General features: G+C 39.0%; 2 protein-coding genes across 3 annotated transcripts in view; one reads left to right on the forward strand and one right to left on the reverse strand.

The window, feature by feature from the left end:
- Nucleotides 1-1,742: 1,742 nt before the first annotated feature.
- Nucleotides 1,743-44,794, forward strand: CSF1R (colony stimulating factor 1 receptor). The gene is made up of 22 exons (XM_063292210.1): nt 1,743-1,944; nt 18,744-18,995; nt 20,445-20,726; nt 21,266-21,408; nt 22,371-22,536; nt 24,252-24,432; nt 24,884-24,999; nt 25,791-25,902; nt 26,603-26,844; nt 27,362-27,367; nt 27,876-27,931; nt 28,959-29,085; nt 32,285-32,389; nt 33,194-33,304; nt 34,567-34,735; nt 35,270-35,352; nt 39,086-39,201; nt 40,595-40,717; nt 40,969-41,080; nt 41,758-41,857; nt 43,131-43,236; nt 44,118-44,794. Exons 1-22 carry the CDS (start codon nt 1,878-1,880, stop codon nt 44,250-44,252), a joined length of 2,910 nt encoding a protein of 969 aa, XP_063148280.1. The 5' UTR covers nt 1,743-1,877; the 3' UTR covers nt 44,253-44,794.
- Nucleotides 44,795-48,726: 3,932 nt separating this feature from the next.
- Nucleotides 48,727-72,089, reverse strand: part of HMGXB3 (HMG-box containing 3) — a 27,646-nt gene continuing 4,283 nt past the window's right edge. For both annotated transcript variants that reach the window (XM_063292208.1, XM_063292209.1), the window contains 17 exons: nt 70,346-70,900; nt 69,961-70,059; nt 65,869-66,000; nt 64,602-65,020; nt 64,101-64,276; nt 63,587-63,684; nt 63,118-63,216; nt 60,559-60,708; nt 58,748-59,049; nt 57,051-57,178; nt 56,740-56,871; nt 55,514-55,698; nt 54,997-55,216; nt 54,317-54,450; nt 53,802-53,918; nt 51,931-52,140; nt 48,727-51,033 (listed from right to left, as the gene is read on the reverse strand). In XM_063292208.1, coding sequence (XP_063148278.1) covers nt 50,569-51,033; nt 51,931-52,140; nt 53,802-53,918; nt 54,317-54,450; nt 54,997-55,216; nt 55,514-55,698; nt 56,740-56,871; nt 57,051-57,178; nt 58,748-59,049; nt 60,559-60,708; nt 63,118-63,216; nt 63,587-63,684; nt 64,101-64,276; nt 64,602-65,020; nt 65,869-66,000; nt 69,961-70,059; nt 70,346-70,900 — 3,621 coding nt within the window. In that variant the 3' untranslated portion in view covers nt 48,727-50,568. The remainder of the gene's footprint in view (nt 51,034-51,930; nt 52,141-53,801; nt 53,919-54,316; nt 54,451-54,996; nt 55,217-55,513; nt 55,699-56,739; nt 56,872-57,050; nt 57,179-58,747; nt 59,050-60,558; nt 60,709-63,117; nt 63,217-63,586; nt 63,685-64,100; nt 64,277-64,601; nt 65,021-65,868; nt 66,001-69,960; nt 70,060-70,345; nt 70,901-72,089) is intronic.

A 72,089-nucleotide genomic window follows, 5' to 3' on the forward strand; every position in this document is an offset into this window, starting at 1 on the left:
ACTGGAAGTTGGTGGTGTATTTATTTATTTATTATATTTACATCCCATCATGGTCAAAATGCTTCTCAGTGGTTTACAACCACCACTTCATAATCTACTCTTGCTGCTTTCCTCCCTTTGATTCTCTCTCCTAGGAAGTTGAAAAAGAAAAAAAAAGTAGTATGGAAAAGTGATGGAACTCTTTCTGTCGTCATCTTTTCTATCTCATGAGGGTCGCTGAAGCAGTATGCCTTGCTGCTTTTTACCATAGGATTAAAAAAGAGAGGAATATTATTTGTTTCTCATATATATATTGTTTCAAACGTGCCTTTCTAAATTTCCCTTCCACACTAGGATAATGTAGTCATGCAGAGAGGGCACATTATGGACCCTGTCTGCAAGAGAACTTCATCTGGCGGGGTCCAGGAGGCGGGCCTTCTCTGCAGCAGCTCCCGCCCTTTGGAACATCCTTCCCCCGGAAGTGAGGTTGGCCCCCTTCCTCCTGGATTTCAGAAAACAGTTGAAGACCTGGTTTTGTCACCATGCTTGGAGTGGGGAGAGGAAGAGCCATTCTTGGGGCTGGTTGTGCCTGACTTAAGCAAAAAACCCCGCTGAGACAAGAAATTAGTCTCTAGTGTTTATTAACTGCTATAGTAGACAGAAAATCCTACCAAATTGAAGGAGCATGGGAAACCCAGATAGATAAACCCCAAAACTCAAGGCGGGTCTGCTCTGAGTTTCTTTGAAGGACAGTTCAAAGCCTTTAAACTACACATGCATTTTCCCCCCTGGATAGGGGCCCCCTCCTGCTCACCATCCGTACTCATGACAGGTTGGTTCCGTAGTCCTGCCGGGACCGGTCTTATCTCCTTATGGGCTGAATTAGATCTGCTGTTACTTGGATTTCATTGTATTTTATATTTATTGAGTATTGTTATCATTTTTGAGTTTATTGAATTTTAAATTGTTTTTATTGTGAACTGCCCAGGGTCCCCCGTGTGGGGGAGATGGGCAGTGATAAAAATATGATAAACAAACAAATAAATAAATAATCTAGAGCTGCAACTGTACTTGCCAGCTCTGGTCTCAGCCTCCACACCGCTAAAATTTCACGTGCGTTACACCCATGTTCAATTATACAATAGGCTCTGATGCATGTGATCTGTGTTCTGAGACCCAAACCAGTGTTTCTCAACCTTGGCAACTTTAGGATGTGTGGTCTTCAACTCTGAGAATTCCCTTGCCAGCCATGCTGGCTGGGGAATTCTAGGAGTTGAAGTCCACACGTCTTAAAGTTGCCATGGCTGAGAAACATTGCAACACTGGAACATTACAGATTACTCCAATAAACATAAGTATATTCAGTTCTATGCACAGTCATGGGCCTTCATAACTCCTGAACATATGGCGGTTGGGTCAGGGCAAGTAGACGCAATTTGCACAGATACACACATAAACCTCTCTTTGCTGCAGATTGTCTCTAGGTGAATGCCTGAAAAGAAGATGCTGTTCACAAATTATCTTTTCTGATTGCAAATGCAAAGCCAGAACAGTTGGAACGTAGTTGAATTTGACCTTTAAGAAGAGAGAGATCTTTAAATGGGCCCTGCTGGAGCTCTACTGAGTTCTTTAAATGGGCCCTCCTCCCCTCTATTGAGTTTTCATGACACATTCTTGCTTGTTCTTTTTTTGGAGCTAGAAATTTCCTAACTTGTGGTCTTTTCAGAAAACGAGAAGTGTCTTCTCCAACAGGCAACCAGAAACAAAGAATACACAACTGAAGAAGGATTAGCAGCCTTCGTTGCCTCATCCTTTGTTTTCCACTAAGAAAGATTCCCTGGGCCAAGGCACTGGCACTGGCACTGTTCTCCTAGTACAGCACACCTGACTTGTGCTGGATGGACACCTTCACTCCAGGACAAATGGGCCCACTTTTGGTTCTGGTAGCAGCTGCTATCTGGCAAGGTAGGTCTTCTTCTTGCTCACTCTATTTGCATATCAGTAGACTGCAGCATCTAGGAAGAAGAGCAACTTTCCCTGGCTGTAACCCTCCCCCCCCCAACATATTGGATTACTGCTCCCTTCAGCCCCAGTCATTAGGGCCACTTGCTGTGCTGGTTGCTGTGATGGGAGTTGTAATCCAATATCTCTGGAAGGATCCAAATGGGGAAAGCTGGGTTAGAAAAGCTATACAGGTAGTATTATTTAGTGTTTTACATGCCCTGCAAAAAGATATGAACCACAATCATGTTTTTAACGTTTCTGTTGAAAGAAATCACCCAAATTTGTTGCCTTTCCATTGGTGTGATTGCCAGTTCGATACATCCAGTATTTCATTAATGCCTACAGTTTTTGTTTTAAAATTTTGATCATTTCTTCACTCTTTTCTGAATAAATTTACTAACTTGTTGAATATTCAAGTGAAATGTTCACTTTGTTTATACAATGCCTGGTTTGGAAAAACGAGAGCTGATATTTATTTATTTGTTTGTTTGTTTTTGTAATTTTAACATTAAGCAGTAACTTTTTGACTAGAATACTGACCAATTAAAAATATGAGCTGAAGCAGCTCAGGGCAGATGAATTTATTTTCTGTTCAGAGAACTGATAATATGTTATTCCATTTGGAAGTGAGGAGAGTTTTTTTTCCACCAAGAAATATGTCTAATTGTTTTAATTTTTAGTTTATAATTGTTTTTTAAGTGTAGTTCACCAGTCCTGTATAGCATCTTCAGCATCTAGGCATACACTTGATCAAAATATTTTAAAGTAAGGAGGATAAACTAGAGACATTTTATATGATCAAAGCATGGGATGGCTTCTCTTAGTCTGTAGTCTTTTCTTAAGCTTTACCATAGATGGCTTCTCACTCCACCATAAATGAGCTAACCTGTACCATGATTGTCAGTCTGTTTTCTGGTAAATACTTTAACTAAAAGAGGGGGGCGTGAGTTTTGATCAAGAATTTAGCATATTTATGCATGCATTATTCATTCATCAATTACAGTCAATATAATAAGCTACCCTAGTAAATGGGGGCATCAAAAGTTTATGGTCACAACGGGGTTAAATTGGAAATTTGAAACTTGATTGTACTTTTAGTTTTCAAAAGTCAGGAGGAAGAAGTTACATGCTCAGGCTTGGTGGAAGAAAAAGACAGTGTGCTTCAGACTATAACCGAAGGTCACTGTTACGCAATGCAGTGATGTGGTAAAGCCAATGGCCATTAGTTAATGAAAATATTAAGGAAGTAGGTGAAGATCCATCCTGGAGATGTTCTGAAACTCCATGCAAAACTTCATTTAGAATTATGCATTAGACTGGCAGGAGAGAGATTCTTCCATACTTTGAAGAAACGGAAAGCTGGTTTTATATCAACATGGTTGCATTATTGGTACACTATAACTGAGTATCAGAAGAATAATTGGGTTTGGGTGGTAGGGATGATTGCTGTACATTTGATTTCCCCAAGCTGCCAATTTTTGCAATCTTAATGCATCAGTATAAGTATGTTATATAATCCTACAAGGAAAAGATGGAAACCCAGAAGTCAATCACCCAATTTGAAGTAAGAAAGAGGTGGAACTTCCTCCATGCCCAGTTTTGTTGTGCAGATGAAATCCATTCTATCTCTGCTGCTCATATTTTCCCCAAATTCTACACATTCCCAGAGGACACTTCAGGGACAGGTGAGCTATTTAAGTCAAGATCAGGGCTGACAGCTGGGCTTCGATTTTAAAAAAAATCCTGACCTTTTCTTCCTCTGCTCAGTGCTATAACCCCAAATTTCAGAGCTTTGGCCTTGTAATGTTTTATTTATTTATTTATTTCTTATTTTATTTATTTATCAAATTTGCCACCGCCCATCTCCTCCCACCAGAGGGACTCTGGGCAGTTTATAACAAAAGTAGTTGATTGAAACAATAAATATAAAATACAAATGCAATATATAAAAATATAAGTACCGTTAATATCAGAGACAGGGAAGGGCAATAGCAGTTCTATGAGTGCTGTCTCTGGAAACAGACTGTGCAAAAATCTTCCTCTTTTTTTAAATTAGATTATGTGGACTCATATTTCCGTGCAAGTGAAGGCCATGGAACTAGATACTGGAAAGGCAGCCCAGCCCAGAGCTCACAGTGGAAAATCAGTGAATTCAGCCCATCTTTCCTTCCTCTTCAGACAAGTCCTACTTAATGTCTTTTATTGCCACTACCATAAATCTGTGATGAGCGTAGATTTGATGGTCAGATGGATGGATAAGGAAAAGGTTGATGGATGGGAAAGGATAGGCTGATCCCATATCAGTGGCCCTACTGGCAGGAGAAGTTCAAAGACAGCATCAAAACTGCCCTGATCTGTGGTTGGTAGCAGCTGCCCACCCACTTACTTCTTTGACAGTCCCATCTCACTCGACCGTTGTAACCTAATTCCACAGCATTTTGGACATGATGAAATGGTACCTGCTTTGTACCAACCTCCTGTTGCCATTCAGTTAATCTGGGCAGGAGAAAAAAGTGAGTAGGAAGCCTCACCTCAAGCCCCAGGGGCAAAAAGCCCTGCCAAGGTACAGCTACAACTGCTACTGAATTTGCTAGATGGATTGTCACCAACAAGTCAGTGGGTTTATCTCTACAGTGCTGATTTGGTGTACAGTATCTCAGAATTTACAATAGCTGTAGTAAGGCTTACTTCAGAATAAATGCACAGGCACTGCACAAACCGAACTGATGGATAGAGGGAAAAGTGAGATAACATTTGCTAAGAATGTTCCTGCAACCTTTAGCTCTCCAAAAGTAAGAACCTGATTTTTCATAGTAAGCAGCTTGGGTGCTGATAAAAGTGTGTGTGTGTGTGTGTGAATTTGTTCTACTTGATTTCAGCAGGTTTGTAAAAAACATTATTTCCCATACCCACACTTGCTAAATCAAATACAATCCTCCCAACACCAAATTGGTGCATCTGTGGTTTTGCATGTGTTATACTAAAGCTCATGAACAGAAACATCCATGTTCTCTTCCCCTACAATTATTTAAAAAGCATGTTTTATTAGATTGCTGTTATTGTTTTCTTCAAATCTAGAAGCTTATTTCCTTGCCTATTGCTGTCCCAAGATGTTCACAGTCTTTTAATAACACATTCCAAATATAGCAAATATTATCAGAGTTTTTCATCTATTCTTGATCATTGCCCTACATTACCATACATGATAGCCCTACAAATTAATCTGTTGTATTCTAAGTTTCAATCCTGGTCCAAATGTTTGGTGGATTCCAAAATGATTCTTTATCAGATTGTTCAAATCTTTATCTAATAGTCAATCTAAATTCAGTTTGTTCTTGCTCAGTGATTTTCTGGACTGGTTTGAAAACTCAAGAATTCTTTGCAAGCTTAGGAAACAGACTATAATGGTGAACACACTTCCCTAAATAAATAAGTCAGCTGACTCTTGTTGATGTTTCTTTGGTACAAGCAGCCATTGGGGACTGTTCTGTCTGAAAACCCATTTCAGTTCACCGAGGGCTACAAGATGACCAGTAGATCTTTTTGAGCAATCTGTGGAATCTTCTGTACAAAACAAATTAAGTGTTCCTTGGCAAAATAAATATGAAAGAAATTAGACACAAGATTCAAACTGCCCAAACAAAATATCAAACACTTGGAATGGCTGGATGTGCAGAGTACCAGTTAGAGATCTGATTATTATTTGTTTTAGAAGTTTATGTAATAGATTGGCTTTGGAGTTTGTTTCAGCTTGCTCACATAAAGGTGCAACTGAGTTATTAAAAAAACACTGAGTTATAATGTTCTGTGCTATGATGAATTTATAACGTTAGGATCAATAATCTATGCTAGTTTTGGTTTCATATAGTCATACTTCAATTTCAATTACTATACAATTAGTTTTGCTTGCTATTTTTTGACAGTTGGCAAATAGGATGGTTATTTTTAATCCTGTATTATTGCAATATGGAAATTTGAGAAAAGTGCCTTGTTAATCACATATCAGTTTATATGGATAGGTATGATCTCTGTCTAAATTCTCTGAATAGATTATTTTTAATTATTTGATTAGAACTGTATCAAATGTCTGTTCTTTTAATCTGGGGCAAAGTAGCTGTAGATGATGCAAAACGTTCCAATATCCTACTCCTGAGCATTATCTGTGTTCTACTTGCCATTTCTTTTCACACTGATCTCAACCGATAAAAGACCATAAAATGAAAATGCTGGTGTCATAGAGATATATCAAAATTGGCTATGTGATTATATCATGGAAGTAAAACAAAACTGAATGATAGTGTTGTCAACCCTTCTTGGGCTCATCACATACGTAATTCCAAATTAAGACAATCCCATTAAGACAAAATAATTCCAAATTAAGTCAAGCTTGGGATCCTGTTGGTCTACCCTACTGACTGACAGGATCCCTCCATCAGTTCCTGGAATTGGTCTCTGAGACGGTGGTAGTGAACCCATAATTTGGTGCTGGAGGATCTCCTTGCCTTAGAAGCTGACTCTGGTAAGGCTCAGGAATTCATGGCCTCCGCAGCAACCATGGACTTATCTCAAGTAATCTTGAGCCCAACACAATTGTTAGCCACCCATGATTTCTGTAGGGCCATATTCAGATGGTCCATCCCAGATGCCTATTGGATCAAACTGGTTTCCAAATGGAAATTTTCCAATACTCTGGCAGGCAGTTCTGTGAAACATCTGATGAATAATTGGTAATGGGAAGCAAACTGGTTGCTGAACAGTACTGTCCCCCCAAGCCACCTCTTTCTGCAGGCCTCTCCCAGTTGGTACCTTGGTTCATGGAGACCCTTTGGGACATGCAGCACCAGAAATGACACCTGGAACACTGATGGAAGACAATGAGAAGTAAATTTGATCAAGCACAGGTACATGTCCTTGTTCAAGCCTACATCACTGAGATAAGGGAGGTGAAGCACAACTACTCCCCATCCAGGCCCCCACAGCCCCCAGACACTTGGAGAGGGCAGTCACAGCATCACTTACTTCACCCAGGATGGAGATATACAATTGAGTATCATCAGCATACTGATGATACCTCATCCCGTGGTGATGGATGATCTCCCTCAGTGGTTTCATGTAGATGTTAAAAAGGAGAGGGGAGAGTACTGATCCTTGCGGCACCCCACAAAGAAGGGCCCGTGGGGCCGATCTCTCCTCCCCTATCAACACCGATTGGGACCGGCCATGGAGGAAGGAGGTGAACCAGTGCAAGATTATGCTGCCCACCCCCATCTCCCTGAGCCAGCCCAAAAGGATATCATGGTCAATGGTACTGAAAGCTGCTGAGTGGTCAAGAAGAGCCAGGATGGATGCACTCCCTCCATCCCACTCCTGCCAGAGATCATCCATAAGTGTGACCAATGCCATTTCCGTCCCATAACAGGGCCTGAAACCTGACTGGAAGGAGTCTAGATAATCCATTTCATCCAGGATCCTCTGGAGCTGCAGTGCCACCACTTTCTCAACCACTTTCCCCAAAAAGGGGAGGTGGGAGACTGGGCGAAAGTTATCCAGTACGCTAGGGCCTAGTGATGGTTTCTTGAGGAGGGGGCGCACCAGCGCCTCTTTGAAGGCTGCTGGAAATACCCCCTCTCTCAAGGATGCATTTAGCATCACCTGGACCCAGCCACACATCCCCTCCTGAGCTGCCTTCACCAGCCAGGAGGGTCATGGATCTAATTGGGAAGTGGTGGTGTTTACAGTCTGGAGGATCCTGTCCACTTCCTTGGGCTCAACAGGATCAAAGTCTCTCAGATTTGCCATAGTCTTGACTCCACAAAGGCAGAGTCCTTGCCGGTGACTAGGGCACCATCTTACTGTATTATTTGGGACTCCTTTGGCCTGTGAACTTTAAGGAAGGGCATAGTATATTGTCTAAGTTGTCTCCTGCCATCTGTTCTGCTCATCCTGGCTCTTTTAATGAGAAGGTGGAGAGGCAATTATTTGGATCCAGGAGATTGTCAAAGTCTTCTTGCAGGAGGGGAAGTTACCATCAGTCTTGAAGGAGGCTGTGGTGTGCCCTCTTCTGAAACAGCTGTTCCTAGATCCAGTTTAACCATCATCCACATTCCAGCTTCCCTTTTTAGGGAAGACTGTTGAGAAAGTGGTGGTGCACCAACTTTGCCATCCTAGAAGAAGCAGATTATTTGGGTCAGGAACCCTATTCAGTTAGGATTCATGCCCAGGTACAGGATACAAGCCTCAAAGATTCACTTGTTGAGATGGGCAGTGATAGAAATTAAATAAATTAAATAAATAAATATCAATTGAAGTGAATATTTGTAGCTCAGGGTTGAACTGTGGAGTCCTTGGTGCTCTCTGAGCCTTGTTGTTTTCTTGCAGATGTTTCATTGCCAGACTAGGCAACATCTTCAGTGCAAAGAGGGAGTGGGCCTTGCTCTCAGTTTATGTACTATAGTTTGTCCAGCTTGTGTTGGTGGAAGTGTTGTTCTCTCCTTGGGAGTTCCTTGATTGGGCTGTTGCTTGCTGCTTGGTTGACTGACTTAGTTAATAGTTCCTTGATTAGAGTATAATGTACTGTTTGTTCATCTGGTGTTAATCTTTGCATATCTGGATGTTGATTGCTGGCAAGGGAGTGTACTGGTCTTTTGGCTTTTCTACTGTCTCTTTTGAATGGTATGTAAATGTTGTTTACCTCTATGTGTCTGTTGATGGCTGCTTTGTCTGAGTGCCAGGCTTCCAGGAATTCTCTGGCGTTTTTGGATTTGGCTTGGTTTAGGATGCTCACCGTTTCCCAGTTGAAACTATGGTTGAGTCTGTCCATGTGTTGTGAGATTAAGGAGTTCTCATCGTGTCTTCTGACTGCTAGTTGGTGTTCGTGGATGCGCTCTGCTAGTCTTCTGCCTGTCTGTCCTACATAGTGGCTGCTACAGTCCTTACACTGTATGTTGTTGATGACTCCTGTTTTTTCTTCTTGGGCTACTGGGTCTTTACACTTTACACTTTACACGGTGTAAAGCCATGTAAAAACTGGAGCGCCAGTTTGGTCTAGTGGCTAAGGTAATGGGCTAGAAACCAAGAGGCTGTGAGTTCTAGTCCCGCCTTAGGCCTGAAAGCCGGCTGGGTGACCTTGGGCCAGTCGCTCTCTCTCAGCCCAACCCACCTCACAGGGTTGTTGTTGTTGTGGGGAAAATAGGAGGAAGAAGGAGTATTAGGTATGTTCCCCGCCATGAATTATATATAAAAATAATAAAGGCGGGATAAAAATAAAATAAGTAGTAATAGTGCTGACCTTTGTTAGAATTTTTGTATATCTCCTTACCAGGTCCGTTTCTGAGCCAGGACCAAAGAAACAGGCAGTTGCATGAAATTAAGTTCTTTATTTTTCACCCAAGAGCAAAAGCAATGACAGCAAGCGATTAGGTGGGTGATCGCGCAGGACCCCCTCCTTTCAGCACGTTATATACATTCCATTCAACTCCTCCTTTAGAATACCACCCTTTACTCAGTCACCCGTACTCCACCTTAACCTAATTCCATATTAGAAATGTCCTTCCTTCCCTCTCTCTTAACATCATTCCATCATTCCTTCCCTCCTTGCTAGGGTGCCTTGACAGTTATTAGACAATGCCTTTCCTCTGGAGAAGCTATCCTCGGAATGGACACCTTATCTTGTTTCTACGCACACAGCTATCTGCACAGCTATCTATCAAGGCCTGTAGGCCTCTGAGAAAGGAACAGGAAGGAAGTAAACAGAACTTTTCTAGGAAATACAACATGGTTTCAGGGCCATAATACAAGTGCAAATGTTCCTAACATATCAATACTACATATAAAATCTGTGAAAATGAAATATATTTGTATTTAAGTTCTGTATGTGTAAGATCTTCTATCACCTTAAGGACTACTCTGAAACTGCAACTATTCTAGAATGCAGCAACCTGCATACTTGCTTGCTGTCAGTACTGGGAGATATAACACTAATTCTGCAGGGCCAGTATTGGTTGCCAATTGGTTTTCAGCTACAGTTTAAGTGCTGGTATTGATCAATAGAGACCTTCATAGCTTGGAACATGGGTTGCCCAGTAGACTGCTTGCTGTAACCAGAATTGACCCAATCCACTAGATTCTTTGGGAGAAACTACTCCTGGTCCCACCATTCTGAAGTGGGGCGAGAATCTAGAAGACACTAGTTTTAATGGTGTCAATGCTTCTTAATGGCCTCCTAATGGAGATCAGGCTGGTTCCCTATTTGCTGTCTTCATGAAGATGTGGAAAATGAGGTTAGATTGCAGGGCATTCTCATAGTTGAAGAACTATACCATATTTTATTTCCTTTCTTTGTTTTCCCATGTGTTATTATTGATGTTTTATTTCTGGAGTTTTATGAAATTACAATTTACTCATACCATGGGTGTTTTAATTTTTCTTGTTGTTCTTATATACAGCGAGGCTACCAAAGGTCATTTGATTGTGGTGGGGACAAATCTAATAAATAAATGGACCACAGGTCCATATGACTCCCTACCGTACATTTTACACTGATGAGCAAAGGCTACGATGTTCCATGCAAGAGAATTTCTAGCTCTTCTTAGAGAGGCTAGCTGCTGAAAATGGATAAAAATTAACTGGTGATCTCTGGATTCACTGATTAAAAAGGGCTGTATATGAAAGAAGGGAAACATTTTATCCAGTCTGGGAGGGCGGAAACAGTATTAATTATGTCTGTAACTGCTGCAAAGAAGAGCATAAGTCGCTTCTTTAAATATTTCTTTTTTCTTCTTTCTTTTTCCTGAATCTATACTGTTCTTTACTTTTCCTTCTATCTCTCTTTTCTATCTCTCTTTTTACACCTTTTTCACTTTTCTATCTTCTTTTTTTATTTTTCTTTAGCTTTTAACTTTGTAAAAAAAATTCTTCAGTGAAAATTATTAAAAAAGGAGAGAGAGAGATGTTAGCTTCTGAAATTGGGATATTCTTATATAAAGCATTAGTGCAGTCATTGAGTTAAAGGCTTTCCTCTCCAAATAATACTGTATGACAAGTATTTCTTTATTTTAGACTGCTCCTCTAGATCTAAAAAACAAGTAACTTATTATCTCTAACACTCTCCCATTCACATGTCTTACTCAAACAAAATGATATTTAGTATGCAGCTTTCTTAAATATAGCCCACGTACTCCCATGGAGATTTCCTGTATAGCAGTTACTAGAGCCATGAGTAGGTATGCTGAACACTTAGTAGAAATGTTGCCGATCATCGCTGGCATCATTATCATTGCACTATGTTGAGATGCATTTCAACAATATAAGGTTCTGCACAAAACACTTGCGCAGATACAAGATAGGCAGTACATGGCTCAGCATCAGTATTTGCAAGAAGAATCTGGGTGTCCTGATAGACCAGAGGTTAAGCATGAACCAGCAGTATGCCACAGCTGTCACAAGAGCCAATGCAGTCTTGGGCTGCATTAACAGAGGCATAATGTCAAAATCATGGAAAATGATAGTACCACTCTCTGCTGCATTGGTAAGACTGCATCTGGAATACAGGTAATCCTCATTTACTGACTGCTCGTTCAGTGACCATTCAAAATTATGATGGAGTCCTGAAAAAGGAGATTTACAACCGGTCTTTGAAGTTGCAGCCATTGCAACGACCTCGCAGTCATGTGATCATGATTCGTGTGCTTGGCAACTGGTGTGCATTTATGACAACTGAAGAGTCCTGCGGTCACGTGATCACCATTTGCGACCTTCACAGCTGGCTTCTGATAAGCAAAGTCAATGGGGCAGCCAGCAGGAAGCTGCAAGTCATGGTCCCATGATATTATGCTTAATGACCGGGGGTGATTCGCTGCACGACCACAGCTGGAACTGACATTGTAAGTCGGAGTGGTCACATGATGTTTCACTTCATGACTGTGTCACTTAGCAATGGAGTTGCCAGTCCCAATTGCAGTCATTAAATGAGGACTATTTGAATTGTGCCCAGTTTTGGTCGCCGCAATACAAAATGGATGCTGAGTGTGGAAGAGCAGGCTGCTTGGAAAAATTTAAGGCACCTGTGCAGCTTTCTTTCCCTCCCATTTGAGCCTTTTCCCCAGCATCACACAGCAGAGTGGCCAATAAAGCAGCCACCTTGACACAGGTGTGGGAGGAGAGGAGACCCAGCATGTGTTTTTTTGAGCTCTGCAGCCACCAGTGAATGGAGAAGTGCACCAGCTAAAAGAAAGGAGATGTTTTTCCTTCACAGTGAGTGGACAGTCCAGAGAAAAAGAAGTATAGAGGTCCAGCAAGGAGAAGCACAGCTTGGAAAGGTGCAAGAGCTCTACATGCTGGCCAATAAAAGCAACAACAGAGAAGAAAAAAGTAGAAGGAATCCCAGAGAATTAAGACAGAACAGGCTCTGTAAGAAGAAAACATTGATGTATAACTGTAATAGCAATATTACAGAGTATAGTATAGAGGTAATTATAATAGTGATAGTGATAGTATAGAAATAGCAATAAAATATAGGACAGAGGTGATTATCATAGTATTAGTATAGAAGTGATAGTAATAGAATATAGGATAGAGGTAGTAGGAAACATGCACATACTGTATATATTTGTATGTTTTACACCTCACTTTTATGAAATACTTTTGTTTTACAAAATAAAAAGTCTCCCCATCCCTTATAGAAACCATCTGGTCTAGGGCCCAGTGCTTTTGTGTCTCTCTTTAGTCTGGGTCAACATAATTGGGTGTGGCTTTAAAAAAACCCATGGCACTGAGGAACCAGAAAGAATGCAGAGAAGAGCAACAAAGATGGAAAGGGGCTGCAGGCTAATAGCCACCAATAAAGGAACTTGGTATGTTTGGCTGAAATTAGAGAAGGCTAAAGGGAGACGTGATGGCAGTCTTCCAATGCATGAAGGGATGTCACAGGGCAGAGGATGTGGATTTATTCTCCAGAGCATCTGAAGGTAAGACAAGAACCAGTGGGTGGAAGCTTTACAGCGAGAGATCCAAACTTGAAATAAGGAGGAATTTCCTGATTGTGAGAGCTTAAGCAATCAAACAGCCTGCCTCCTCAAGTCATGGATGCTCCATCCCTGGAAGTTTTCAAGAAAAGACTGGACAGCCATTTGTCCAGGGCAGTATGAGGATTCTTGCACTAAGCAGGAAGCTAGACTAGACCTCCAAGTTCCCTTCCCATCCTATGATTCTATGATGCATTCAGAATGCTGAAGAGCAAACAAAAGCTGAAAGCAGAGCAGTGCTTCTTGCAAAGACATTTAATTAATATACATCCCAAAGTTACCAACCAAGTGTAATCAGTTAGCCATATAAAACATTTTCACTCAACTGAAAACCATTGGGAAGGGTATTTTTTTTATTTAAGATTTTTTTTTCATTTTATAAGTCACCAAACAATACAATGAACTTTGGCCTGGCTCTAGCAAGACACAGGCAGATTATCAAGATGATAAAGGAGTTGAACCCTCAGTATTAATCTGTGTTTTCTCCTGCAGAGGAAGCATGCCTCTGTCCCACTTATCACTGCTCCAAAAGCTGCCTCACCCAAGTCTGCTTCTTGTTTCAGAGACTCTGAGGTCTTCCTTTATCAATTCATCAGCACGTTTCAGCAAGCTCAGTCAATTTGCCAGCTAGCTGCACAGACCTATTCATCTCAATCCACTGAGCTCAGTGGGATTTGCTCCAGTGTTATGCGAGAAGTGTCACAGCCTGAACTCTTACAACAGACCTATTAAAACAAAACTTCTTTCATCAGGTTGCAGCCATGATGCAGCTATGAGGAGGTTTGTTTTTGCAGAACTTAAACAAGGGAAATTCAATGTCCTCTTTGACACTATGTGAATCAGAGCTTACACATCGGCCTGATTGTTACTTATTGTTAACAATTGCTACTTATTTGTTTTATTCCCTTACTACCTTCCCTAACTACATGTCAGAATGTAGTCAAAGTTTAATATAGGTTGTTGTTTATTCGTTTAGTCGCTTCCGACTCTTCGTGACTTCATGGACCAGCCCACGCCAGAGCTTCCTGTCAGTCGTCAACACCCCCAGCTCCCCCAGGGACGGGTCCGTCACCTCTAGAATATCATCCATCCACCTTGCCCTTGGTCGGCCCCTCTTCCTTTTGCCCTCCACTCTCCCTAGCATCAGCATCTTCTCCAGGGTGTCCTGTCTTCTCATTATGTGGCCAAAGTATTTCAGTTTTGCCTTTAATATCATTCCCTCAAGTGAGCAGTCTGGCTTGATTTCCTGGAGGATGGACTGGTTTGATCTTCTTGCAGTCCAAGGCACTCTCAGAATTTTCCTCCAACACCACAGTTCCAAAGCATCGATCTTCCTTCTCTCAGCCTTCCTTATGGTCCAGCTCTCGCAGCCATATGTTACTACGGGGAACACCATTGCTTTAACTATGCGGACCTTTGTTGTCAGTGTGATGTCTCTGCTCTTAACGATTTTATCGAGATTTGTCATTGCTCTTCTCCCAAGGATTTAATATAGGTATAAATAATAAAAACATCCAGTTTTTTTAAAAAAACTTTTAAAAACCTTAAAAAGAAAACATCACAAACTAAGGACTGAAATCGAAGAGGAGCCCCCCTGAAGTAATAGCAGAATTCATTTCAGGGGGCTGCCATGAGTGCACCATAGAGGCCCATCCCAACCCACCAGCTCCCCCAGTGAAGGACTAGAAAGCAGAAGTGAAAGAACAGCAATATTGAAGAGCTAAAAGGGGGAGGGGAGGATGAGGCAGGAGAGACAGCCATAGAAGCTCAGACAGAGACCACCATTCGCAATGTGTTTCCTCTGTTGCTAAAAGGGACTGTAAGGATTTGTCTTCTTTGATGCCTTCCTCAGCAGATCTGACTCACAGAATCATTTCTCACTTCCCCATCTTCTCCTTATAAATATAGGTGGTGGTCAAAAGAAATCACTGACACTGCAAAAAGTGGGGAGGAAAAGAATAGTCCTCTGGCTCTACTAAAACTTGAAGCCTTTTCTTCCTTTTGCTTCCCCCTCAACAGCCACTGAAGAATGCTAAGCCTCCATGGACCTAAAGAATTAGAGACTGAAGCTCTGTTGGATGGAAGCTTAGCTGCCATTTTTAAGTTGAGCAAGCGCTTCATTGTTAAACTGATAATAAAATCCCACATAGACACATGATGGATCTAGTTTGTCCCACATTCTCTGGTCCCAGCCCTGTGCCAATATGCAAGCATTCCTTAATCTGATCTTTAAGAACTGAAGAGCAGTCCTGCTGAATCTGGTCATGACGGGTCCATCTGGTTCATCACTTTGTTCCCACACTGACCAGCCAAATGCCTAAAGGAAGCCACAAACAGATCTTCAGGACAACAGAGCAGTCCTATTCATGTTCCCAGCAATTGGTATGGAGAGACATATGGATTTCAGTACTGGAGGTAATATAAGGCTGTCATGACTAGCAGCCATTGCAGTGTCTAATCCTCAGAGACTGCCTGGACAAGTCCCTGAAGTTTTCTTGGCAAGCTTTTTCGGAAGTATGCAGAGAGGTACGTTAAGCAGTTAGGAGAGCCATATTGGCGTAGTGGTTAAGGCATCAGGCTAGAAACTGGCAGACATGAGTTCTAGTCCTGCCTTAGGCACAAAGCCAGCTGGGGGACCTTGGGCCACTCACAGGAAGGAGGCAATGGCGAACCACTTCTGAAAAACCTTGCCAAGAAAACTGCAGGGACTAGGCCAGGCAGTCTCTGAGAATCGGATGCAATGTCATGGACTTTTTTAAAAGTTAGGCCTTTGGGATTTGTGTTTGTTTGATGGATTATTTCTCTGTACTTTTAACCTTTGGCCAACAGCTGCAAGCAGCAAAGATACCTATGCACAAAACAGTGTGCCCCAGACTCTTTTTATCTTTGAAGTTCAGAATTAGGAACATTGAGCCCTTTCTCATAAATTCTTGGATTTTGGCAAGTTCTAGAAATGCAAAGATTCTCTGGAGATAAAGAGCAAAGAGTTTGGGAAGTCCAAATTCAGAAAGCATGTGCACATCTCTCTTTATATGAGTAGCACTATGAGAAATGTGAGAGAGGTTTGAGACAACTTTAAAACAATTACCATACCAAACCATAGCCTCTATCTATATGTCTGAAATAATGTGTTCTTTAAGAATGTAGGCTAACACCCATGCACACACCTCAGGCCACCAGAGCCAAATAGTCAATTTAAGAAGGCTGCTTAAAATAATGAAATTATTGCAAAATGAAGTTGTAGTTACTTCCCTTCTGATGTCTCTGCCCCATGAAACAAGCATAATTAGTCAAGAAAGCCTGACTCTGGGCCAGATAGATCCAAAACTCTCTGAGCAAACAGAACCCTCTGTTTGCAAAACTAAATAATAATAATAAATCTTGTTTTAACTGCAAAAGCAAATCCCATCTGAAAGCATTCTGCCTACAAAGAGACCCCAGTCCTGGCTAGCTAGTGCTCTAGAAAGGCAGGTGGAGGAACAGAGAGGTTTCTCCTCTCAAGGAAAGCGGAAATGGCCAAGGTGGCTGGAAAAGTCTGCAGAAGAAGGTAGGGCTAACCCCAAAGTGAGAGGAACAATGTATTCCAGGAAAAAGAAGGGGATGCTTCCAAGATAAGTTATTTCCAGAGCCACTAAAGATAATATTTTTCTGAACTCAGTTTGTCTGGCCAGCGGAACAACTGCTCCAATGTTTAAAAATAAAGATCTCTTTGTTGATCTTGATACTGGATGAAAAGGGCAGATCATAGTGGCAAAAAGGAAAACGAATGAGGACTCAAGAGATTGCAGAGGCTATAATAAAATGCACACTGAGTGATGAAGTGACAGTTGCTTTGTCTGTTAAAGATGTGCTGTATTCTCCCAATTTGGACTCCAATTTACTAAGTGTTAGTTATGCAAGGAAAAAAAGAGCGTAGAGTTGATTTTGCAAATGGAGGTGGCTAAATAAAAAGCAAGGTTGGAGATCTGTTGTGGAAAGGAACAACATTAGAATTTGGACTTTTCCAAGTGGATTCCCTAGAGAATTGTGCATCCTCTGATAAGAGAAAACCAGATGAACTTGTCAAGCTAGCTAAGCAGTGCAAAGGAAGAAACTGGGCTGAATCTTGACATTAACAACTAGGCCATCAGAACATAGAGCAAATTATGCAGATATGAAGAGAAGAATTGGCTGTAAATTTCAAAACTGCAAACTGTAACTATGTCAGTGAACACTGTTCTGCGTGTTTGATTGGATATGTCCTCAAGTATCACCCCCCCCCACAAAAAAACCAGCATGAAAATTGTAGAAAATGTAACACAACAGTGATATTTAGTCACTGAGAAAATCTACATTGACCTCTGTTCCTTGCCCATTGAGCCAAATGCAGGAAATAGGTACTTTATTATTGGATGAAGCATTTCATTTCTGCTGTTTATATCTCATAAGACATAAGAATGATGTATTCAGACAATTTGTTGCTTGTATAGAAAATAAATTGGGAAGAAAGCCACAGATTTTACATCCTAATGATGAACAGTATTTGGGAATGGACAGATATGTGATTATTTAAAAGAAAATAGGATTTTTCATGAGAAAGCTGTTACCTTTACACTAGAATGAAATAGATTAGCAGAAAGAAAGAATAATTGTTTGCTGGACCTGTGCAGAACTATGCTAGTTGACTCTGGGATGGATCAAAATGGTGGGGAGAACAGAAAAATCAGTTTAAATCACATTAAATTCATTGGAGAAAGCATATGATTATCTTTCCAAAGGGGGGGAAAAAATGAAAGAAACTGGACTGTAGAATTGAATAGGGTATCATGGCTGGACACGTAACTGGCACAAAAGCGTACAAGATTGTAGCTCCATCCACTGGAAGGATTCAAGTAATGAACATGGCTTACTTTAGTAAAACATTAAGGCCAGCTGGGGCCTAGCAACCAATGGCAGGCAATATTAGTTTGCAATTCCCTATCTTTAGTTTCAAACCAACATTGCTGACAGATTCAGAAGAAGACTTACAAGGGATAGATGAGCTGGTGCAGGGTGCAAAAGAGAATTTGCAACAAGCAATAGCTGAGCCAGAACCATAGTTAAGGTATTCATAGATATCTAGCCCTCCCTAAAGCTGGCACTCCCACATTGATCTCAACCCTGTCATGGTTTAACTTCTTCCAAATGTGGTAATTCTACTAATACAGAAAGTTTTATGTTCAGGGCAGGTAGCATGGCATGTTAACATTTCATTCAGGCAGCATTTGGGGTAGAGTGGTGAGTTTTTGCTCAAAATTGCCCCCAGTTCATTGGGACTAAACTAATCTCCTATAGTGTAGGAGATTAGTCATGTCAGTCATGTCTATAGCCTTCTATAGACTTGTGGCATAGCATTGCCCAAGATCCAGATGGCCCTCATCCTATTAGCCTTCCATAATGCTTTGAAGACCTGGCTGTGTCCCCAGAAGGGTAGGCAAACTTGGTTGTAATGTGATTTTGATTGGAATGGATCATTTACTTAGGGTGTCATGGGATATTGTTTTTAATATTCCGGTTTTTTAATCTTTGTTTGCCCCCAGAGTCTTTGCTGTGAGATGGGAAGCCATGTAGATTGTGTGTGTGTGTGTGTGTGTGTGTATCAGTACAAAGCAATAGCTTGCCATCTACCTTGACTTACACATTTTTTTCAATTTTTACTTTTCTCAAAATGAAGAATTGCAAGATAATAAAAGATAATATCAGTCTTTTCCTTCATTTTAGGCTCAGCATCTCCCACCATCTATCCTAATTCTGCCAATCTGAGCGTGAACCAAGGAGACCCAGTCAATTTACTTTGCTCAGGGAATTTCCCTGTTGAATGGATCGGGATCAAGAATGGGTCCACCATGATGGTGTACAACAATGGCACCCTCCAGATTCCTCAGGCTAGTTGCAACCAGATGGGAAGCTACCAGTGTGCTTATATCAACAAGACAGAAGAGGGGACTAGATCTATATATGTGTTTGTGACAGGTAACCAGATTTCTCCATAATGTTTGTCATATACTTCTAAAATATAAATCACTGCATATGCATAAGTAAATACTGTATTATTCCATATGACTGAGAACTAGGGGAATGTATGGGTTGTGTTCCCCATATCTCCACTACCTGCTGTCAATGTTTTTACAAAGGGTTATAAAGTGTGGAGCCTGCTCTTTACACAGAATGTTAGGTTCTTTCTCCATCTGGTGGCAGAGGCACTCGGGTGGCAGAAGGCAGCATCTGGTGGGGAATGGAACAAAATTACCTAGGCCAGCAGGATCAGAAATGCACCCCTGCTTGGAGTGAATTTTTCTACCAAGGCTTAACTATGCAAATAATTTTTCATGCATGAAACAAAGCAATCATGGGAAATTAGCTCTTTTGGATAACTCATAGAATGGAGTCATTTCAAGCAAAAGGAGCAGTTGTTAATTCAGATGCCTACTAATTCTAGGACATTATCAGCTTTGACTTTTGGCTGGGTTGTGCCCCACGGAGAACAATTGGGAGTCCTTTTGGACTCACCACTGGAAGATCTGAAGAACGAGCTTGCCAGGCAACTCATTCTGGGGAAAATCTATGTGGCTCTTAAGAGTCCAGACTGACTTAATGGCATATAATCAATCAATTTGGACACACAGCTTCTGCTGGATGAGCAAACAGAAGCCATGGCCTTTGCCCTTGAAGATCACATAGAGACTTCAGCTGCTGCAAAATTCAGCAGCCTTTGTGTTTCCTGGATTGTCCCATTGCTACTGCATTGCTGTGAAGCTCATTGGTTACCTGTGCGTTTCTGAGCATGGTTGAAGGTGCTAGTTATCACATATAAAGCCCTAGGTGGCTTGGGGCCTGGGACCACTTTTCCCAGACAGTTTCTGCCCTTCCAATCATGAAGACAGATAGGGCCTTCTGAAGATCCTGTCCTACATTGAGGTACCATGAGATGGAACTCTTCTCCTGAGGAACAGCTTGCCTTCCTGAGGCAAGATTGGCTTTCCAAGTATTAATGGAGTCATCAACACCAAGATACTTTATGCTGATTGATTATTGTATGCATTATGTTATTGCTTTTATTATATCTGTACATTGTCTAAACCACTGTTTCTCAACCTTGGCAACTTTAAGATGTGTGGACTTCAACTCCCAGAATTCCCCAGCCAGCATGCTGACTGGGGAATTCTGGGAGTGAAGTCCACACATCTTAAAGTTGCCAAGGTTGAGAAACACTGGTCTAGAGTCTATGCTTGGTTGAGGCAAAAGAGACATTTTTCATAAACAGACACACACACATACATCAGAGGCCACTGACAATACCTGAACTCAGAGATTGCTTTCACAACCAAGTCAGCCGCAGGAAGCCTCATTTTGGATTGCCTCCAGCCTTTTTTCTATGCATGCCAAGCTCCCATATGGATTCCTAACATATTTCTTCTACAGACCCCGACTCTGAGTGGTGTGGCCTTCACGATGTGTACCCTACTGTGGAAAAGGGCCGTGATGCCTTGCTTCCATGCCTGATTGCAGTCCCAGGATTCACAGGCAACATGACCCTCCTCAAAGACTCTTCTCCAGTTCACCGGACCTCAGAGGTCTCGTTCAGTCCCAAGGAGGGAATATGGATTCACAAAGCAGACCTGAATGATAAAGGGTGGTATGAGTGTCAGGCCCTGGTTCAAGGACGATGGGTGACTTCGCCCAAATTTTCTCTTTCTGTCCAAGGTAGGTTGGAACTGCTCTATTGTCACTACTTGAATATGCGTTTCCAAGCCTTCTAGGACAGTTGTTCTGACAGCACTTGGAGTGCTAGAAAAGGTGTTTCCGATTGCATGTTGTTTGCTTTTTCAACTCGGAGAAGTGATTCCCAATTTTAAATTCTCATTTTGCTGTGCTATGCTGGACCAACATTAACAAACAAAGAACAAATATCCTTATAGGCAGTATAATGAGTAGCTGCTTCAGTGCATTAGTTGTTCTTTGTCACTGCCAAACTGCTTTACAGTGTGCTAAGATAAAACGGGACCCCTCCATTTAAAAACAGGATAACTTCTCATCCCAGAGATGCGGAAAAATACATTGTGTCAAAGCTTTGCTGAAAAAGATGCTGAAAGAGTCAGGAGCTTAAAGAGATGCCCTGTCCTGAAGCAGAAATAGCAAAGGGATAGCATAAGAGAAGATGAAGAAAGGTATTGGATTTCTTTTACTGACAAGGTATCCAGCTCAGCCTGTATTTGATAGACTCTTCTGAATTTTTTTTTTAGAAAACCATGCATCTTTGACAGTCACTATCAAAGGAGTGGTGGACCATGTGCGGTTACAAGGAGAACCATTCAACATCACCTGCAGAGTACATCACCACTCCTCTGACTATAAGGTCAAATGGATCTATCCCCCTGCTACGGATGTAAGTCATTTCTAACGGCTTTAGACGTGAGCCTTAGCTTGCATTGTTTGCCTTGAATGAGCTTAGAGATACAGTACTTGTTGCTGGTACAAGCCAGTTCATGAAAGGACTTAGACCTGTTTTCCAGATGAATTGGATGACAATGTCTACCATCCCTAACCAGCCTGCCATTCGTGAGCATCAAGTGATTTAATGTGTGTCGTGATGTTGCAATGAAAATTCTGCTCCTTACATATTTGGGTGCAACACTGTGACACAAATAGAAAAGGGCACAGCTTGCATCATGAAACATGTGCCAGCATTTTGGCATCATCATGGCTAGGTGCAGACACCATGATGCCATTTGCTGGCTGGGGTGATGGGAGCTGTAGTCCTGAGGGAATCAAACTGAGGAAGGCTGCTCCAACCGCATGCTGTTGTACATTAACCTTGCAGTTCTCAAATTTGTTTTGCTTTCACATCCTCATCATTTTATCCAGGTTGTTTTTTTAGCAACTTCATTACAAAGTATACCAATTGTCTTGAATCTTCAAACTGCCTTGTGAGCACAAACCTCATTCATTTCTAATAAAGAATAATGAGAGGCAGAAGCAGCCAAAGGATATTTACAGTACTTATCAAATGGATATACTGCTGAATCTTATGTCTTTGCTTTCTACCTACTTTAATTGGCTTGTAAAGCAATTTTCTGGTAACTAATACAGACCTGAACACCATTGTCCTCATGGCCTGTTATCTAGGAAGCGACATAATCTTAAATATATATGAATCACTAAATAATATGAACAACTGGGATTAACAAATAATAATAATAATAATAAATGGAGGACCAGTGGTTTCTAAGCCCTATTCAAGGATAAGCCCTGGAGTTTGGAAAAGATTTAATTGGAGATGATGACAATGAAGACAAAGAGCTCATATCTCCAAATCAGCCAAATAATATCTGCCTTTTCTTACTACAGCCCCTCTTGACTCCAGTGGATTTGGATACTGGATTAGCTCAGTCATACATCACTGACTACAACCTATTCATTCCAGCAGTGCAGTTACAAGACAGTGGAAAATATACTTGTCTTGGAAACTCTGCAGAATTATCCAGAAATTATTCAGCTACTCTTCAGGTGCTAGGTAGGTGAGAACACAGGGAGAACGTCCTCCCCCACCAACAAAACGGGTTCTGTGTATCCAACATACCAACCCAGTTATTTAGTGGGGTTGTCTTCATTTGGTTTCTATGGGGTTTTTACATTGTGTTAGCTGACCAGAGTGCTAATATGAGCAGAAATGTGGAATATCAGTTAAATCAATCAGAAACAAATGAAACACCATGCATGAGAAAAAAGTTAAGGAAGGTTACCAAAGGTTGGCTATCATTTAGTATCCTTGTCTCTCAGTAAGGAAAATACATGATAAAGGCAGAAATTCTTAATATTTTCCAGAGTATATGTGTGTGTTATATAAGAATGTATGTTTATGCTTCAAGAACAATATACAACTATAAAATCACAACTTAACTTAAAACTCATAGTTTCTTCTGATTAATTAATATAACTGCTACAATGTTTTCAGATGAAATGTAGCATTGCTTTCTCCTCTCTTTTAAAATACATCAAGATAAGAATAAAATTTCTAGTAGCCTCAGAAATTGATGTTTTAAGGACATAGAAGGCAAGATAGAATCGCTCTTTGAGTGACATGGGCAATGACGAAATTTGAAATATAATTTTAAAAAAATACACAGTATAAAGATAGCTCCTTTCCCCAGGTCCCATATTTCCATTCATACCTCTCCAGCATTTTGAATGGCAAGGCTTCTGGGGTAATTCAGCCTCCTTCCCCCTACTGAATCTTGTGCTCCCCACAAAATCCAATATCAGTGCTTAAATCTAACACATTTACAACCAGCTTATACACTTTTCCGATACACCTAACAGAAATCAAAAGGTAAGAAGCTCCCATCTGTAAAGAAGACCTTGGTGATCCACAGCTGAATGTTTGAGCTGGTTACTTCCACTGAACAACCCCAGAAATATGAAGTACGGACTCTGTCCCAGTCCTTTCTTCAGTTCATGTTTGTTTGTTTGTTTTGTAAGCCCATAAATAGGAATTGTCTATCTACTGGATTTTGTAAGCCACCCTGTAAGCCATTTTGGGAGTCAAAGATCAGATAAAAACTCTTTAAATCAGCTTTCCCTAACAGAGCGCCTTCCAGCTGTATTGGTCCATAATTCACTTGGGATTGTGGGAGGCATTGTCCAATACATTTCAAGGCCACCAGGATGGGGACAGTAAATGGAATGAAGTCCTGCCTGTGGGATTTTTACAATTCTGCACACCATTTGCTGTGGCAGTTAATGAATCATGGGCACGCAATAGCGCTTCGTGTAGCATCATGACTGCTCTTTGTAAATATTGCAAGAATTACTTGGTGTTTGGTCTGCCCTTCAAAATATACATGACTCTTACAAATATTGACTCTCATTAGACAGTCTCAATAAACCTTCAATTCTTTGGTTCCTCCATACTATATGCCAAGTTCCTAAAAATCACCTCTGTGGTTCCCTGTAAGTTAAACCAAATAAATTCTAGCCGGTCTTCACCTCTGCAGTCCAGACCGGCTCTTTGATCATTACTGAGGAACTGAATTGAAGAAAGGGGATGATAACTGTAAGCACTTCAGTTTTGCTTTGGAATGCTGCTGTTTTGCTGCTGGGATCCTCAGTGATTATGATAATTACACCTTCGATAATGGAGAACTCTACTAAGAGCCCACCTACTTTTCTCAAGGAGAAAGATTTTTCCCTTCACTTCTCTATGGATTAACTTCATACTTTGCTTTCCAGAGAAAGGGTATCTGCGCTTGTCCACAATACAGAACAGAATTCAGGAGACAAATTTGCATCAAAGGCTGAATCTTCAGGTGTTCATTGACGCTTATCCTGGACCTTCAACGTATAGATGGATACATGTGAACTCATCAGGAAATTCCACAAGCAGTGGCCACATGAGGTTTGGCCATCACAGGCAAGGAATATACAGTGTATTCCCTTCCCTCAGGGTTTTTTCAAATTACAGTTCTGTTGCCGGTTAGGGTACAGTCCTAACTTAGTTTTCTGGGAGAGGAAGACTGTCAGATGAGGTTGCCTTATACAATTGCAGCAACTCATGGCTTGTCACCCAGATACTTTCAGAACTGTCTTCTCCAGCCAGTTTTAGCTCAACTAATTAGATCTGCCAGGAAGAAGCTGCTGCAAATCCCAATAAAGTGTGCCCTGTATTGAATAATAACAGCTGAGATGGTTGTTTAATAAGCATCTTAGACATGATTTGAATGATGCTTTCCTATTTCTGCTCGATGTATTTTGGAAAGCTAGCATAACTCACAATAAAGCTTACACTATGTCACTATGGAGAACTTGTATTACAATTGCTTCTGAACATTTTTTACATGTATATTTGTTCTCTCTTTTGGCAGGCACAACAATACACTCAAGCTGAATTGGATGGAGGAAAAAGACAGTGGCGAATATATATTTTTTGCAGATAATGGGGCAGCCAATGCATCTATTCATTTTGGCATCTCTGTGAAAAGTATGTCCTGTACTTCTCATTTTCTTTAATGGTATGTGGGAATGACCTTGGGAAACAGGGAGGAGGGAAGCAGCCAAGGGAATGGTCAGATAAAAGGCAACTTAGCCCGCAGCAGGAATGTGGGTGGGGCAAGAGGCTCAGAAGGGACCCTCCCTAGTTTCTTGGGCTATAAAGGGGATGTGGTGGAGGGGGAGAAATGTACTTTCAGACTTGTAAGATTCTGTTAATGTAACTTAACGATAAAGTAGAATTAGCTCATCTGGTCATGCTTTCTGTCTGGTCTACCTCGCAAGGCTGACATTTTCCAACCTAGAACACTAGAAAACTCAAAAGCCATACTAAAATCTTTCTAAGGGAAATCCAATGATCCTTAAAGCCAAACATATCTGAGGTAGCCCTTAACCATATCTGATCTCAGGGTAGGTGAGTCAAAGGAAATTGTCTTCTGTTTTGTGGCAAAGCAAACACTAGCTATAATTCTTCTAAAAACTACAATCTTATGACCATTGACAGGGTGCTAGAACTAATCCTGAATTCTTATCAGATATAACCTTTCCTACTCAGGATTGAATCAATTCACTCAGATGAAAAATAATTTGACTTTGTGCCCCTTCATAGAAAAAGTGATGGGCAGCTAAGTTGCAAAGAGATGCCTGTTAATCTCTTTGATTTACTGCAAGTTTCATTTTTCAGTGTGCTACCATTTTGATGCTACCTATAGCGAAGTTTGAAATGAAGAAAATATGCTGCTGTCTGCTACCTTTAATGGCTCCTTTGTACTTGCTGTTTAGCTAAGCCAAAAGTTACAGTGCTGGCCAACAGTTCCGATAGTCTTCTGTGTGAAGCGACTGGCTATCCTGCTCCACATATTCAGTGGTACAAAGTGCTCCACCACAGCAACAGGTGAGCTAACAGAATCACAGCACAAGCCAATGGATTTCTACTCAAGTATGTCTGTGGAGATCAATCAATGTGGGGTGTAGTAGCACTGCGGCTGTCATACACTACTTGGTTTTTCATTATGGAACTAATTCATCTCAGTTCTCATTACTTTTCATAGCTATAAGGAAGGAAACCCATTGGGCTGATTTGTTAGCTTTGCTTTTGTTTTCTTTTAAAACTCGACTCCCCAATATGTAATCTCTCGAGTAGTTGATTTACACTGAATTAAAATTATATTATGGTTGAGGCAATCAATGAAATTGAAAAAAGGGTATAGGGAAGAAATGAGGGTATGATAGCTGACTGCCATAAGCAACTGCTACTAATTTCCAGATTGCTCTTATTTGTGGATGATCCTCATCCATTTGTTGTTGTTTCTTTTGGAGTGTTGTGTTCAATCCGCTTTGGAATTGTGAAGATCGCTGTGAATTCAAACGATCTAAAAGGACGAAGGCCGATGACAGTGAGATCAGGAATGGTAGCACTCAACCCATGTGCTAGAAAGTATCTCTTCCATGAATTAGCTATTTCCCCCATTGCTGTCAGCATTTCGAGGAGGGCAAGAGAAACTTCTGGTACACCAATCCTTGAAAGTTCAGACAAATAGAACTCCTACCTACCTCTCATACTAATATCTCTGACCTTTTTGTTTGTCTATCAGATGTGATCAAGGTGAGATCCTGCTTTTGAATGACTCCAGCCCAGAGATCACAAATGAAATTCCCTTTGTAAGAGTGTCATTGAAGAGTATCCTTAAGGTGGTGGAGAAGGTCAGCGTGACCTTTTGCTGTTTTGCAGTTAATAGTGCTGGAAATGACTCCAGTTCCAACACATTATCTCTTGTTTATAAAGGTAAGATAAATCTAAACATTCATTTCTTTAAAAAATTAGTTTTCCTGGGGTGTTTCAGTAATTAATCAATGTGGCTCTAATTATGTGATTGCCCCACCCTTTTTTTTTAAAAAAGTTTCATTTTTCCATTCATGTAAAGCAATCATTTATTGCCTATAATTTGGGGGGGAGGGGTTGAATTATTCCAAAATTCAAATGTGCAAAAAACATTTAAAAGGAAAAAAGAAACCAAAACTGAATGCAAAATGAATGGATTTCCATTTGAAACTTACACGTTTCAACTCCTATTATTTTTTGTAACTTACATGAACAAAACCTATTGGACTTTTTTAGAAAACAAATGCACATTTTCTGTCTGTAATTTCTACTCTCTAGGCTAATTTTTCATTTTTTTTTAAAGACTGATCTTTTCAAAACTTGGGGGGAAAGGGGGAAATGGTGACTCCACCTTCCCCAATTGTTTCTCATCATTCCCAACCATCTATGGATCATTGTCCAAACTACCTGCGAAAACCTTCATTAGAGTAGCTGGAATTAACTGAATTCATAAAGATACAAAGAGCATGAGGGGCAGGTACAACAACTTTAAAGTAGTAGGTTGATTCATAGGTAAAGGTAAAGGTTTCCCTCGACGTAAAGTCCAGTCGTCTCCGACTCTAGGGGGCGGTGCTCATCTCCGTTTCTAAGCCTTTAGAGCCGGCGTTGTCCATAGGACACTTCCGGGTCATGTGGCCAGCATGACTCACGGAACGCCGTTAGGTTGATTCATACATCGTGCCAAATAATAAATCACAATAGCCTGGATTGGCACAGCATGCTGTGCCAAAAACAAACCAGCCACCTCATAGCTAAGTTTACTGTGTGAACTCAGCAACATTTCAGACTGCTGAAGAAAAACTGTGGTGTACACTACTGTCATGTTGTGACTATATGTCTGTACCCAAGGCTGACAAACGAACTGCAGAACCTGTTCCTGTTGTTCTCAAGGATGCCTGAACTACTTGCAAATGTTCTCTTCCTTCTGCTTCTTGTTTTTCCAGATAAGGATCAATTCCCCATACTATCTATTGCATGCTTTGCAGCAACAGTGGGTTTTCTTCTTCTGTGTATCGTTTTCTTACTCTATAAATATAAACAGGTAACGTTTCACATTTATGTATGGAAAGGAAAATAATCAGAAAATGCCCCAGAAATCAAAGAAGCTCTGAACCTCAAATGACTGGTGTTATTCAGATATGTTTTGAACCACAATCTCCATCATCCCCAATGAACATGGAAGCTGGGAGATCATGGGAGTTGCAGTGCAATGCTCTCAGAGTGTTCCTGCAATTCAGAGAAATAATGTCACCTAGAAAGCCCATAGGCTGAAGAAAGGGAGAAGTCACTTCTCCCACCAAAAAAAAAGGGGAGGGGGATATATCCTGTGTAAAACTCAATTAAAAAAAACCACACACCCCTTTAATATTACAATATAGACAGTCATTCGTACAGCACCAGTAATGATTGAAGTAAAATGTACAGAATGGCATGTCTGTGGCAAAACAGGTTTTATTTCATTAGAAATGGCCTAATTTCTTTTAGATTTATCTTGGGAATTTAAAATCTCACTGCTACCACCTCAAAATGATGAAACTTGGGAGAGAGTCTCCTGATGGTATTTCCTCTCTTATTGGCTCTTTTCCTGTAGTGTAGAATCTTAGGTGTAGGGAACAGGGAGTAAGGGCCAATTCTTCAGGAACAATTTTAATTTTATTCATTTTAATCTATGAAGTGATATTACTTTATTAACAATTATATTGTTGAACAGATTTTGTGGATATATGTTGCTTTTATTTAAAGATACAGAACTATGTGCTTATTTACAGAATGATAGCTTAGTTTTCACAAAACTTGCCAATGTCTTTTTTTTCTGATATAAGTATATCTTTTTTTACTGTTTCCCCCTTTTTTCTTTACATATATTCCTTCTCAGTTCTTGCTCTATTTCTTAACTTTCTGCTTCTCCTTTTTTAATAAGGAGATTCTCTATTAATCCTTTATTCACATTCTAATGCAACAATCTGTCATTTTATTAGAATACCATAATAGGATTGGGCTGTATAAAACTATGCCAAAATGCTGCGAAACAATGTGTGATTCCTAAATAAAATGTTTTCCCTTCTCAGAAACCAAAATATCAGGTCCACTGGAAAATCATTGAGGCCTGTGAAGGAAACAATTACACCTTTATTGACCCCACCCAGCTTCCTTACAATGAGAAATGGGAGTTTCCTAGAAACAACCTGCAATTTGGTGAGAAGCAACTCTTGATTTTTTACTCAAAACACAAGCTCCTTTGACCCTACTAGCAGATCAGATATTGACATTATACACAGTACGAAAATACCTAATTGTTGAGTAGGATTGTAGCATTATTCATGATGAAAATGTTGAGATTTTATAGAAACAGAAAAATGATGCCAAATAAAATTTAAATCTTGAATCCAAGTGTAGATAGACCAAGTTTTCTCAGTCTGGGCCACTTTAAGGTGTGTGGACTTCAGCTCCCAGAATTCCCCAGCCAGTTTTGCTTTGCTCTGCTGGCTTTGCTGGCTGGGGAATTCTGGAAGTTGCAGTTCACACATCTTAAAGTGGCCCAAGTTGAGAAACCCTGAGACTGTAGAGTATATACACCTCTAGAATGTCTCTTTAAAACTGTTGGGATTAAATAACTAGAGCTAGGCATAATGGGAAAATAATAGGTCTGGACACTGTCCAAGGCACAGAAATGGCGCTTGAAAATCTCACCTTGGCAACATTTGGCTTAAGGGACTCTGCTAAAAAAAAATGTTTTCAAGTTCATACGTTTTCAAGCATACGCTCTCTCTCACACACACAGAATGAAAATCCTTTTTATTCTGTTGTGTTTCCAAATACCCCGATTACTTCAATTTACACCCTAAATGACAACAAAATAAAGGGCTTTTTTTCAATCACTTCTTGAAAGTGCAGAAGGAGACATTCTGATTCTTGGAGATATGATTCTTTTTCTACCAACATGGACAAATCTGCTGTTACCTAAAAAGAATGCAGAGAGTGTTTTTGTTAATTTGAAATGGTCTTTCATGCTTACAAGTCTGAAGAAGATGAATTATGGCTCCAACTTTTTTTTACATGGATATAGAGTATTTATAAAGAACAAGAAGCCAAGATCATAGGACATGAATATTTCTGACAAAAATGTACTCATATAAGCAAGAAGACAGGAGAAGGCTGTCCCTTTTCTCCTTCCTTATTTTCACTGCATTAGAGCTTCTGGCAAAGAAGGTATGTCAAGAAAACAAAATTTTGGAATTAAATTAGAAACTCAGGAACAGAAATAATACACTGCTGATGATATAGTTACAAGTGCTCAGCCAAAGGCCTCTTTAAAACTGATAACAGAATAGAAAGTGCAGTATGTTTCATTATCAGAATATTGGATCAATAAGGTTTGTTTCATCTCTATATCTTGTAAATCTTCCAAAATGTTCTCTTTCACATCAGTGATTTCTTCTTTAATATATTTTGAATGTAATCTATTCATAGAAGCAGCCATTATTGCTGACACTGAAGCTGCTATTTTTTTACCTGATTCTTCAAAGATCTCCTGAAGTATTACATTTCAAATGTCATAGTATTTTCTGTCATTTTGCAAGTTCCAGTGCTGACCAATGACAAGAGACAGGCTTTTCACTTTTTTCCCTTCCCTTTCTGTCTGGAATCTTTAGTCTCCTAATGTTCAATTTCTGAAATTATAAAGTCTCAAATTTCTGTTTTGACTTAGGATAGATTAAACAAATTAGTTCCCATGAAGTTGCTGTTTATTTGTATAATTGCTTCCAAAATCCTATAGCAAAAGTCTTAATATTCCATTATTCCAAGTTTGTCTGGTACCTTAATTCATTTATAACTTTCTTAAATCAAATTCTTACTTAGTTTTTTGCCGTTTATTTCTAATTCTTTAAGTTCGTAAACTTATAGTTTTGTTTGTTTGTTCAAGAACAAAGGTAAACTCACCAAGTGGCTTTTCAGATTTGTTGGTTTGAAGATCTCTAATATCCTTAAAGTGGTTAAACAGATAATTTCTGAAAGTGATTAGAAAGTAAGGTTAGCAAAATCAATGTTGTTTCAAAGGTTCTGCTGCAGCTTAGAGCATTATGGTTCCCTTTGTCTCCTGGTGCTCAAACCTGTGGGAAACCGCTGTCCTGTGATCTCCTTGTGAGGAGCTGCTGTTGGAGCAAAAATGGGTGATGATCTGTTTTCTCCTTGTCTGAAGAGGTTCCATGGGAATGGTCTACTGGCCCATCCTTCAGTCTTTGCTGTGGTCATCATCTCTGTTTGGAGACGTGCTAGTTCGCCATTCCTCACCCAGAAGTCCCCATGAACTGCACAAATACCTTTGGACTGATAGAATCAGAAATAAATAGCTTACAAGAGATTATATAATGACAAACAGTATATTAAAGGTTTGGGATAAATACAGAAAATTATCAGTCCAGATTTATTAACTTTTGCTTCATTGTTGAGAATTTATTTTCATTTCTTTTAAACAACAAATCATGTAGTCTGAAAGATCTGATCATTAATAAGACAAAGATAAAATCTTTTAAAATTCTTTCTTTGGAATAGTCAGAACCACTCAACTGGATTTAATATCTTCAAATAAGCAAGATAGCTTTAAACATAGTACAAAATAGGGGGAATAGTTAGAGATTTGACTGAATTTGAAGACCTTATAATGCAAAATGCTGAGCATTTGCTGGGCCTTATTTAGAAATTGTGGGTGAAATGTAACTCAGAAACCGAACAAGTTAAAGACGGAATAATCAAATGGATGCAGAATTTAGGCACAGTAATTGATGTGCAACAATGGTAATTTCAATGGAAGAAAAATATTAAATTCACATGGAATAGTATACTTAGAGAAAACTGGCATAAGATGTTTTACCATTGTTATATTACTCCAGTACTGATTGCTAAAATGGACAGTTCATTCTGAAAAAAATTTGGAAATGGAACAAACATTTCAACAGGCTGAATCGTTTTTCCATATTTGGTGACAATGTTGTAAAGCTCAACAATATTGGTAAATGATTTGTAATAGAATGAAATGATTTTAAAATTTGAAGTTCCTTTCCAACCTGCTACTTGTCTATTAAATAATACTAAATGGTACATTCCGGTAAAGTACACTGAATTGAATCTGCACATGGTTACTGCTGCAAACATTCTTCCTATTAGAAAGTGGGCATAGTTCCTTCTGCAGAAGAATGACCAATTTAAAAACTTTAAACTAATTCTATGGTGCCTGCGAATTCCTTGTTTATCTACTTTGTGCCTCTCCCTGCCTTTTTCCTTTTTTCCCTTTTTCCTTTGTGTGTCTTTTTCTTTTTCTTTTTTTCCTGTTCTTAAAAATGCTTCATTAAAAAAATAACACAAAAATTAAAAAGACCCGGTGTTTGCTTCACAGGAAAAGTCCTTGGAGCTGGAGCTTTTGGGAAGGTGGTTGAAGCCACGGCTTTGGGGTTGGGACAGGAAGATTCTGTCTTGAAGGTGGCGGTGAAAATGCTGAAATGTAAGTCCCAGATCAGAAAGGCTACTGTGAAAGGCTGCTTTCTTTTTTCTATCTGTTTTCTCTTCTCTTTGGCCCTGCAGATTTCATTTCTTAAAGTTATATTTACTAAGAGTTTTCATATGATAAAAGACAAACCAAAAGAAAAGAAAAAGAAAAGGGAAAGTGCAAGAAAAAAGAAAAAGGAAACTGAAGTTAAGAAATACATAAGTAACTTTGACCTTCTTTTCAACAGATAATTACATTCTTATTGTGCCTTCTTCCCCTTAAACATTTTGCAAATCTCCTCACCCCCTCATTTAGTCCACATCTTTCTTAATCTTCAAATCCATAAATCATCCATTCATTTTTTTTCTTTCAGCAAAAAGTCCATATAAGATTTCCAGTCTTTCAAAAACATTTTTGTTGTTTGTTCTCTGACCAAACAGGTCAGTTTTGCCATTTCTACAAGTTCTGACATTTTCACAATCCATTCCTTCACTGTGGGAATTTCATTATTCTTCCATCATTTGGCCCTACCTATTTCAGTGACTCAGAGAGGGCCACAGAAGGGAACTTGGGAATTATGTATCCCTGTTGCAATGTATGCGGATGCCCAAGACCGGTCTTTCCTAACCATTACTATTGCAGAAGTGGGCTCCTACACTAGCCAGGGTTTGGACTAGATCCATTCTAACCCTTCCACTGGATGATTCTAACCTGGTGCCTTCCCATTACCTGGTGCTTTCATTTCAGGTATCAAGTTTATTTCCTATATCCTGAACCCATATTTGACTTCAAATTAATGGTTCTCCTGTTGGGTTTCAGCAACAGCACATACAGATGAGCAAGAAGCTCTAATGTCTGAGCTGAAGATCATGAGCCACTTGGGTCACCATGAGAATATTGTCAATCTTCTAGGAGCATGTACCCATGGAGGTAACTATTCACCCCATCATTTCCTTTCTGGTTCACAGAAATATTGTCCCCTTTCTTTTCAGTAACCTGTTGAATCATAGGTTTCCAAATGAAGATGACAATCACCGCTTGATCAAATACTGTAATTATCTGAAAATATCAAATATAAAGGCCACCAATGGTTTAATTCAGGAATTTAAACATCTGGCATACTAGAAGTTGAGCTGAACTTGAGAGAAACTTTATTATTATATTCTCCTGCAGAGCAGTCTGACTTGAATGAATAAGAACAGACTGAAAAGTAACGCCACCTTCAGTTTATGATCTCTGCTCACAGTGCTTTTCAAGACCATTTTCTTTTCCTCTTGTTTCCAGTTCTTTATCTATCACTCAGCCCCTAAAAACCAACCACTCAGTCAAAAGAACTGTGTGAAGCTAGATTCACTGGCCCAGTTTCCAAACACTTTGCTACTTCTAATCTTAAATGGTACAGCTGAACAAGAACTGCAAGACATGATTGCATAGCCTGGCGGGGTGGGGTGGAGAGAGGTGTCAAAGTACATATTTCATGTTAACGATTTATTTCTCCCACCTGATTTTTTTAAAACTCAGAACAACCTCAGTAAGTTACTAGCCTGACTGAAGAAACAACAGGAAGTAGTGCTACTTAACCCTTTCTTTTCTAAAATGCTCCAAAGGTTTCAATCTATGCTGTTTTATGTACCCCCATCCCACCCCCACCAAAAATGCCAGCATGAGTAAAAGTGATTTGAGGATGTGCAGGAGATGAAGTAAAAGGGGGAAGTACTATTTGCTGATTGTTTGTTTCCTCAAATTTGCAGATGGTCCTCTGTTATAGATGCTCCTTGTGGATCCTGTACTAAGTAGAGGGTAGAAGTAGATGACCCAAAGGTCACTTCCAACTCTATGGTTCTTTCAATGGGCAGGGTCTATGAACAGGACTTCACTGATCACTACTGCTATTTAGCAGAAAAAAGAACATACTGTCATGAGTAATGATGGCGAGCAGGAAGGGGCTCCCATCCAGGGTGGAAAATGCATGCATAGTACTGAGGAATTAAGCAGCCATTCAAAGAGACACAGATCAGGCCCGCCTTAGCTTTTGGGGTTTATATGTCTGGGTTTTTCCCACGCTTATTCAGTTTGTTAGGATTCTGTTTATGTAGCAGTAATAAACACTAGAGAACTACTCCTCATCTCAGTGTGATTCTCACTGTTAGGACACATACTTTCTGATGGGGTGTTTATTTTCTGTTTCCTAGGCCCCATCCTTGTAATTACTGAGTATTGTCCATATGGGGACTTGCTGAATTTCCTGAGAAAAAAGGCTGAGCATCTCATAATCCAGGATTTAACCTTGGAATCTACTCTTGATAGCATGGCAACTGATTACAAAAATATCTACCTTGGAAAAAAGTATGTCCAAAGAAGGTAATAAGTTAGTCATCAATTATCCCCACTTATATGGGGTGTAAAATTGTGTTGTGTTTGTTTACACAGCTGGCATTTAATGGCAGAATATTTGTTAGGTGTGTAAAAAAAAAATGCAATTATTCTATTGCAATCTCCAGTAGAGACTCCAACTTCTATTTTAAGAGAGGAGGTTCCAGGGCCACATGTAAGCCCAAATTCCTTTTTGCAGACTCTGGAGATCATTCCAACCATAACTGACAAAAATCATTTATACAGTTCCCCAACATTTTAAGGCAAGAAACAAACAGAAATTCTAGCCTAAAGTTGGCTACATACAGTTCTGAAAGTAAAGGAAAAAATTCCTTTACTTACTCCAGGGAAGTAAGGGAGAAACTCCTGCCTTGCCTATGTGTGTGAAACAGCTCTACCCACTTCCCCAGTACACCTTCTAGAATCAAACCAAAGCATATTGACTATTTGGCAGGACAGATCTGATCTTGAAGCAGATAGAAACTATTAATGTTTTTTCCTCTTCTGATCTCTTTCATTCAGCGACAGTGGATTCAGAAGCCAAGGTGTTGACAGTTATTTGGAAATGAAATCAGTCACAGCATCAGTGCCTATGCCAGCACAAGGTAATACTCAAGGATCATTGCCAAGAGAAATGGAAAGACACACCGAAAAGGGACATGTCTATCCAAGAAATTTAGCACCATTACCAATATTTTAGCTAGATTGCTGTTTGTTTATTATTATATAGTTTTCTCTGCAGAGAACTCATTGCAACCTGGCCTTCTTATCTTCATAACGGTTATGTAAGGTAGGCTAAACTGGATGAAAGCTTGTTTCTGTGCCAGGGTATCATCTAAATTAGCCAGCAAGAAGTTCAGATGTACCCCCCCACCCCATCCTACCAATGTCTTCCCACTACTGCTGCCAATGGTCCGACTGTCTCCCAATCTCCCCAGCACCTTCCTGTTGCTGCCACCAATCTTTCCTCCTGCCTACCCTCTGATCTCTCCAGGGTCTTCTAGCTACTTCTGTCAAACTTCCTGCCAGCTTGTCTCCTTCCAATTCTAAAAATTGTATGTTTTGTTTTATTCAGCATGGAACAACAAAAGATTAGATGTAATTCAGAAAAATGTGACTCTACTGGATTGAACAGCTTGATAGCATCCTTGTCTCAGTCACCAGAGAATTTTGCACCTGAGGGCAAAACTTCCTAGTCTAGATCTTAAAAATCTCATGACTTGTTAGCTGCACTCAAAAATATTCTGAGTACCAAATAGCTCTTTATAGAACAACAAGATATGTTACGGGCTTGACAAAAGTTAAAACTCCATATTTTTAATATATGAAATTCAGCAAAATATACTTTTAAAATCTGGAAATAAAGCTTAAGTGATTAAGTTAAACACTAATTTTATTACAAATTTAGTAATATGCACTTACCACCACCCTCTGTGCAAGCTGTGATGTAGTAGGGCTCTGCTCTGATTTGAACCAAAGTCCCAACTCACTGAGCAGCTGGATCACTTGAGATAGGATGGACTTCTCTAATGTGCCCTGTCCCTGATTCAAAATCGTCCTCAGAACCTAAGGGGAGTCAAGTGGGAGCTTCGCAGGCTGGAAACAGCAGTGTCTTCCTGCCTTCAGAGAAAGGTGACTTGCATGCAGGGATAGACAATTATGTCCCCAGTTGCCACTTTTTGGATTGGTGTCAAGACTGTGGATGTCCTGACTCCCAGGAAACACTCTGAGACAAGGAACTGTTCTCTAATGTTTATTGCTAGTACATAACAGTAATCCTAACAAACTGAACAAGCGTGGGAAAAACCCAGCCATATAAACCCCGCAGGTTAAGGCGGTCCCAATCTGTGCCTCTTGGAATGGCTCACCAATTCCTCAGTGCTATGCATGCGCTTAACAGTCTGGAAGGGAGCCCCCTGCTCGCCATCCTTACTCATGACATCGGGAGTTGGAAAGCCAGAAATGTGTTTATTTGCTGTTATTTATGTATTTATTCGATTTCTATAGCTGCCCTTCTCAGCAAGTGACTCAAAGTGGCTTACAACAATAAAAACTATAAAAAATTAAAACGATTTCAATTAAAACAGTTAAATTACAGACTAAATATACATGGTCACCAAGTAAGCAGTGCATAGATGTTAATATAACCAAGAAATGGGACCATTCACATGTTCGGGGCCCAGACCCGGGCACATAACCAGGTCTTCACAGCCTTATGGAAGGCCAACAGGGTCAGGGACATCCTAATCTCTGTAGGGAGAATATTCCAGAGGGCAGGCACTACGGCTGAAAAGGCACACCTTCTAGTTCCCCCCAACCGACATTCCTTGGCTGACAGGAACCACAGCATTCCCAACCTACTAGATCGAATTGGACGGGCAGAAACAACTGGGAGAAGACAGTCCCTTAGGTAACACAGTCCTAAGCCGTGAAGGACTTTAAAGGTGACAACCAGCACCTTGAATTGCACCCGGAAGCACACCAGCAACCAATGCAGCTCATGTTGCAGTGGTGTTATGTGCGTCAAATATCCGACTCCATTTACTACCTGCTCATTAAAACCCGCATTTTGGCACTCACCACCTCATTGTTACCCAGACACTGTTTCTGAACGGTTCCGTTTCTGTGTGGTGATAGTCTTTCTTGCGAGGGATTTTTTTAAAGAAGATCCTTCAGTTTGCCTATCCAACTTTCCATTCCTTTTTTCCTTCCTATTTCTTCCTTTCCTTTCATATATTATTTTCCAATCTTTTCTATTGTTTAATCGTTATCAATTGAACTAGGTTTAACTTGCTCATTCTCCCTCATTGATCCATCCTGCAAATATTTTGTTAAATAGCATCTATCTAAACCATAAATGCTACAGTTCTGTGCATCTTCCTGTTTTGTTTTGTTTTTTGCCCTATAAGCGGTGTTCCCTCACAGTAGAAGATTGTGGTCCTGCTGGTGGCCCATTCATTGTGGTCTTTGGCCAAAGACCTTTATTACTGGAATAGTGAGCACTGGATAAATATATCCCATCTGGAGAACTCCAGAGCATTACATTTGTCTCCCAGACCATGCCAATTTGGCTGTTCTCTGTCTGGAACACTAAAAACAGCCTCCCATTCTGAATGATTTACTTCTGGAAACTTTTCAGGCCAGCCAGCTCAGTGTGGTCCAGCAAAATGGAACATTTCATCTCTGGGATGGATCGGACATTTAATACATAACTACTATCTATAACTGCTGTCCTTAAATATTCCCAGCAGTGAACATGGACACAGAATAATGCAGTAGATATTGGTGTTATATTACCATAGATAAAACTTGCTCTGGGTTGTAATGTTATTTGTACAGCTATATTGTAACTGAGAATTGAGGAATTCTCAATTACAGACATGACACAGATTTCAATGTGCGCAGAGTCTGTGTGTCAGATTCATAGCTCTCATACCCCTATCAGAAGAGCCAAATCGGGGGGGGGGGCATGTGTGGGATATTTTATATCTTCCCTTTTATTTTTATTTTATTTGTAATATTTGTAGACCACACCATTCATTTGTTTGGTTCATTAAGTTTCTTATAGGTAGCATGTTTCAGGGAGTCTGCCCAGGTGCCTGAAAAAAATATGGCTACTTTATATGCTGTATTAACTTTAATGAGGGGTTTTCTTAAAGGAGCTGCAACTTTTTTTTCAGGCTCATGCAGAAAAAAATGAAAAATGACAAGCTGCTTTAATGAAGACAGTTCACACAAAATCAAAAGCACTTTTTCCAAATTCTTTTTGAAGCATGCATAACCTTACCATTTTCAGCTGGAAGTCATCTTGCATGCAAACCATTGTTCATGAATTGCCTCTGAATCACTTGCAGCTCACTTATTTATATTCTTTTTAATCATCATTTATAAGCAAGAACTTCACCATTAAAGCTGTTTGGGTATATACATTTTCTGCTCAAAAATCCTTTCCAAATACAAAGCAGTCCTTCATATGTGAAGTCCATACCTAAGCAAAACCTATATAGGTAGGCCAATTATGGATGAGCAAAGAGAACAGAACCACTAAATCTCCTTCTGCTCAATAATTTCCAGTTCATTCTTGCAAGTGCCTACTGAAAATTAACTCCATTAGTTTCTTGGGAATTACTTATATCTAGTCTCTAGGTAGGAACCTTTGTTATCATGGGTAATTTCAGATTCAGAAGACTTCACCTCTCTTGAGAATTATACCTTTTGACCCTTATTATTTTAATGTCTTATTGCTAAGAGTCATTCATGGCCCTCTTTACAGCTATAGTTTCCCTACCCTGCAAAAGCATACCTGTGTTGATCTCCATGAATTTTCCCCCAATCCAGGAAGAAGTTCGGTTTCAGCTGAGGGAACAGAAGACCTACATTCTCTTGACCTCATTGACTTGCTGCAGTTCTCCAACCAAGTGGCCCAGGGAATGACTTTCCTGGCTTCAAAAAATGTGAGGACATTCTCCTGAGAATGTATATCATCCTAAAAGGAGTTCAGGCCCAAGTTTGAGTTCCTGTATTAACTTTCTACCAGGAAGGAATTTTACTGCTGTTGTTGCACAGAATATGCAACCCTATACAGTATGTAAAGTAGTGCTGTGATTCTTGAAATGATACAGATATATTCTAAAAATTTGTTCTTAGAGAGTACACTACTTGGAAACATCCTTTTGGATTACGCTAATATCTTTAAGGCACAACTCTGGCTTTTGATAAAAATTGGGGGTGGGCGGTGAGTGAGTATTCAATCCTGTTAAGGATAATGTAAAAATATTTTACCACTTGTACGTCTCTCTTTTCTAACCAGCACAAATAGAAGAACCATTCTGATTGATTGATTGATTTGGTTGCCCATCTATAGTACAAACTCTGGTCAGCTATTTGAATAATATGTGTATGTTTAGAATCTAACTCTGTAGGAAGTAGGGGGCAATCTGACATAAACTTTAGCAACCCCCACCCTTTCCAGCACTAGAAACTGAAAGTGACAGTTCAGGCTTTCTGACCCCCATCTTATAAATCATATTGATGAGAGCACTCTCTTTGGTTCTTCATTACAGCAGAAGTTGTCCAAAAAAATTATATTCAACATGGAGTCTAGTGGCTGAGACACAGACTCAGTTCTCTCCCTACCTATTTGTACAAGTGTTGTGCAGCTGAATGGGGCACTGCCTATGTGGCACCCTAATAGATCTGTCAATCTTTAAATAATGAATCCACTGAGGGAGTTCAAACTGCAAAGCAACACTTACAAGAAAGGAAAGAATCACAAAGTCTATCTGTATTATTTTGATCGTTTAATTCCTCCATTTCAAGAGAGAAAAGTCATCTGGAGACAGTTCAGAAAAATAACTTTAAAATAATTAGTTCAAAATTAGTTTAATTATAATAATTAATTATAATAATTAATCATTTATAGACATCATCCACATATACAAATAGTATAATTAAGAGCAGCAGCATAAAAAAATCAAACTCACAACAGAAAGCAACAGAAAACTTCTGTATAAATAAATAACCAGTCATCTGGCTGATCTCCATGAAATAGACAGTTTTAGCCAAATTCAGTGCAAACATTCACAGATGGTTAAATGTTTTGTGGATATATCAGCACAACCAGTGAGTTGATTTTCTGTACAAGGCATCCCAAATGCCGCTTTTTCCCATCTGTTTTTCCTAATCAAGTAATCAGGATTACTATAGCTTGAAGGTGGCATTCAAGGCCATAGTAAAGGACCCCCCACTATTCTAGATATTAATTCCAGTGGCCCAGACCATGTAAAAGCATTTGTAGGTACCATGCTGAAGACTTTTGACTTTCCTTTCTTTCTTTCCTGAATCCAGTGCATCCATCGAGATTTGGCAGCACGGAATGTGCTAGTGGCTGATGGACTAGTGGCCAAGATCTGTGACTTCGGCCTGGCCAGAGACATTATGAATGATACTAACTATGTTGTCAAAGGCAATGTAAGTAATTGGAATGCATCTATGAATTTACATCCCATCAAGCTGTGTCAAGCTCTAGTTTTACCTAGCTCTGAAATGTCTGTACTGACTGATAGCAGCTATCTAAGCATCCTTCCCAGATGTACCTGGAAATCTCAGGGATCATCTGCATGCAAAGGATGTGCTCTAATATTTAGCCATTAAAGAGTCCAGGTGGAGAATGCTAAGCATAAGGGCTTTGTCTTCTCTGAGTTCAGATCATATCATTCCAGGCTCGCCTGCCAGTGAAATGGATGGCACCAGAGAGCATCTTTGAATGTGTCTACACAATACAGAGCGATGTGTGGTCTTATGGCATCCTTCTCTGGGAGATATTCTCCCTAGGTAAGTGAAGATCTGTTTTTTTGCCTGTCTCTTTCTACATGAAAAGCCTTTGTCAAAAATGCAAACCCTAACCCTGTGCATCCATATCATGATGCAAAAATATGACTTGCATATGTACTTGCATTGCTTGCATTGTACATAGGGATGCCAATATGCAAGAGCAGTTTTGCACCGTGACATCACTGTGTGTGTCATCATTTTAATGCAGTCTTGGCTTGCTGCAGACAAGTGGCAGGGGACACTTAATTTTGAGGAGTTGAGAAAAGTTTTCAGGAATGAAAGGCTTTTATAGTACTCCTTCAAAAATTTCGATCACCTAAAATCAGGAAGGTATTTCCCATTGTTGATGGGTTTTAATGGGCAAAATTTCATCCCTTAAACCCATCCCCAAAATTAGATATTTTTACTCTTAAAAATAATCAGAAACTTGCAGCTCCATACACTAACCATGACCCCTGCAAACCCCAAGCAGGATGGGATGAAGAAATGTAGCCCCTAGGCTGAAAAGGTGTTGTCCGTTGTCTTAGATACCTCTGTTTCCTATTTTGCTCTCAAACATCCTGTGAAGAATGGTGAAGCTGACTTTTAAGAAATTTTAACTAGTTCTATCTGAAAGCATACCAGAATAACAGGGTCCTTCCTCTATTCAAGTATCACCTGTTTTCTTATGTGTATAGGAAGAAGTCCCTATCCTGGCATGAAAGTGAACAGCAAGTTTTATAGCCTTGTAAAACAAGGATATCATATGGGGAGGCCAGATTTTGCTCCAGATGATATGTAAGTAAAAGAACCACAGCTCCAGGTGCTTAAACCATTCATTCATTCATTCATTCATTCATTCATTCATTCATTCATTCATTTTAAAAGAACTGAGGGAATCTTGATATCCTTCAAGATACAGCCCAGAGTGCTTGTAACATCTGCTGTTGTCAGTCAGCCCAGCTGCTGTCGATCAGCCCAGCACATATTGGGATGCTGTTTACAGATTATTCTAGTCACATGGAAATAATTTGTGTACAATTGAATTGCATTCATTTCATACATAACATGTTTGAGCAAATCTGAAAATGATCCACCAGGGCTGATTATGTGAGATTCCCCCTTTCCTTAGCAGCCCTCAGTTCAGAAAGGTTGATGTTAATGCTGCAAAAAAGATCCACAGCCATCTTGTCCTTGACAGCACAATGGTACACAACTACGCAGAGGTTCAGTCCATTGAGTTTAATGGGGCATATGCCAGGAAGTCAATCTGGAATAGCAGCTTTACAATACCTACCAGTAAGCCACTCCATGTGTGAGCAAATATAATTACTCTCATAATTAATTGCTTGTATCAATAATACTTGGTAGCTATTGATGTGACAATGGAGGTAACTAATTTTCTGTTAGTGTGTGTCTATATTTTGTTTCATTTTTAAAACCAGATGCAATCAGGAGTATATGCAGAGGAAGGGTTCTTTATTATCAGACATTATACAAGTGCTGTGGTATTTCAGAGTATGCAGAAGTTTTTTTTTTAATCAAGACTATAGAACATTGTATGAGAGGGATCCCAATCCTTTGAGGTTAGAAAGCATTTCTGGAAAGCATATTTGGGCTGATATGATGGGCTTGGGCCAGTGACAACCCACGTAACAGAAGGCAAATTTATGAGAATGTGACCCCCAACCTCCCAGAATGTACTCTTATACTATCTGGGGAGGGTTTCTGGGCATGTGGACACACTTCTACGCTAAGCACTAGTCTCTAGCCCCTCCTTATCTTTATTTGTAGGAATTTCTCTGGGCTACAGACAATACACAGAAGTCTGGTGCTTTACTTTGCAGCTTGCTAATTTCCCATTCATTCAATTAAAACATTTTTTTAAAAAACCAGATTGGTCATGGAGCCTGAACCATGCCAAAAGAGGAGTGAGATGGCACAATGGTGCCCAAGTGTTTGAGATCAAAGATGCAGATTTTAAGCCATGACATATCGCCATGCAAGTTGCTTCTAACAGTATCACACTCGGATTTTTCTTCCCTGCCCACCACCCCTGTCTCCAATACAGGTACAGTATAATGACGGCATGCTGGGAATTGGAGCCCACTCAGCGGCCTACCTTCAGTCAAATCTGCACCTTAATTCAAAAACAGCTGGATGCCATTAAGGAACAGGTGAATGGTTTATTATAAACAATTCAAAAACAAGAAGCTCTAAGACTGCTCTGTCTCAAATTTTGGTTTTGTCATAAAAGCATTTATGGGAAATTGCCCCCACAAACACATCCTTGGAGACAGATCGTTTTTCATTTCCCTGCATTAAATTATTATTTGGCCTCATTCAAGGCTCAGGACTGTAACCCACAAGGTATATTTGAGAGCATACCTGGGCAAGCAGCTGAGCTTGATTCAAGGGGTGCAGAACCTCAAGGCTTTGCATGCCATGGCAGGAGCTGCATTCCCAAAATGCATGCTGCCAGGATCCCCATCTGGGGAAGGGGGTTCCCAGGGTTCTTAAGAAATGGTCTTCATCTCAGCAAGCCTTCAAGCACTTCTTTTGCTTCCCAGAGAAGAAAAAAGGACCAAATATGTTTACCCTACCCGTTCTCGAAAGGTGCTGGTGAGCTGCATGTTTTGCACCTTTGGCCCCCCGGGATGTCAGGTGGATGGCACTTTGGAAGGAAACTCCCATCCTCTAGCCAAAAAACTCACAGCAGCTTTTCACTGTGATGAGGCAGGAAGCTTTCTGTATGCAGGACATGGGGGAAGCAATTAACTGAAAACAAAACAAAAACTTACACTGCATTCTCCCCTTTAAACCTTGCTCTCCATATACACAGTCACTTATTTGCGTGGCAAAATGCAAAGGAGACAAAGGGACATAAGGAACAGCTTGGGTACTCTGTGTAGATATACAGTAAATAATGCAACGTTGTCCTCAGGGCCAGAGTAAATTTTAATTAATTTTAATTTAATTTACATTTTTCAAGATAACAGATTTCAGATTCTGAAGTATGTTTGTATTTCTCTCCCTCCTCCTCCTCCTCCTCATGAAGGATTATACAAACTTGCCCTGTCCCAGAGAAGAGGAGGACAGTGGATGTGAGCCTGCCAGCTACTTTGATGAATCCTGTGAGTCAGGAGAAGTGGAACAACCTCTTCTTAACAGCAACAATTACCAATTTTGTTAGGGGGTGTGTGCTGGGCCTTCTTGATGATTAAATACCAACTGAGATTGGACTTGGACTTCATGCAACCACATCCCTTCTTGAGGCTTTTGCATCAGAAAACAAAACATTCATATGTAAGTCACAGACTGGGGTTATGCCCTGCACTGAGAGCAGATTTCCAAGTGCTCCATTCTACCTGATTCTAACTCTTGGCAGGAGGGCTTCATCACTGTTGTTAGCTTAAGGTAGGGTATATAGGAAGTTAGAGAATCATCGTATCAAATCTGCAAAATGGGAGCCATGCTAAGCACCAGTTGCAGGTAACAAGGCTTACAAAGGCAGATGGACTTTTCTTTTCTCTGTACACCTTTCTTCTACACACTATCAAACTCATAAAATATAGTATGTGAAAGGGAAAAGAATCAGACTACCAACATTTTGAACGAGATGGGGAATTTTGCAGGGCAAGAACAGGAAGAGAAAGAAATAGAGGCATTCCCATTGTGACCTGCCATTCCACAGTCACTTCTTATGGCAAAGGTGGGCAGGCTATGTCCTAACCTTCTGAAGAGCCACAGCAGATAACCAAGTCAAAGGAGACATCACTGGAAGAGGTGTGGCCTTTGACAGTAGGAGGGATTGTTAAGGATGAGGATGGTCATGGGAAGTCTCATGAAAGCAACAACCTCCAAACCTGGAAAATTAGCCCAAATCCTACTTTCTTGCTGCTGTGTTTTGGCATGGGTGCTGGGATGGGCCAAGAGTTGTTCACCCATCTTAGAGAGGAAAAAAGCTGGACCTGTAAGGAAAAAATTAAGTCTAATTCTCCTCAAATTAGAAAGAAAATCTTCAAGAAGTAGCAACTCTACCTTTCTCTCATTTGGCATTACCATGTCAGAACATACGAATTGCTTGGCATTGTTTTGCTATTTGAATATTCTTACTGAAAGAAGGGAATATAAGCCACTCACTGTCCCTCAGTATTGGACTGGCATAACCCCACCCCCAATTAATAAAAAAAAATACTGCGATTTCCAGTAGTAAAAACCGGTCTGTTAGCTAAGGTTTAGATATGTGTTCACGTGTTACTAATGAATACTTTATAATACAATCTTACATATGTCTATTCCAAATTAAGGACTATCAAATGGAATCAAACTTATTCCCAAATGAATGTATTACGATTGTCGCCTTTAAATGTTACTGATTTTCAAAATTTATGTATTAGATGGGATTAAAGAATAAGTGCAAATTACTTTGGGTCAGACCTTTTTGACCCTGAAGATAAAAACCATCTGAATTAGTTTGGTTGGGGGTGGGGATGAAATCTCAAAACATGCAGGATAGCTATGTTACCTTAAACAGAAGTTGATGTAACATCTTCTCCTTCAGAAATGAAGACTTTATCCCTGTGCCTGCTAAGAACATTTTGTTTTGAATAATGTTACAAAGACAAAAGAAGGTATCACCTGCCTACCATCTCCAACTTCATCTAGGCTGTAGTTACCTCCTTTCATCCTTGACTTCAAACTTTATTTCAAAAAATTACAAGGTGAAAGAAAATGGAGGGAGATAGAAGATAACAACTCTGTTTTGGCTGTGGCTTTGTCCATGATTAGTTTCCAACCCCTACAAGAGTTGACTTTTCTTGTGAGTTAGCAGTCCTTCTTAGTTAAAAAGCAGTAGTTGTTTCCAACCCTGTTGTACAGGCTAGAAACAGAATACCAAGAATTGGATGAAGAAGTAGAATTACTGTTGTTAATCTCTCTAATCTAATCTACTTTTTGGGATTACCCATACCTGATATGCAAAAACCCACTAGGTATTACTACTTGCTTTATTGAATGAGTCATGTGCAGTGCCAGTGACATGAGTTTATATTGTTCAGCCCAAGGCAAGGACTTATTATTCAGTATAGGGTCTACTGTTTCCCACTACAGCATTACTACCCGATTCTTCACTCTTCTCTTGCCTAGCCTAAATAATAGCGATGATGTGCAGGAAGACCAGTAAATATCATTGGCCCTCTGCTGGCAAGCAGGGAGAAAGTAACAATGAGAATGAAAACAAGAAAGAGTAGCAGAAGCTGCTAATAGATACAACTATGTCTGCAACAGTAGGGGGCACTGAGATTTAAAAATTAAATCAAAAAATGAGATTGAAAGTATTGATGCAGCTCAGATAATCTAAGCAATCTCTAAATAATACCAGAATAAAAAATCTGGAAAATTCTGAAATTAAGCTAGTATTGTATATATGCATTAAGCTCTAGAATAATTAATTGATAAAATGGAAACTGCAGAGAGAAGGTAGTCTTTCAATGGATGGCTTATCTGATAGGGAGATATTCAACCTATACTCATTTGGGGTGTGATCCACTTCTAAAGAATATCTACATGAACTCCAGGACTTCCACTGGAGTCCCAACTGGCACTGATGCCACTCAGTATTTCCACCACTGGGCATAAGGAAACCCTGATCCTTCAGATGCTACTGAACTAGAGTAATGTGAGTGCAGTAGAGTAGGGGTGCTGGAAGTTGTAGCTCAGTGAACTCTGGAAACCCCCAGGTTCCCCACTCTTGAGTTAAGGGGATGCACCTATACTCTATCTTCACATTAGGTTATTGTGAAGTCAGGAGGCAGCCTTTGAAGTCTTAACTGAAACCCCAGTTACCCAACAGAGTTGCTAAGTTATGAATTGGAAGTGGTCATAAGGACCTTCTCACCAGTTCAAAGAGCTAACAAACTGCCAGTCCATTTCTGAATACCATTTAACATGCTAGCACTTGTTTTTAAAGAGCTCAATGGTAGCAGAAGCAGCTTGCGTGGCAAAATTCTAGCATTGTTTCAATCAGGCTTTTCAGCATATTATATATATATATATACTGTATATCTAGAGGTCTTTTATTATTCTGTAGGATTTTATCACTCTATCATTCCTTCTTGCTCTGTGACTTATTAAACTGTTTTTTTCTAATATTTGATCTGCCCTTGCATTACTGAGAAAAAGCAGAGTTATTCAGTATTTTGTAAACTCAAAAGAGAGTAAGCAACATAAGACTACTGATGTTAGGTATTTTTTCCAAGCTATTTTTATAGAAAATAAATGATTTTAAGTATGTCCTACTAGAGGACAAATGGGCAATCTGTGTGTGACATTTAACACGTACTTGTTTTGTAGCATGCATTACTCATGGTGTAACTGAAACACTGTGGTAATTGTACACAAGGCAGCTCATATGCACAAGGTGCCAAGATAGATGTTTTACTGTCTTTTAACTGCACTACTATTTGGTAGGGCTGGGCAAAGCATTTGAAAAAGGGGGGTTGCAATGCACAGGAGCACATAATGAAGCACCACTTTTTGGAATTGTTAAAGCAGCAAAATTGTTACAAGGTTCATGTAGCTGTTTCTGCATTCTTTATCTATTTAAAAAGAGATTCTCCTGCACTGCAAAGCACCTCTTTCAGACGGTTAGCACAGGCCTATTTGTTTTCCACAGTGATTGCTTTAAACTCACACTAGAGGCAAAGCTCCAGAGAATAGTAATGATTTACCCACTGTTTTATAATCACTCGTTTTTACACAGGTTTTATGTAAAAGATTACTAGCTTTGCTAAGCAGCCACCTCGGAAGCTCATGCAAATGAAAGAGAATATTCATGATGCTTAACCACAACTGACTTATGCAATCAAATTACAAAATCCATTGGTCAACTTAAGGATAGGCAACATGTTTTTTTCTACAAAAATCCAGCTAACACAGATTACTAGTGCTCAATTGTTGCCAGGTCATTGTTAAAAAAATTAACTGCTGTTTTAAGCATCTTAATGTAACAAATAAATGTGAACTTATTTGTAATTCAACTGCCATGAAAAATAAATCAATTTGATCAAGTAACTTGCAGCCTTTTTTTAAAACTCTCAATTTATTCGTTTTTCTCTATGTAAAAAATATGACTTTATGAGGCTGATTTTTTACAAATTCCTACTGGTAAAGTTATATTAACTTCAGCAGTAATTAAGTTCATTAAGTAATTAAGTTCATTAAGAAACAAAGCCCAGCAACCTAACTGTCCAATTCTGTGAACTCTTGTATAACCTGAGTACCACTTACTATGGCTGGTAAGGCCTGGCTTTTCCCCCAGGCTCTGGGCGGTGGCGGGGAGGGGGGAGAGCGCCTGGCATTTGTAGTTTTGCTATGGGACTGTTATGGTGCTTGGCGGTATGAGAGGGTTTTTTTTTTGTATTGTTATTTGTTTACCTGTTAGCCCAGATCCTTTAAATAAGTAATCAAACAAATAAAGCATTATTCTGTCCTGAATGTTGAAGCACTGATATTGCCCTCTGTCTTGACCGAGCAGTGAGAAGAAAAATAGTTCAATACTATAAGAGTGGAATTATCAATAGCTGAAATTCAGAAAATGATTTCTTTAGCTTAGAGACCTCTTTAAATTAATAATGCTATTTTAGATAAACACAATAAAACAAAACTTGAGAGTAAAAGCACATTTAATTTTTGAATGGGAGACAAAATAGAAGCATAAGCAGTACGCTTATCCTGTGAAATTGGATCTGCAAATCATTTGTGGAGTGCATTAATCTTTCATAATAAATGAGATCTGCAAAATCTAATTGAATATTAAAAATAGATACAAATCACTCATATTCTGCTGCTTTTTATCCTTTATAACATCTAAATGAGCTCAGATTATAAAGTTAAGGAAACAAAAACATGCATTTATTCTGGCTCTAATTACCCAATCGTTGAATGTTTAACATAATGAGAATGATTTGAATTCAGCAGCAAAGGATTCTATAGTTTTTTAAATAGAAAACAAAATATTAACACTGTTTCAACACATCTATAGTTAATCTTAACCCTATGCAAACATCTCATAAAGACACGCTTCTACCATACAGATTGGTAACTCCACTCTTCAGCAAACCAAAATGAGGTGTATTTTCCTTTCAAAACCCTGAAGCTACAAAATAAGGAAAACTCACTTGTCCAAATAGTTTTACTCTCCAACACTGGAAGAGATAATTTATTAAAGTTTACCACTGACTTAAAAACCGTATTTCATAAATTAGCATTTTAAACAGCAAATCATAAGTTTTGCTCAGAAATTTAATAAGTTTCTTTTTTGTTGTTTTTACAGCACAGTACACACTAGAACCCTTCACAGAAGAGAGTTTTAAATCCACACCACAAATCTGAAGAAAATATAGTGGATAATTATTCCCTTGGTCAGGGAATGTTTCCCCACATTTCAGTGGCAGCAGAAATCTATTTTTTTACTTTTTAGATTTATGGATGGCAAAGAATGAACACAAATCAGTGAACAATGTAGAGCTTACACATTATGGCTCAACACATTACACAGGAGGAACAATGCTATCTCCTGAGGACAATAACTGACTATGACAGTATGAACTCATACAGATCAGTTCTATAACACTGGAATAGTGGAGTATGTAGTGGTTTCCAAATGGCCCCAAAAGGTGAGTGTTATGTTGCATGCCTCACAATTTTAGCCATAGAAATAATTAGAAAAAGCATTAGATCGTATTCATGGAACCCAACCATTGTTGCCCAAATATTCTTTAGTAACATCTGTTGTCACAGGAATAGACAATCAATTAAGCCCATTAACTGGATTATAAAGTAAAGTGCCTGAACATCCTCACCTGACTGTCAGCCCAGATTCTTTATCCAAAACTTATAAACCCCTGAAGAATCTTTGAAAGAACCATGCTAGGCAGGGCAATGATACTCTTAGCAGCTTGTATCTTAATACACAAGCCAATCTAGGTTTCAACCACTAAATAATGTGTGGTTTTCTCAGGTTAACACAGAACAAACTGAAGAAGTATACTAATTCTCAACCCTCCACTACCAAGTCAAAGTTCAAGTCTTTTCAGAACAGAACCTTAAAAATCTGGGTTCCAAATATTCTTCAATCTATCGTGGCCACTTCAGAATATTGGAGCAGTCAGACATGTTTTATGCTTTTTTTTTTCACCTTTATGCATTTCCAGCAATGTGCACACTTTAAAAAAAAAACAGGTGATGTTCTGCATATGTATTTTCTTTCTCTTGTCAGCAATAGAAAATTCTTCTATTTTAGAGCAATTATCCTGAGTCACTTAGGAGTTTACCCAGTCTCCTGAAAAGAGAAACTTGGCTCTTCTACAGCAACCTGTCTACAGATCAAAAGCCCAATCCATATCTCATGACTCTTAGCTCAACATAGTCCTGTGCTGGACTGGAACTTTCTGTGACAAACTGCTTAGCTCTTATGTCTGATTGAAAGATGGTCACCTCACAATACATTAGACAACACCATCCTCCTCTTGGATCTCATCTTCATCCATTTCTGTCTTGATCTGGGCAACACCAAGACGATATAGATTGTCCCGGATTACAACCTCACCAGGTTGGCAGCTTTGAACAATTTCATGAATCTGCCTGTTCACAACCTCACGACTGGAAAGGAAATCTATCAAACGATTGTAGAGATAATAGTGGGTTGCACTGTCAAATATTATAGGTCTCTGGCGGGCATTATTGGTTTTGCTGTCATTGATGGCTGTAATGATAGCACCATAGGGCTCCAGTTCCCGGCAAAGAGAGAGGGAACGGTGTCGAGCCATTAGGTCACTTGGAGTGTTCTGCTCTGTCCCAGTGTGAACTACATGGCGAGATGCTGATTTAGTGATTGGATGCTCAACAGAATGTTCATCAGTGGTTGTATCCACGTTGTAGTGCCTGTCAAGGAGTTCTGGGCAGGACACATACTGATTAAAAAAAAAGAGCAAGACAAAAGTAATGTATGCATCAGAAAATACTTTGTATTAATTGTCTTCAGGCTAGGCTTAGCAATAAGAAAAAGTATGAATAAGATTCAAAATAATCCAATAGAGAGCACAACAGATTTGAACCCAAGTTTGGTTGAAGGCTCTTTGAATAGCCTGTACGTTCTCACACCAAGGGTACCTCTGTAAAATTGGAATAGTAACTGACCACTACTACAGGAGAATATATTGAGTATCGACCAAGCAGTCAAGAACAAATGATAATGATATACATACACACCTTAAACATTTGAATTAAATTTGTTTTTTTTAAATGTGGACTTATTTCTATATAGTTTTTTTTGTAAAGTACATTGCAAAAGAAAGGATCAGTGAATTCCAAGTTTACAGATGGGAGAAGAAGGCACTATAGTAACCATCCCTGAAAATATTCATTCATGATTAGTGATCAGGGAAAACATACCAGCTTGTCTTTCTTATCAATATATTAAATTTTGAGGATCAATACAGATCCATTCCACCTGGTGTTCAGGAGAGGTGACATATTTTCCACTTGGCCAATTTAAAAAATGGACTTTGAAGGGAGACAATATATATAATACTTGCTTATTCCAATGATGTGTTCTAAATACATGGGAATAAGTGTTGTAGAAGGGGCTACACAGATCATCTAATAGCATAGTTTTTACAGAATATCATTTAGAGAATTATTATCTAAGTAATCAACAGATCTTAATAAGCCATGATTTTATCAAAGAAACAGAAAAACCATGCATGCTGAGAGATGCTACACCAGCCACCCGCATTCTTATAATATATCTTGGTAAGAGGAGGTATCAGTGGTGATCTTAATCTTTAAAGCAATGCATGGCAACTAACCCTTAAAGGCTCCATAGGGTCAGAGAAGCAACCCTGGTTTCTTCCCCACATCTGAGCAGTCAAGTCAGGGTAGCAGATATCTGCACACAATGCTACAGAAGTGGCCAAGTCGACTACATAGATTGGTGGCCAGTGACGCGAGGAAGCCAGTAGATCCACATGGTCTCGGGGACTTTCCCCTCTCACAATGTATTTTGAGCCACACACAACCTGGAAAGAAAAAAGACAATGAAAGATTAGGAAACAATGAAAGAACCTGAGCACTAGACAAACCCTCAGTTTCCAAAGATAATCCTGGTTATTTATTTATTTTATTTATCTATCAAATTTGTCACCACCCATCTCCTCCGAGCAGAGGGACTCTGGGCGGTTTACAACATAAAACAATAACTATGTAATAAAATTCCAATATAAAATATAGACAAACAATTTTTAAAAACTATCAAATATAATAAATAGCAAATAATAAATTTACACTTGTATTCAAACTTTAGAACACTCAGTATAATTTTCATCACATATAGGATTGTTCCTTCACACCCTGGAAAAACAATACTACTTATACAACTTTCAAATAATATTTTTCTAGGGAAACATCAAATTATTTCAAATAGGGAGATAGTAGAAATAAAAAAGGCCTCTTATGTGATGCAGTATTACTCTAATGTACTTGGCTAATATAAAAATGTTTTTATAAAATGCATTTAAATTTTACATTTATTATGCTCCTACATATTCAGGTAGGAGGATATGGTGGAAGGAAGGATGGCTCACAAGGGTAGAATGTAAGGTACAGTGTAGTGAATGATGTCAGTGTTAAACTCGATTTAGTTAATTTTTGCTTTCCCTTCTCTCCCGTCTTATTTATTTTGCTTACTATAACACTGCTCACTCAAGTGTCCATGCCTGCTCCACTTCATTAAAAGTATCATTGTCTACTATAGGAATCATCCATAGCTATCAGGCATTCTGGAATGACATACTAGTAAGAGGTGGGCACTAAATAGAAAATGTGTTTTTTGTTTCAAACTCAGAACAAAACAGTCCCATTCAACATATTCATTAAAACAGCCAAAATTGGTTTGGTTTTGTTTAACCAAAACTCAAATGGCTTGAGGAGTTTTTGTTTCTCTCAGCGCAGAAAACACTGGGATCTTGGGAGCAGCAGTTGCTATTTCCTTGTTTTATATTCCAGGGCCACAAAAGAAGTGAGGTGGTAGCCCATACTGGATGAAAGTTACCTTCCAAACGGCAGAAAATTCAGTCAAGGGAACCTTTTAAGAAAATTGAAAACATTCAAATGAAACCCCCAAAGAAACAATGGGAAAACAGATGTGCTCTCACTAACTTGTACTTTCTTTACAAGACAAAGAGCAGCTAAATTTACTAACGTGCCTTTCCATTATTACATCTCCTCTACGAGGGTTTCTTAATGTTTTGATGCTTTAAAAAACAAAGAAAATCATTGACCAATTATCTGTAGGCAAAAGCTTTTTATTTTTCTTGCTGCCTCCCTGTTAGGCACAAACCCAAGGAAGCAACTGGTATTATTCCCGATATATGCGATCTTAGCAGTGTTAGCAACGTGTGTGAAGCATGTAGCTGTGCTGGCTAGACTGGGAAAACACCAGCCACAGCACAAGTCACAAAACTACAGCCAGTCAGGACTAAGAAACAGCTGGAACACTCAGAACTAAGCCCCTTCAAACAGGGCTTCATGTCCCAAACAGAACAGTAGGTTTGGCTTCCTGCTTTCAACAAAACTTTTAAAATACATGGCTTTTCTTCCACTCTTGGAACAAAGTGGTCATTTTCAGGTTAAATCATTACGCACATCCTTATGTACTAGAATCATTTTTTGTCCACCTCACCTGATGTGGACACACTTTGTAGATTTTCCCTCCTGTCAGGAATGCTGGAGGCTGGCTGATTTGTGTCCCATTCTGTACAAAGTCATAAAGAGCCAGAAGAGAAAGACACAGCTGCTCCTAAGAAACAGAGAGAGAAACACAGGCAGCAGGTTTGTTTTTAAAAAGTCTTAGCTTATAAATAGCCAGCAGCTTGCAGAGGTCAAGGAGAACAGAGACAGACAAGTTAGGAAGACAAAATGTGGCACCACTACAGTTCATCTAGCAGAGATAAATAATCACTGCCCCACAGCCCTTATTTTGTGGGCCTCAGAGTATCCCAAGAAATTGGATAACTTTAAAGTGAAATGCACTTCATTATTACCAATCATTTGTAAAATTAATTTAATTTTACAGATTTAATGAACATATAAAGAGGGACATTAACATACCCAGGAACTGGATAGAAAGAAGGCAATAAAGTAGTGCTTACTTCAAAAGTGAAACATGGTTATGTGCTTGAAGAAAATCATGATTACCTTGGACTCCCCCTCCTCCCACGGAATGCTGCACTGTGTCAAGAAATTCTGTAGTTCTTCCTCACTATAGGAGCCAATCTGTTCCATTTTACAAATTTCATCCTGAATCAGCCTCACTAAAACACTTGCGTTACCTGAAAAACAAAATACGGTTTTCCGTAATTGCACTCACAAAGGTCAGCATCATTTCCACAAGTGAGGAAATAGCCTTTATCACATGCTTGAAGGCCATATCATTTTCATCAATTGGAATTCACAGAAATAAAACCATGTCAAATATAAACACCAGAAGCTGCTATCATGAGCATGAAAGCATTGCTTTAAAAGTCTTCCCTATGCTGATGTTCCATAGGAAAAAGGTAACCATTACATATTTATCCTTATGCTGCCCAATACGTGCATATCTGTGGCAGAGGTGGGGCTGGTGTGCATAGGCAATGTGAAACTGGCGAACAGAAAGAATATGTTAATACTCCTTCCATATGATGTGCCATCATGGCAAGAATTTTCAGCAATGCTCATACAGAGGCTGGCAACAATCTAAGAAGATACAAGCTCATAAAAGCACACTCCCTTACAGTAAAGCATACTGGCTTTTTATTCTTAGTGCTCCTTCGGATACCATCAAAACTACTACTTAACTAGCTAATCAAGGCAAAATTTCTACAGAAAAAAGCCACCTGGGATTATATGCGATTCAAGGTTCTTCTCCCTTTCCGTGTTGACCACTATGGTGCTCCTCATTAGTGGTGGAAAGAAGGGAGCTATGATGGAGGCATCAAACTTTGTGATAGGTATACTGGAGGGAAAGGCCACCTGCTCTATGACTTCCGTCTCCATGGTTGACCAAAAATCTTCCACGTTTACCTCGCTAGATGCCAGGAATTCTGGCCAGGTAAACTAGCATTAAAAAAAGAAGGAAAGAAAAGTATCAATCAATATTTAATGTTTACTGTACATCTTATTTAATCTTTTTCAAGAAACGGATATCCATTTTTGCTCTAGTTTCTTTCACTTTTGCATCGCTCACTTTCTATTTAAAAGGGAGTGTTAACAGAAGACCAACTCATCAATTTTGCTGAAGTAAAGGCCCACATTTGTAGGTTCTATAGTAGAAAGAGGAAGATGTCTGAACAAAATATGCACATCTATATTAACAAACAAGTGCAGCTTTAAAATAACGCATGCCTGGTCTACCTCAATATTTTTCAGTGACAAAACATTTTCCACATTCCTCTGAGCTATTTCAACTTTTGGTGCAATGCCACAGACACCACAGATCATATCATTGTAGTCCCGGACAGTAAGGCATTCAAAGGCCCAGTAGCCATTGCACAGCAGTTCCTCAAGCTGATTCACTTCCTCAGTGCTCAAGTTTCTCTCTGAGGGAGGAAGAAAAAGAACAAATGAGAACAATTTCTACCAAGAAGGCTCATGCAAATCATCCCTAACTATCTGTAACGACAAACCACCCATGTGGAGTTTCCAGCTTTTGCTTGAAATAGAGAGAATCACAGAAATACTAGTTCAATTAAACTCCTCATTGCAACACTGCTTACTCATTAGGTGAACTAGGATATTTAAGCCTGTGTGGTTTTCAAAGATGACAAGGACAGCACTGATCACCCACTCAGATCAGGAACCAATGCTAGCTTTTCCTAGGACATTTCCAGTACGTTTCATTGTAGGCTATATTAAAAAAGAAGCCAGCCAGAATCTATACATAGAGACAACACTGGGTTCAAATGCTCTAAAAATGATGATTTGGAAGCTATGCCTGAACCACAGGCGAGTCAGTACAATTCAGTAACTTTCATACCCTGCTGTTAGGATAGCTGGAAAAAATGGATTAATTGGTTCAGGGAAGGAAGCTTTATAGTTCAGCAATTATCTATACAAGAATGACAGATTACCTTAAGGAACAGGACTTCCATAGAATCTAATCTTCATATATTCTGTTTTTCCTAGCCACACACAAATTACAGCCTGCCATCCTTTGCACCCAGCAGTCACAGAGTGAAGGTATTCAGTCTTAACCTGCATCATACCAACCATCTACCTTAAATACTGACTTTCTCACTTGGTGAAACAATCATTCCTGCCATCCCCCCATTCCATATTAATTTCCTGAGTCAACCAAGTTCCACATCAGCTGTTCCTTGTTCTCCAAAGTTGAAATATTAAATGACTATCGAATACTCTTTTGATTCAGATAATCACAACTTCTGGATAATTCTCTAAATGTAGAGAATATAGATTCTTTTCTGAAAATCATCAAACAACCAGTATTTTGGACAGATTTGGTTGGAAAAGCTATTTGTATTAAACTCCACTCATAGCAAAATTAATTTATCACAAACTAAGCCCCTTAAGTGTGTGAAAGTTGTAGCAAAGGCAGAAAAAAAAAGAGGTAATATTAATACCAGTTTGTTCCTGCACAGTTTCCAAGATCCTGCGAACTGTCACTTTAGGATCCTCGCCAAGTTTTATATGGTTTCTTATTGTAAACAGAAGGTCCAGGCTCACTAAAAGCTTGTTACCAATATTAAACAAACCTATAGTTGAAAAACGAAACAGTTATTATGGGTTTGAAAAAGTTACATGGATCTCAAATTCCAAATTCATAAACAAAAAAGGCACAACTAGGGAAATAAAGGAAAAGAATATGAGGAATGAAAATGTACTTTATCCTTTGAAGCTTTGATTTTATAAATCCATTCAAGCTTTTACTCACCAGTATAGATATCATTGAAGCTGTGGAGGGCCAAGCACTGCACATTCACACATACCTTGAGCTGGGCAGTGACAACTTGCAGTCGATTAGCTGTTAACAACCAGCATTCCTGAGGGCCTGCAAGAGAGCTATGGAAATGGAAGAGAAAATTGCTTACTGATCCATGAAACACAAGGAAGATGGGTCTTTCTAAAATGCTTAACTATGTAAAAGTAAAATCAAAATACCTTAAAGTAGCTATCTTACTGATCATACAGGCAACACGATGTACTGTTAGAACACAGTTCCCTTCAGTCCCACTAAGGCAAAACTAATCTTGATTCCTGGTGACTACATCTATGCAATTTTTGTGGCAATGCTATAGAACTGGTTGCCATTGCTTACTTCCAGGATGGGTTTTTTTTTAATTCCCCAGTTTTAGCCAATAGTTTTGGAATCCCCAGGCAGGCCTCCATTCAAATAATAACCATGGCCAACCCTGCTGAGCTTCTGATATCAGCCAAGGCTCATTAGATACAGCTCTCTGCTGAGCCTCAACTAAACAAAGCTAAATAACCATCTTTCAGACTTTCCTCCTGGCAATCTAAACTGGAAATGGTTGATTCAAGGTACAAAAACCTAGGAGCTCATATTAATATTATCTGAAAGAAGGTTAGGGTTACAGCACAAGAATTCCAGCAAGTACTCTACTTTCAAATAAGACACCCACACATAGGTGTTTTAGGACAACAAAGCTCTTGTCTGTTTCCTCATGCTTTAACTTTCAGGGATGGAAGTTTGCCTCTTTTGCTCTGTGTTTTGATAACTGTCAGTGCTTTGATCAGCTTGGGGAAAAAAAACCCAAACACCTCATCCTGATAATGTAGTTGAAGAGCAAAATTACAAAATAACAGACACGGTCAGATACTAAAATTGTCTTCTATTACCTTCTGAAGAAAAAATGAGCTGGACCTCATTGATGTAATGTCTGTTCAGATTACATTCCCTGTATTATGATTGCATGGGTCTTAAAAGCTTTCTGAATCTATATAACAAAATTAGCCTACCCCGATAATTTTCTCAAGCCACAGGAGAAAAGAGATATAATCAGGTCCTGGGATAAGGTTGGGGAAAAGAGCAAATAAACATTAGCTGATTCTTGGTGGGTATGTACAAGTAGTTCTTCCAACAGTTTCATTTTTCATTAATGTGACTAAAATACAAATATGAGAGTGACCTCTTCTAACTTTGACTCTGTCATGGTCCCTGTTCCAATGTTCCTGGAAAACATCGTAACGGGTTCCCATGCCATGGTGCTGACACGAGTTGCTGTATCCTGTTCCTTGGACCAGGCTGCGATGCGAGGAGTGAAGAATGAGGAATGCATGTTTGGGTTATCTCGCCCTGTCAAGGACGTTTCCCGCAGACTGGCAGGAACCGTTAGGGGCACCTGTGGGCATGGAATCGTGCTGACTTTGTGGGGAGGGACTGGGAGTTGCTTGGGGATTTATTGGGAGACATCCTGTGCTTTTACTATTCTCAGCTTTGCTTGTGACCCTGCATACTATTCATTATTAAATCAGATATCCATGAAAGCCTTGTGTGAGTCTGATAGTGATTTTGAATAGGCAATCATTACCGACTCTTTGGAGAATTTTCAAAAGGAAATGTAACATGATAACATTAAAAAATGTAGCAATCATTATAATTTCACTTACTCTGGCCCTCCTTTGAACAAAGGGCTGCTACAGAGAAGGCATTGGGAAGAAGGAAACTCGTAATAGTTTGACCAGGAAGTCTGCTCAATGGTAACTGTTTCTTCATTCATGTTAGACAGGATGAGCCGTGAGCTATTGAGTTCATGAATCAGTGCAAAAACATCTGAGAGTTCAGATTCATTCTCAGGGATCTGAATTACTTTGCGCAGAAGTTGCAGAGTGGATTGGCGCTGGATCTCCTTTTGAGACTGAATTAGAGGCTCATTGGTATTCAGTACATGTGCAGGGCTAGAGGTGACTTCCTACAAAAAAAAATGACTTTGATTACCTGTCAAGCCATTTGTTGATAATTATCTTATGTTTGGAGGACAACTTCTGCCATTTTGCTGATAGTCAGAGGAAAACAGCTAACAACTACAAAATACAGTCAAGCCACTGGCAGTGGTGCAAAAGATGATACAGGAGTAACAGGAGCCTTTTATCAAAATTATATTTTATTTTCTTTAGTTGGAAGATTTGGTGAACTGGATCTCATGCCATATGTTTGATAAAGAGACAAGGTTATTATATCACTACACTATGGCTATACCAATCTCTTTCCCCCACAAGGAAGACTGGTTAGAAAGTAAATCAAGAAAGTTAAGAATTTAAACCCAGTTGCTGGAAAATCAGAATGTCCTACAACCCCACCGTTACTTAATTCCATAGTTAGCTCAAGGGAAAAAGGCTTCACAAATTGAACTGCTTCAGTAGATGGACTTAAAACACTCAGTATTACACAATGTTAGCAGTGATCTTATACTTCCACAGATTTCTGACACTATGGAATGAGAAATCAGAATAGGTCACTGGAAACATTTTGACAAAAGATATATACAGGCAGGACACGTTCAAGGGTGAAATAGCACACGTGCAAGTTTAACTTCCAAATACATGGTCACTATCGTTTGTTCACAGATTCTTATTACAATAAACTGCAGATTTCCATTCTGTTTGGGGGGGAGGGGGAGTATCTCCATTAAACCAGGAAATTCTCAGTGTTATCAACCTGATTCTTTCACTCAATTATTATTTAAAAAGGATGGAATTCAAAAGCAAGGAAAGAGCATTATCATGAAGTCACAGAGTAGCGGGCACAAGAACATTAGTCTGAAAAATGCAATACATACCTCTAAACATAAACTATATGTCATCACAGAAGATATCATCAAAAAAAATATCAATGGATTAAAAGAAAAAAAACAAGCACTAGAGGGATCTTCAGGAAAAGAAAACCAGATTAACTCACATTGCTGCATTCCTATCTTTACAGCTGAAATTTTTGGTACCAAATTATAGTATCATAGCTGGACTAAGGGAAGAAAGGCCATGAGGTTGTCACAAGAAATGTAACTGAATAAGAATAGGAAATAAATTTTTCCTCAGAAAATCAGTGCAGAATCTTATGTATTGAGAATGTGCTAAGGACCAGCCCTTCACTACTTGCAAATTAATGCATCCAAGAGCTAATCAATTCTGAGTGGTCCAACCGTCCAAATAAAGATTGATTATTATCAAGACAGGTCTTTCCTTAATACTCTCTGAATGCAACGCAAGGCCAGGAGAAATTATCCGGTTTCTTTCCCTCATCCTCTTCAGCACTGGGGAAAAGGAAAGACAAGCTCCCACTCACAGACATATCAAACCTTGTGGGAAGGCAGAGACCTGCTTTGTCTCTGGGCCCATCCTATACAGATTTATTCAGAGGTAAGTCCTACTGACTTCAAAATCACAGGCTCAGTTGACGGAAACATAAAGGAACCCTAACTCACCATAGATTTTGCTGCCTTCTCAGTTCTGTCTTTGGCAAGGTTGTAGCCACAACGGGGACAGACTCTTGGCTTGTGCCGATTAGTGTACACATAATTGCAGGAAGAGTTCTTGCATTTCCCTCTACCACGTGAGGTCGCCAATCCCAAATCCTATACAGATAGCTCAAATATTTATCCACTCTTCTTTAACTGTACTACATTTTCCAGAATATGTTTTCAAATATAGCAATATAAAACTGTGAAATTCGTTACTATGCTGGCAATCAGCTAAAAGTGTCCATCTGAAAAATAGTTAACTAGTAGGTGGTCATGCAAACACAACTGAATTATTAATATTGGTATTAATATAGGAAAGTACTAAAATTTCATCAAAATGCAAAGAAAAATCATGTTCATTATGTCAAGTCAGGTAACATTTTATTTTAACTGCATTATTATGAGACATCAGCAGGTAAGAAAGAGAAAACCACATAAAACTGTTTTTTTTTTTTGCAAGCCAAATTATAATTGGGAAATCATTCCAATACATAATATGAAGGAGAAGAGTAAAGCTGTTCTAAAACAAGCCCTACGGGCCATAGAATTTCTTTAGTTAACAGATGTCACCCAAGTTGAATAGTAACAGGGAATCTCTTTCACCTCCTGCCAATAAAATAGTTTATGTATAATAAATCAACCTGGACTTTACTGCTTCCAAAAACAAGGATTTCAATATTTTGAAGGGCCTTTGCGAATGCATGTCAATTCACTGAATGTATCTCAAGAGTTGGTAGGATGCAAGCGACGTGTATTAGTTTGCAAGATAACATATCTAATCTAGAAACTATCTTGCATGGAATACAATGAGCATGCTTAGGGTAAAATTAAGCTTGAGTTGTGCTTGTGGATACTAGCTAAATTGTATTAAGACTCACTAGCGCTATTCTTATAATTTGCAGGGAACGCTGAATGTGGCCCTGGTACAACTAAGGCTGGTAATCTAGTCTACATCTGATCTACATTGCCAGAAAGCAGTATGTGAAAGCCTTGACTGACCAATGCCATGTGGAGGACTCATTATGGTGACAATAATCAGTCCTCCAGTCGGTTTGAGGCATGAACATATGCAGATGATGCCATGTTGTTGGCTGGAGCCCTGTCATGAGTACTGATGGTGAGCAGGAGGGGGCCCCTATCCAGGGGGGAAAACGCCTGCGTAGTACTGAGGAGTTAAGCAGCCATTCAAAGAGACACAGATCAGACCCGCCTTGACTTTCGGGGTTTATCTGTCTGGGTTTTTCCCACGCTTCTTCAGTTTGTTAGGATTTTCTGTCTAATGTAGCAGTAATAAAACACTAGAGGCCTATTCCTTGTCTCAGTGTGGTTCCTGACTGTTAGGACAAACCCAAATGAATCAATGTCAGATCAACTGTATGAGGCATTGAAAAGTATGGCTTAGCAATTTAACATACCAAGACCAAGATAGATAGTTTTGTCTAACAGGGAAAATGGAATGATATATTGCAAGTTATAAATAAATTGTGAAAAACTAGTGCAAGTAGGTATGTATACCTTGGTAAAATGGGGAAATGGATAGAGAAATTTTAACACATACAAATGCTGGCAGACAGGCTGCAAGGAATGAATGTTAAAAGAAGCAAAATAGCTATATATGAAAGCATGCTTCTATCCACTTTGTTTATGGAAAATTGAATATTTAGAGAAACATAAAAATAAGGAGGAATGGGTTATTTAAGAAGTGTGTGTGGTAAGACAAAGAGATAGTGTCAAGAATGAATGGCTGCTAATGAAAGTGTATTGAACACAAAATTGGTCAAAAGTGATTGGTACAAAAGTACAGTGAGGTAGTTGATTATACAGGAAGAATGAATGCAAAACAAATATACAAAGAGAATAGACTGAGTGGAAGGCGAAAGATGAGAAAGTGGCGGCTGGATGGAGTTCATGAGATTCTCAGAAAAAGACGATAAGTTTATAGAACAAAAGGTAAGGTATGAAGTAGTGTATGGACATGGTGGAATAAGGATGGCTTGAAACGCTAGAACACAATGGAGAGGTCTAGTGAATAGAATCAGAATCACAGGGTTGGAAGGGGCCTTGGAAGTCTTCTAGTTCAACCCCCTGCCCAAGGCAGGAATCCTTGTACCATCTCAGACAAATGATTGTCCAATCTTTCCTTGAAAACCCCCAGTGATGGGGAACCCACAACTCCAGGAGGCAAGCTGTTTCACTGCTTAATAGTTCTGTCAGGAAATTCCTCCTCATTTCCAGGTTGGATCTCCCTAGTGTTGGTATAGTGTCCCTAGTGTGGGAATAGTGTTGGTATATACTAGATTGCTACATTTCTTTTCCTTTCTTATTTCATGCCTTTAATTTTTCTGGTTTACTATTTATTCTCTTTTGGCCCTTTCCACAAATTGCCCTAAATGGGAATAGCCTGATGGGTATGTAAAGTAGGTTACAACATCTAGGTTGACAGTAAACAATTATTGAGTCTATTTGTCAGACCGTGTTTAGGTACTGCAATCTTACAGGTTTCCAATTGCCAATAATTCTTACCAAGGTTACAGTGCAGCTATACTTATAAGAAGGGAATACATCTGGCTTGACCTCCACCACTTTGACCTGAGATGATGAGCTGTTTGTGCTGCAGTGAAGCTTTAGACAGAGAACAAGGCAAGACAGAAACATGAAGTCAGATGTAGTGTTAGGTTTTGTCAGGAAAACACAATATCATAGTCAAAGTTCACAATTCTTTACACCATAATACTTGGCTTCACTCAAAACTGCTAAATCCCAGTTGCGTGACTGAGATTTTCATCAAGCTGGGGTCAAGATTCCATGAAGCATGGAGAAATTAGTGCAGGCCACCCCCACTTGGCAATCTCCAGAGGTGCCTGCAGTATAAGCTCTCTGAACTAGTTCTAAATGCTCTTCTACTTTCCATTATAAAACTGAATTCAAGCCAACTAACTAGTAAATTGCAGAACAACAAAAAGGCAAGCATTTTGGCAAAATCTAAAATTACCTTCTGATCTTCAGCACTGGATGCTTGAACAGGATTCTGACCCAGCTGCTTCAAAGTATTTGGCTTTAATCCTGAGATTCTTATTGGGGAATTTTGTTCTTGGAAAAACACGTACATGGCGATTTTAACATTAGTCAGCAACATATTTCAGTATGTCAAGTTTTACAATAACTGGTCTAGTAAATGCACAAGATGGAATGTGGCAAGTCATCTCTAAATCCCATTTGATTGATGCTCTCTTCAACACCAAATCAAAACTTTTTTTTGTTCTGGCATAATATAACTCACCTATTAATGTTTTTTATTTTTTATGACTGTTTTATTTTGTTACATTATATTTGTTTTGTAATTTCAGATGCACTGTTCAGTAGCTCTGGTGATAAAGGACTTTAAAAATAAGTTTGGGAGACTAAATCCAAGTTATACCTAAAATTTCCCAGCAAACATAATATCAAATATAATGATTCACAGCCTACATTTCAGAAATTATAGCATAAATTAGAGTTATTTTTACCACTGTGTCTAAGTGACTGTCCGCAAGAGATCGATTCTTGGTTAGTTTCTCTCGCCATTCTAACGGGAGCTGGCAAAATGGCTCTCATGGGTCTCGCAGCAGCCAGCAAGGAAGGCTTGGGTCTTGCTTTGCTCTTCTGCTCGAGACCCTTAGATGCCACCCCAACTGCATCACCTCTGAAAAGGAAAGAAATGTGATTAAGAATTCCACAGCACGCTCCTGCCAATAACAATCACCATTTTCTTAAAGGACAAGGACAAAGTTGTGGCCTTAACACTTACTCTACTTTGCTAGGGGTCAAAGGAATACATCAAAAAAATAGTTAGCTTTAACTCACAGATATAGATTCAGAACTAAGATTTTATCTGAAACGGTTGGAAAACAAAAGATCTTGGAGCACGCTGAGTAAAATTTTTGCTTCATTTTAATCCAAGTTATCAGTTGCACTGTAACACCATGTAATTCTGTACCCCATTTCCTGTCCACATAAATTTCACTTACGCTGTTGTATTTTTCACGGAAGAAGCTGGGTGTGAAACTGGATTGGGGGCATTCACCGTCTCAATAGATGGCTCATTCTCTCTCTCTTTCTGTTCTAACGATGGCTCTATCTGTGCCATGCTCTCTTGAAGCTGAATAATGGCAGTGGCACCTCCTTGCTCCTCTGTCTGTACGTTGTTTGCAAGAATATGAGCCTCGGAGATTATCACTTCTTCCCACTCAGTCTCCTGCACTTGCCCCTCAACAGGGGCTGCATTCAGAAGCTGGGTCACTGCTTCAGAACTTTCTAGCCCAGAGTTAGAAGGGCTATCTTGAACCACTGCCGGTCCCAAGGCTAATGGCAGTTGACTCCTTTTCAGGCCCAAGGTTTTTATAGGTACCCCAGAACCTGGTTCAGATTTGCCTTTTAGAGGTTTCTCCTGCAATTACAAAAAACCCCTCCAAGTTAGTTTTACCTACACTTAAGATACAAGCACGCTGGGCTGGGGAATTCTGGAAGTTGAAGTCCACACATCGTGAAGTTGCTAAAGTTGAGAAATACCGGGCTACATCAACAATAGTGCAATGGAAACATCACATAAAACTCAGTCTCCTCAACTCTCTAAGATTATGACAAATTAAAACAATTCATTCTTCATACTTTTTAATCAAGAAGCTACAGAAATAAAAAAAAAATAGATCTGATCATGTTTTTAAGCTACTCTAACATCCCAATTTAGCATTAAATAAATACATAGCACCAAGCAAAAAATTAACTATCTTCTAAGAAAAAACACAAAACTGTTTTTAATTTTATTTTAAGAATCAAACAATGACAATTATACTTTGTAACAGGATTTTTCTCTATTGCTATGACTTTGATTTTCACTTATTTTAATCGTTTTGTAAATCACCATTAAAGAGTGGAATACAAATCTTTGAATAAAAAAAAAGTTAATCAGATTCATCTTCATAACACATTTAAATATCAAAGAAATAAGCTGTATTTTAAAATCAAGCTAGAACTTCAAAATAATGGTTTATTTCATAATTAAATTTAGTTCAGTTGAGTTAGAAGATATCCTAGAGCAATTGTTCCCTTGGAAATTAGCTGTATTAGCAATTTATTTAAATGTTTTTGCAATGCTACTCATCACCATAAGTACAATTAAAAATATATTAATTGTACAAATAATTCTGTAACACATAAACATTTTATAGACTAAGCCCAAAACAAACAAAAGTCCCTCAATGCAATGCCATATTTTTAAAATTAATTTCACCATACCTTTGGGATCCATTTCCCTCCCAGGAAGTTTCCACACATTGGGCATTTTGGTGGCTTGTGTCTGGTAACGTAAGTAAAGGCACAGCCAGGATTGGTGCAATTCCCATGCCCCCTACGAGTGTAAGTAGTTGTCTGAAGCAAAAGGATATAGAATACTTTACAAAACTAGATGGCACAATATGGCACAAAAGGAAGTTTTGTTTCTACCTTAAAAATCATTATGAATAATTACTCAGTACAAATATATACTATAGCAGGGTTTCTCACTAGGTTCCCTAGTGTTCCGCAAGAGGTCACTTGGAGTTCCCTGGGAGATCATGATTTATTTAAAAAATTATTCCAAATTTGGGCAACTTCACATTAAAGAGGTAAGTTTCATTCTTTATTTTTAGTTTAAGAACACTGTTAATGCATATATACAAGCCTACACATGAAACAAATGTAATAATTTTGTAACTTCGGGCCTACTGTATATTTGAGCCTGAATGTGCAGGGGTTCCCTGGGGCCTAAAAAAGATTTCAAGGGTTCCTCCAGGTGAAAAGGTTGAGAAAGGCTGTGCTATAGGATTATCTCATTTTTAAGTATTGTATTGTTCCATGGATACAGCAGGAATTAGAATTTTATTCAAAATTTGGAGGCAGAATAAAGTAATACTTGAGAACTATGCAAGATAGTGGCTTTTGTTAATAAAAATACAATTAATATAAAGTAAGCTGATTGGTTTTTATTATCCACATTTTCAGTCGTATTATGTTTGTTGTTGTTTTCAGATCATTGTGTTTTATTTTATAATTTTATAATTTTTGCACAGAATCTAACATTATGGGTATTATTGGCATTTTATCTTTTTATAAACATAAATAAGGAATATTTAACCCAAAATATTTTTTGAGTCAGCAGCTACAGTATAAATTAAAATTATTTTATTCATGAGAAAGGGAGAGTATACTTGCTCTGAATGTAAAGCAGTCAAATCCAAAGACTTTATTACTGTTGATCCACAAGGCGGAAAAAACAGACTACATTCTATCAGCTATACAAATCACATTTATTACAGAGGGTTACTGGTTTATATTTAATAACTGAATAGCCAAACTTAGTAACAACTTTTTTCTTCCTTTTTTTAACTTTTGCATGATTCATTTTAATGAGGATAGACCTTGGATCAGAAAGAAACTCCTATTAATTGTCCATTTTGATTCATTGTTATCATATTGGCTGCCTTTTTAAATTATTGTGTATTAATTTGATTTTAATGGTTTTAAAGTGTCAGAATGATATAAGATCACCTTTATATGCAGTACTAATTGAACATTACTTCAAAAATCTTACTCAAATTTAGTTAGCTTGTAATTTTTTCTATTTCTTTTTTCTTGGTTATGCTTTTAAATATGTTAAAATAAAAGTAAGAATTCTAGTTAATTATAAATCACTTTAATAACTTTTTCTAGATATAACAATGGATTCTGCTTGTGTCTTGTTTCAGGTTGCTTCAGGTCATTCAATAAAATGTTTTGTTTTTGTAGTGCTTTAACTTTTTTAAAAAAAAGTCCACTCACATTATTCTTTAATTTACAATAACAGATTTGTTAACAAATCTAGATCATATTTGGGTTCAAGAAATAGCTTTGCTTTATAGTCAAAGTTGCAATTATGAATGATCAGGATAAAAATGGAGAACCGCTGGGCTTTGGCCTACCTAGCACTGTCAAAAAATTACCCAGTGCTTCTGGAGAGCATGAAGGATCTAGGAACAAACAGCAAAGAAAAGTAAAAGAAAATCTGATGACATCCTTTGTAGATTTGATGACTCCATTGCTTCTTTCATGAGGAAAGCCTAAGTTGGCTTTTCCCTCCCAAGAATTCTATATTAACCGAAGTAAATTATTCCATGCCTTGAATTCTTTAGCTTACTAATTTTTTATTCCTTTTCTACACGTTCCATAACAATGCTTATTGCGCTTATTGCAAAAGAGAATAGCATAAGGGGTATGTATATACTTTTAAGCTGTATTCTCTGTCTTGGCTCAATGAACAGCAAGTTTTGTCTACTGGAAACTTTCCCTCATGGGCTATCTTGGAAGTAGTATAACTGACACATCTCATAAACTGTAGAGCCTTAAAGTCCAATTATTAGGAAAACAGGTTTTCTTTCTTCTGTATTAGGCACCACAGACATGTGGCCTGCTAATTCCAGTTTGATACTTATGATGAAATTAACGATTTGGGGAAAATCCAGATCTGAAAATAGCAGAACAATATTTTTGTTGGAGAACATTGGCATAGTGGAACGTACACTTTCAATTAATAGGAGCGCTACATTGATTTTTTTGCAGGTTGAGTCGCAACATCATTTCCCCAAAAAGTACAGAGTGGAAGTATCTCCAATTAAAATGACTTCTCACATCTAGATATGGGCCTATAGCCTTAATTATTTCAGAGTTCACTCTATTTATAGAGAATTTAACATATTTTCTACAAATAAACTAAAAGCTATTATTTATAAGTACTTGTTAGATTATAACATAGTAGATATTCGGGAGTATAAGGAAGTATAAATCACAAAATGGAGCATATTTTGACTCAACAAGTCATATATTTTAAAACTGATTAATAAAACAGAAATTACTTCCTGTATACCGGATAACTATTCATGTTTTCCAAAGAGCCAGAGGGGTTCAGCTAATTTCTGGAGATGTAATCCTCAAAATACAACACTGTATCATAGGAATAGATGTTCTAATAACTCCCTTTTGGCTATTAATATGTGTATTATTATTTATTTAACTTTTATCCCACCTTTATTATTTTTATAAATAACTCAAGGCGGCGAACATAATACTCCTTCCTCCTCCTATTTTCCCCACAACAACCACCCTGTGAGGTGAGTTGGGCTGAGAGCAAGTGACTGGCCCAAGATCACCCAGCCGGCTTTCATGCCTAAAGTGGAACTAGGACTCACAGTCTCCTGGTTTCTAGCCCAGCACCTTAACCACTAGACCAAACTGGCTACATGTTAATTTTGCTTTGAAGTTTTATTTTCATAGACGCTCATGTTTCCTTGGAAAAAGTCTGACTCCATGTGCTCTTACGACTGCAAAATGGTTGATATTACAAGCATGGAATAATACCCATTCCCCACAGTTATGCAAGGATCTAAATAATTTCTCTCTTTCTACATTTATACAAGCACTTGATTTCCCGAAGCCTTATTTTAAAAAGTGATCAGATTATACTAAGCAATATGTTTAATTTATAATTTTCCCCTCTTGAAATGTGAGGTAAGCTCTTAAACATAATTCTATAACATGAAATAAACATACGTATAAGACTAACTGAATAGTCTATGAATGAGTATTTAAGTAAATGTCTTGCATTTTTTTAAATTAAGGGGAAAAAAAGTCATCTGCAGACTAGCATAGCCAGGACATCCAATCCTCAATCCCAAACCACTTTCATCTCATCATCCATCATGTATAAAACCAGTGGGAGATAACTTAATATCCTCAGTATGTTCAGGACTACAATTTCCACTTTCTCTTCCTGCTGGAGCTCATGGAATTAAAATCTAAAATATCTGGGCCAAACTATGTTGCCTACCCCTTCATAAACATAGTACAGAATATGCCTATTTAATAAAGCAAACTGCCCATTTAAACTAGTACACTGCTTAAAGACAGGGCTTCATGTAAAGTGAGATCCTTCAGCACCAGAGGATATAGTTCACTGGGTCTCTCTGGTCTGTCAGTTCCTCAGGTGGAAGGGACAGGAGAAAACCTTGCCAGGAGGCAGCATTACTCAACCTATATTCAGCATTCAGGGAACACACATTTTAATATAAATCCCAATGTACTCCTCTTTGTAAAGCAATGACGCATTTACATGAAAGTAAATGTTCTGGTTCAAACTCCAAGGTTTCAGGACTTACTTATGGGAAAGCCTGAGACCATAGAAAAATGCTTCAATTTAGAATAGTGTTCAGTTTGCTCTAGACATATTGAATATTATATTAATTATATATATTAAAATTCAATTATTGAATAATATCATGCATTTCCAAGAGAGATGGTATCAGCATTTCCTTTACTGACCAGTTTGATCGATGCTGGATTTTCCAAAACAGAATGGGCTGGCAGAGGCAGCATAATGAACTGTGCAGTAGGGGTTGAAGAATTACTTTCTTGTCTATCCTACAAATAGAATAAAGATAATGAAGCTGCTTGTGTTTTGTACATTCTAGTCATTTTTTAAATTCTTAGGACACATTATGGAAAACAGCTCAGAATAAGTAGTTCATTATGACTGATTTCTGAACACAGTAATTAGCTCCAAGAACAAGTCTATAATCCTATGCATGTACTACTGAAGATGTACTACTGGCATCCCTGGTATTTAGGTATTTACTTGCTTGTAAATATGACCTGGATTAGGCAGGAAGTATAGGAAAAGAAAATGAAGAGGAAGCACTTTACTTACTCTTCTAGTCACCACTGTTACCACAGAAAGGCCGTGTGAAGCCTGTGGCTGTGCCACAGTCATGCTCCCATTGGGTGCCTCTGAGGTGTTAACCAAGGTTTCTTCAATAACTACACTGGTTGCTTGACAGGGATACCCATCTCCTGCTTCTAAAGGGGCCTCTTCATCCAGGAAGATATCTCCAGCCACTTTATGCGCTGCAGGTCTGACATAACGAGACAAGATCTCGGATGCTACAACTTCTTCTATGGTATCTGCCTGAACAAATGAGGCTGGATCTTCTGATACCCCTTCAATGGCAATGCACTGCTCAGAAATGCCAATTTGGCTGGAGTCCACAGACAGTATGTTCTGCACAGTACTTGTGACATTAGTAGTAGCTGTTTGTCCTTCCAATGCTGTTTGGCCCTGGGTCACATGAAGTTCCATGTGTGGCTTGCTCCTGTCATCCTGCAGACTTCCTTTAGGAATAATTATGTAATCGGAACGAGGAAGGATTTTACGAAAACCTGGAATATCTGGAACTACAGCAGTCAGGGAAGACAACTTTGAGTTCTGTGGAAAAAGGTAGACAGAAAGCTCATCAGCTTGGCTGTGTTGCCAGCTTCCTAAGGCAAAAAGCTCCCTATTCTTAGCAAACCTTTTATCCCTTCTCTCACTTCAACTACATTTAGCTGGCCTTCAGCGAGGGAAAGTAAGACCCCTCATTTCATCGTGCTTGCCACCTTTTATATTTTTCATTTTTCATTGTAATTGAGCCACCTGGAGTTGTTGAGAGTCAGACAGCATACAAGTTTAATAAATTATATTATTACCATCACTATTATGACTTTTCTAAACCATAAAACCTGATGGAATTCCTGAGATATATTAGAGTACGTCATCTCCACATAGTATTTCTTCCAGCAATAGTTTTCCTATCTGGTGGAACTTCCTATAGAGTAGATACAGTGCATTCAGAAAGTATTCAGACCCCCTTCACTTTTTTCAATTTTGTTATGTTGCAGCCTGATACTACAATCGTTCAAATTCATTTTTTTTTCTCATTAATCTACACTCAGTACCCCATAATGACAAAGTGAAAACAGAATTTTAGAAATGTCTGTAAATTTATTAAAAAGGAAAAACTGAAATATCACATGTACTTTGCAACAACACTTGAAATTTAGCTCAGGTGCCTCCCATTTCTCTTGATTGTTGCTGTTTCTACACCTTGATTGGAGTCCACCTGTGGTAAATAAAATTGATTGGACATGATTTGGAAAGCACACACCTCTCTCTAGAAGGCCTCACAGCTGACAATGCATACTGTATCAGAGCAAAAGCCATGAGGTCAGAGGAACTGCCTGCAGAACTCAGAGACACGATTATTGCAAGGCACAGATCTAGGGAAGGCTACAAAAAAAAATTCTGCTGCACTGAAGGTTCCCAAGAGCACAGTGGCCTCCATAATTCTCAAATGGAAGAAGTTTGGCACAACCAGGACTCTTCCAAGAGCTGGTCACCTGGCCAAATTGAGCAATCAGGGGAGAAGAGCTTTAGTAAGAGAGGTGACCAAGAACATGATGGTCACTCTGACTGAGCTCCAGAGATCCTGTGTGGAGATGGGACAAGTTCCAGAAGGACAACCAACACTGCAGCCCTCCACTGATCTGGGTTTTATGGCAGAGTGACTAGACGGAAGCCTCTCCTCAGTGTAAAACACATGAAGCCTGCTTGGAGTTTGCAAAAAAACACCTGAAGG

This window comes from Candoia aspera, chromosome 2 (assembly GCF_035149785.1).
Source record: "Candoia aspera isolate rCanAsp1 chromosome 2, rCanAsp1.hap2, whole genome shotgun sequence".
Lineage (NCBI taxonomy): Eukaryota > Metazoa > Chordata > Lepidosauria > Squamata > Boidae > Candoia > Candoia aspera.

Coding starts and splice junctions, on each gene's coding strand:
- CSF1R (XM_063292210.1), top strand. CDS start 1,878: ATGGACACCTTCACTCCAGGACAAATGGGCCCACTTTTGGTTCTGGTA. Junction 25,903..26,602: donor GTGCTCCACCACAGCAACAG/GTGAGCTAACAG, acceptor TTTGTCTATCAG/ATGTGATCAAGGTGAGATCC. Junction 32,390..33,193: donor GGCGGTGAAAATGCTGAAAT/GTAAGTCCCAGA, acceptor GTTGGGTTTCAG/CAACAGCACATACAGATGAG.